General features: G+C 40.3%; 1 protein-coding gene across 3 annotated transcripts; it reads right to left on the reverse strand.

Annotated features, from left to right (window-relative positions):
- Window positions 1-6,152: 6,152 nt before the first annotated feature.
- Window positions 6,153-42,407, reverse strand: CCDC28B (coiled-coil domain containing 28B). 3 transcript variants are annotated; one of them, XM_053707238.1, is made up of 6 exons: window positions 42,333-42,407; window positions 22,418-22,596; window positions 22,033-22,196; window positions 20,830-20,975; window positions 18,411-18,433; window positions 6,153-6,729 (listed from the first exon to the last, which is right to left on the reverse strand). In XM_053707238.1, the coding sequence occupies exons 1-6, from the start codon at window positions 42,366-42,368 to the stop codon at window positions 6,672-6,674; spliced, it is 606 nt and encodes a 201-aa protein (XP_053563213.1). In that variant the 5' UTR covers window positions 42,369-42,407; the 3' UTR covers window positions 6,153-6,671. The 3 variants fall into 3 exon arrangements, with proteins under 3 accessions (XP_053563213.1, XP_053563214.1, XP_053563215.1); XM_053707239.1 differs by lacking the exon at window positions 42,333-42,407 and adding an exon at window positions 42,119-42,228; XM_053707240.1 differs by lacking the exon at window positions 42,333-42,407 and adding an exon at window positions 38,793-38,882.
- Window positions 42,408-72,089: the final 29,682 nt, after the last annotated feature.

The raw sequence follows: 72,089 nt of genomic DNA on the forward strand, positions 1-72,089 counted from the left end.
TACATGCTATTTCTCCTTTCAGTTAAAACCCCAGGGAGAAAGAGTGTGTATTTGATTATGCAGTTGATAAACTGTGTTCTGGGTCCCTGGGGTTTGGGATAATTGGAGAGAGGGTGGGCCATTATCCCAGACAGCTGTTAAGCTGTCCAGCAGCTAATCACAGATGTGGCTAATTAGAAGTTGTGAGGGTTTAAATAGCAGCCTCACTTAGGCCTTGGGAGAGAGTTACACAGCTACAGAAGCTGGTGTGTGTGTTTGTTACACTGTGTAAAAGACTTTTGTTCCTGTGAACTGTAAAAGGACATTATTTTTACAAAGCACTTGTGGAATGCTGTGAAGTGCTGGGACACATTTAAAAGTACTTAACTTTGCTGCAGAGGAAGGATTTCCCTCTTTTGAAAATGAACTGCCTGTTTGTTATTGCTGTGAAAAATAAAGCCTTTTAAACTACAGTGGACTGTCCTGTGCTGCATTTGTGCCCTAGAAGACCGTGGTTAAAAGTGGTCCCTGTAACACTTGGTGGAGAATGCGGGCAACCACGTTGTATGTCTGTGGGCATAATAATCTGCAAGCAACATGGAGGAAGTCATTAAAGCTTTGATCCATTCTAATGCTATACAGCAGGAGACTAACAGAAAAGCTGCTGAAAATAGTGCAGCACTGCAACAGTTGGTCTTGGCCCAGTCAGAGAGTGCTATGCTGCTGGCTAAATCACAGAAGGAGAACACTGAATTGTTGATACAACAGATGGCTGCTGTGCAAGCTGAGACATTCAGGAAGACCTGGGAAGAGCAAGAAAGTCCTATACAAACTCTGCAACGAGAGGTTCAAGCCATATCAGAAAAACTGAACTCTGAATATGTTGGTGGCAGCCAAGGTTCCAGAGTAATAAGGGCTAGTCATTATCTTCAAAAAATGACAGCAGCTGATGATGTTGAGGCGTATCTTTTGGCATTTGAACGCACAGCAGAATGAGAAAAATGGCCGACAGTTGAGTGGGCGAGTATACTTGTGGTGAACCTCAGAAGGCCTACTTTGATTTAGAGCCAGCACAAGCCAGTGACTATGAGAAATTGAAGGCAGAAATCCTTGCACGCCTGGGGGTGACTTCGGCAGTCTGTGCACAAAGATTCCATTCCTGGATGTTTTCATCTCATAATGCTGCAAGATCCCAGATGTTCGACCTTATACACCTTGCCAGGAAGTGGCTGCAACCAGAGGTTAATTCGGCTACCAAAATAGTGGAACTACTGGTGATGGACCGGTTTCAGCGTGGATTACCTGCTTCCCTGCGGCGGTGGGTTAATCAAGGTGATCCTCAAACAGCGGATCAGTTGATTGTATTGGTCGAAAGATTTATAGCTTCAGGAGAAGTTTTGCAACAATCTTCAATGGATCAGCCCCACAATCCCAAGTCCCAGAGCTCTACAAGAACTGGTAAGACTGTTCAGGGGATAAAGGGGATAAGAGAGCAGCAGGTGTATAGGCAAAACACCAGAGACATTTCCCCAGGAATTAAGGAAACATTTAAATATAACCAACCTGTAAGATGTTTTAAATGTAATGAGGTTGGGCATATTGCTAGAGACTGTGATAAAGATGAATTTATGGACTGTAATGTTGCACATTCACTATTGTCTAATAGCAACAGCTCTGTTAATAATGATTCCCATTGGTGTACTGTGACGGTTAATGGTAAAGTATCTAGGACTTTGCTTGATTCAGGAAGTATGGTCACACTAGTGGCTAAATCTTTAGTACCAGATGCAGTATTAGATTATGGGGAAAAAATGGGAATTATCTGTGTTCATGGAGATAAACGGGAATATCCTACAGCTGAGGTGGAGATTGAGACTCAGTGTGGTAAATTAAAATATTGTGTTGGTGTAGTACCAAATTTAGCCCATGAGGTGGTGATAGGGAGAGATTTTCCACAATTTCTGGAGTTATGGGAATCTCCAGAAATATGTCAAACTTCTGATATTTATGTATTTCCTTTCTCTGAAACTGATTTTGAAGGGGGTTCCATTGAAAAGGAGAAAAATAAGATTTATTGCCCTATGCCTGTATTAGTAGGTGATCAACCTTCTCAGAGTAATGAAGTACCAAGTACTAGCTCGGAAAATATTGATGATTTGATAGATCTGGTTGGTGGCAATGGTAATTTAAAAAAAAAAACAATGGGAGGATCCAACATTGGTAGAGGCAAGAAATAATATCAGGGTTATAAATGATGTTGTGACACAGCCAGGAAATGTATTACCCTATCCTTATTTTGAAGCAGTTAATGATTTGGTATATCATGTAGAGAAGAAAGGAACAGACATTGTTAAACAACTTTTGGTACCCCAGACTTTTAGGAACACTGTATTAAATCTTGCACATAACCACATACTAGGGGGGCATTTGGGAGTTGAGAAAACCAAAGAGAGAGTTCTTAGAAGGTTTTATTGGCCAGGGATATTTGTAGCCATCAAGGATTATTGTGCTTCATGCCCTAAGTGTCAATTTACAGCTCCTGCTAAAGATTTTCGTAACCCTTTAGTGCCCTTGCCTATAATTGATGTGCCTTTTGAAAGAACTGCTATGGACTTGGTGGGTCCGCTGGTTAAATCTGCTAGAGGACATCAGTATATACTGGTAATCCTTGATTATGCTACACGCTATCCTGAGGCAGTTCCCCTTCGTAACAGCTCTGCAAAGTCCATAGCAAAAGAACTCATGCTAATGTTTAGCAGAGTCGGGATACCTAAGGAAATTTTGACAGACCAAGGAACTCCATTTATGTCCAGGGTTACAAAAGAATTGTGTAAATTGTTGGGCATAAAACAACTAAGGACCTCAGTATATCACCCTCAGACTGATGGTTTAGTAGAAAGGTTTAACAAAACTCTCAAACGTATGCTAAGAAAGGTAATTGACACAGATGGGAGAAATTGGGACCTTCTGTTACCCTATTTAATGTTCTCTATCAGGGAGGTTCCCCAGGCTTCTACAGGTTTTTCCCCATTTGAACTGTTATATGGACGGCATCCCAGAGGATTACTAGATATAGTTAAAGAGACTTGGGAGCAAGAGACAACACCTTATCGAAGTATTATTGAACATATTTCCCAAATGCAGGATCGTATGGAAGCTGTCATGCCCATTGTAAGGGAACATATGGGAAAAGCACAGGAAGCACAAAAGTACAGCTACAACCATAATGCTAGAGCCAGGGTGTTTCAACCTAGGGATAGGGTGCTAGTTCTGGTCCCTACAGTTGAAAATAAATTCTTGGCTACTTGGCAGGGCCCATATGAGATAATTGAGAAAGTGGGTGATGTTAATTACAAAGTAAGTCAGCCAGGGAGAAGGAAACCTGAGCAAATATATCATATAAATCTGTTAAAACCTTGGAAAGATAGGGAAGTTTTAGTTGCCTTAAAACCTACAGAACTCCCTGTCACTGAACCAGAGGTAAATATATTGGAAACCCTATCTGTACATCAGAAGCGAGAGGTCAAGGATTTTATTAGAATAAACAAAGAGTTATTTTCTGTGGTACCTGGAAAAACTAATGTTATTAAGCAAGACATAATAACAGAACCAGGGAAGAAGGTCTGCCTTAAACCCTATAGGGTCCCTGAGGCTCGTAGAAAGGCTATTAAACTGGAGGTAGAAAAAATGTTAAAGCTTGGGGTAATTGAGGAATCACAAAGTGAGTGGAACAGTCCAATCGTGCTTGTTCCAAAGCCGGATGGTTCATTAAGGTTCTGTAATGACTTTCGTAAGCTTAATTGTGTTTCCAAATTTGACACCTACCCAATGCCTAGAGTAGATGAGTTGATAGAAAGGCTAGGAAAAGCACGTTATCTCACTACAATTGATTTAAAGAAAGGGTATTGGCAGGTGCCTCTCACTAGTCAAGCAAAGGAAAAGACAGCTTTTTCAACCCCAGAGGGCTTATTTCAGTATACAGTGTTGCCATTTGGTTTACATGGGGCCCCGGCAACATTCCAGAGGATGATGGATAGAATTCTGAAACCCCATGTTCGTTATGCGGCAGCATATTTGGATGATGTTATAATTTATAGTACAGATTGGGAATCCCATCTTCCAAAAGTTCAAGCAGTACTTGATGCAATACGGTCCGCTGGGTTAACTGCCAATCCTGCAAAATGTACTGTTGGTTTACAGGAAGCTAAGTACTTGGGTTATACTATTGGTAGAGGATTAGTTAAACCTCAGACAACAAAAGTAGAGGCCATACAGAACTGGCCACAGCCTCTAACTAAAAAACAAGTGAGAGCATTTATTGGGATAACTAGTTATTATAGAAGGTTTATCCCGAATTTCGCTACAATTGCGGCACCCTTGACAGATCTCACAAAAGCAAGGGCCCCAATTATGATAAAATGGTCCCCAGAAGCAGAACAAGCTTTTAAGCATTTGAAAGATGCCCTTTGTGCCCATCCAGTTTTGGTAACCCCCAATTTCGCTAAAGATTTTATTGTACAGACAGATGCCTCTGATGTTGGTTTAGGAGCAGTTCTCTCGCAGGAGTGTCAGGGAGAAGAGCATCCTGTCCTTTTCCTAAGCAGAAAACTTATTTCACAGGAAAAGAACTATTCTATAGTGGAGAAAGAATGCCTTGCCATTAAGTGGGCTTTAGAGACCCTTAGGTACTATCTGTTGGGAAGAAAATTTAAATTAATAACAGATCATGCTCCTCTCACATGGATGAGTCAGAATAAGGAAACAAATTCAAGGGTTACTAGGTGGTTTCTTAGGTTGCAACCCTTCAATTTTACTGTTGAGCACAGGGCTGGTCTTTTGCAGGGCAATGCTGATGGTTTGTCTCGGGTACATTCATTGATGTCCATGGTCGCTCAACCCACTGGGTGTGAGCTGGGGGGAGGATATGTGACAGAAAGCAAGGCCTGGTTATAAATGGAAGATATTTAAGACCAAGCATTGTACATGCTATTTCTCCTTTCAGTTAAAACCCCAGGGAGAAAGAGTGTGTATTTGTTTATGCAGTTGAAAAACTGTGTTCTGGGTCCCTGGGGTTTGGGATAATTGGAGAGAGGGTGGGCCATTATCCCAGACAGCTGTGAAGCTGTCCTGCAGCTAATCACAGGTGTGGCTAATTAGAAGTTGTGAGGGTTTAAATAGCAGCCTCACTTAGGCCTTGGGAGAGAGTTACACAGCTACAGAAGCTGGTGTGTGTGTGTTTGTTACACTGTGTAAAATACTTTTGTTCCTGTGAACTGTAAAAGGACATTATTTTTACAAAGCACTTGTGGAATGCTATGAAGTGCTGGGACACATTTAAAAGTACTTAACTTTGCTGCAGAGGAAGGATTTCCCTCTTTTGAAAATGAACTGCCTGTTTGTTATTGCTGTGAAAAATAAAGCCTTTTAAACTACAGTGGACTGTCCTGTGCTGCATTTGTGCCCTAGAAGACCGTGGTTAAAAGTGGTCCCTGTTACAATATATATACATATACAGTATATATATATATATATATATATATATATATATATATATATATATATATATATATATATATATTACAGAATCTATAATAATTTGTAAAATTTGTAATAATTATTATTAATATTTTAGATTTAATATTTCAAGAATGCAGAACAAAGAATACCAAGAGAACGAAGCAAATTTAATGATAAAAGTAAGTTGTTTAAAATTGCATGCCCTATCTCAATCATGAACATTTAATTTTGACTTCACTGTCTCTTTAATGCGTCCTTTGGTTAGCACGAGTTGGGTTTTGATCCCATGCAAACTTTTTACTTTCAACTTGTATAATTCGCACTACTCAACTCGCGCAAAAAGCTTACTTCTAGCGAAAGTTTACTCTCAAGCAGAGCCTTTTATGGGGAATAAAATTCTGGTTTAATGTTCCTTTAATAAGATATTCCTCAATTATTTTTAATATGAGTCATGACTTTAATACCCCAAGTAAGTACAAATAAATACAATATAACGATATAAAGTAAAATTCTACAGAAGTGTGTATTGACAGTATACAAGTGTGTTGCAAAAATGTTAAAATGTATATTTAGTATCATTTCACTTCCTGTGTTCTATGACACCTGTGGGCATTTTACCACTCTGGTTTAGACTCAATAATGTAAAATGAAAACACTTTGTTACTCAGCTGTTTATTAAAGTCGCACATTATCATATTATTACATGCTAGTAAATGTATTAAAAATAAAATATTAGAGATTCTATTAGAAAAACAAAATTACCATAGGTCATTATGCTGCATGTATTTCCACACACTAACTTCAAGATTGGACCAAATCCATTCATTGTATGTTTGGCCCTTTATAATCAGCATAGAACGTGAGCTACTGTCACTGTATTCAGCATATAAAGATGTTCACATTCTGGATCACTCCAAACAGCACGTTGTTTTGCAATAAAATATTTTTGTTACTCCTAAATCTGTCCTCTTTTGGGTGGGTGCTTTATTCTCTACCACATATAGTTCTAAAAGATATCTTCATCCCTGTATTCATTTCCTGTGCTTTTCAGTATGTCCCAAGCTGTGCAGAAACCATTTGAAAGCTATGGCAGACACATCCTATTAAAACTAAACCTCCATAAAGAGAAATGACTCAGCCAGCTCTGGTGCTCCCCATCCTTAATGACAACAGTTTTATTCCAGTACTTTAACTTCTTCTGACTCTTGATTTTCTCCCAAGTGCAGTTTTTGTCTAAAGTTTATGTTAAGGAAATAACAACAAAGCTTGCTTTTATATTGCAAAGTGATGCTTATATTTAGATACTACATCTTTAGCTAACCGTTTTATAAAGCCACTATAGAGCAATATATATATATATATATATATATATATATATATATATATAAAGCATGGAAATAGGTTGCATTCTCAAACCATACTATGCCATTGAAAAAACATAATTTATGCTTACCTGATAAATTCCTTTCTCCTGTAGTGTAGTCAGTCCACGGGTCATCCATTACTTATGGGATTATATCTCCTCCCTAACAGGAAGTGCAAGAGGATCACCCAAGCAGAGCTGCTATATAGCTCCTCCCCTCTACGTCATACCCAGTCATTCGACCGAAACCAAACGAGAAAGGAGAAACTATAGGGTGCAGTGGTGACTGGAGTTTAATTTAAAAATTTAGACCTGCCGTAAACAACAGGGCGGGCCGTGGACTGACTACACTACAGGAGAAAGGAATTTATCAGGTAAGCATAAATTATGTTTTCTCCTGTTAAGTGTAGTCAGTCCACGGGTCATCCATTACTTATGGGATACCAATACCAAAGCTAAAAGTACACGGATGACGGGAGGGACAGGCAGGATCTTTACATGGAAGGAACCACTGCCTGCAGAACCTTTCTCCCAAAAACAGCCTCCGAAGAAGCAAAAGTGTCAAATTTGTAAAATTTCGAAAAGGTGTGAAGTGAAGACCAAGTTGCAGCCTTGCAAATCTGTTCAACAGAGGCCTCATTTTTAAAGGCCCAAGTGGAAGCCACAGCTCTAGTAGAATGAGCTGTAATTCTTTCAGGAGGCTGCTGTCCAGCAGTCTCATAGGCTAAACGTATTATGCTACGAAGCCAGAAAGAGAGAGAGGTAGCCGAAGCTTTTTGACCTCTCCTCTGTCCAGAATAAACGACAAACAGGGAAGAAGTTTGGCGAAAATCTTTAGTTGCCTGCAAATAAAATTTCAGGGCACGGACGACGTCCAGATTGTGCAGAAGTCGTTCCTTCTTTGAAGAAGGATTAGGACACAATGATGGAACAACAATCTCTTGATTGATATTCCTGTTAGTGACTACCTTAGGTAAGAACCCAGGTTTAGTACGCAGAACTACCTTGTCTGAATGAAAAATCAGATAAGGAGAATCACAATGTAAGGCCGATAACTTAGAGACTCTTCGAGCCGAGGAAATAGCCATTAAAAACAGAACTTTCCAAGATAACAGCTTGATATCAATGGAATGAAGGGGTTCAAACGGAACACCCTGTAAAACGTTAAGAACTAAGTTTAAGCGCCACGGCGGAGCAACAGTTTTAAACACAGGCTTAATCCTGGCCAAAGCCTGACAAAAAGCCTGAACGTCTGGAACTTCTGACAGACGTTTGTGTAAAAGGATGGACAGAGCTGAGATCTGTCCCTTTAACGAACTAGCAGATAAACCCTTTTCTAAACCTTCTTGTAGAAAAGACAATATCCTAGGAATCCTAACCTTACTCCATGAGTAACTCTTGGATTCGCACCAATGCAAGTATTTACGCCATATTTTATGGTAAATTTTCCTGGTAACAGGTTTCCTAGCCTGTATTAAGGTATCAATCACTGACTCCGAGAATCCACGCTTTGATAGAATCAAGCGTTCAATCTCCATGCAGTCAGCCTCAGAGAAATTAGATTTGGATGTTTGAAAAGACCCTGAATCAGAAGGTCCTGTCTCAGAGGCAGAGACCATGGTGGACAGGACGACATGTCCACTAGATCTGCATACCAGGTCCTGCGTGGCCACGCAGGCGCTATTAGAATCACCGATGCTCTCTCCTGTTTGATCCTGACAATCAATCGAGGAAGTATCGGGAAGGGTGGAAACACATAAGCCATGTTGAAGACCCAAGGTGCTGTCAGAGCATCTATCAGTACCGCTCCCGGGTCACTGGACCTGGATCCGTAACAAGGAAGCTTGGCGTTCTGGCGAGACGCCATGAGATCCAGATCTGGTTTGCCCCAACACCGAAGCAGTTGGGCAAATACCTCTGGATGAAGTTCCCACTCCCCCGGATGAAAAGTCTGACGACTTAGGAAATCCGCCTCCCAGTTCTCCACGCCTGGGATGTGGATCGCTGACAGGTGGCAAGAGTGAGACTCTGCCCAGCGAATTATCTTTGAGACTTCCATCATCGCTAGGGAACTCCTTGTCCCTCCCTGATGGTTGATGTAAGCCACAGTCGTGATGTTGTCCGACTGAAACCTGATGAACCTCAGAGTTGCTAACTGAGGCCAAGCCAGAAGGGCATTGAAAACTGCTCTTTATTCCAGAATGTTTATTGGAAGGAGTCTCTCCTCCTGAGTCCATGATCCCTGAGCCTTCAGGGAATTCCAGACAGCGCCCCAACCTAGCAGGCTGGTGTCTGTTGTTACAATCGTCCAATCTGGCCTGCTGAAGGGCATCCCCCTGGACAGATGTGGCCGAGAAAGCCACCATAGAAGAGAATCTCTGGTCTCTTGATCCAGATTCAGCATAGGGGACAAATCTGAGTAATCCCCATTCCACTGACTTAGCATGCACAATTGCAGTGGTCTGAGATGCAGGCGTGCAAAAGGTACTATGTCCATTGCCGCTACCATTAAGCCGATTACCTCCATGCATTGAGCCACTGACGGGTGTTGAATGGAATGAAGGACACGGCAAGCATTTAGAAGTTTTGTTAACCTGTCCTCTGTCAGGTAAATTTTCATTTCTACAGAATCTATAAGAGTCCCCAAGAAGGGAACTCTTGTGAGTGGCAAAAGAGAACTCTTTTCTACGTTCACCTTCCACCCATGCGACCTTAGAAATGCCAGAACTAACTCTGTATGAGACTTGGCAGTTTGGAAACTTGACGCTTGTATCAGAATGTCGTCTAGGTACGGAGCTACCGATATTCCTCGCGGTCTTAGTACCGCCAGAAGAGAGCCCAGAACCTTTGTAAAGATTCTTGGGGCCGTAGCTAACCCGAAGGGAAGAGCTACAAACTGGTAATGCCTGTTTAGGAAGGCAAACCTTAGGTACCGATAATGATCCTTGTGAATCGGTATGTGAAGGTAGGCATCCTTTAAATCCACTGTGGTCATGTACTGACCCTCTTGGATCATAGGTAAGATTGTTCCGAATAGTTTCCATTTTGAACGATGGAACTTTTAGGAATTTGTTTAGGATCTTTAAGTCCAAAATTGGTCTGAAGGTTCCCTCTTTTTTGGGAACCACAAACAGATTTGAGTAAAACCCTTGTCCGTGTTCTGACCGCAGAACTGGGTGGATCACTCCCATTAGTAAAAGGTCTTGTACACAGCGTAGAAACGCCTCTTTCTTTATCTGGTTTGCTGACAACCTTGAAAGATGAAATCTCCCTTTTGGAGGAGAAGCTTTGAAGTCCAGAAGATATCCCTGAGATATGATCTCTAACGCCCAGGGATCCTGGACATCTCTTGCCCAAGCCTGGGCGAAGAGAGAAAGTCTGCCCCCCACTAGATCCGTTTCCGGATCGGGGGCCCTCACTTCATGCTGTCTTAGGGGCAGCAGCAGGCTTTCTGGCCTGCTTGCCCTTGTTCCAGGACTGGTTAGGTTTCCAGCCCTGTCTGTAGCGAGCAACAGTTCCTTCCTGTTTTGGAGCGGAGGAAGTTAATGCTGCTCCTGCCTTGAAGTTACGAAAGGCACGAAAATTAGACTGTTTAGCCCTTGGTTTGGCCCTGTCTTGAGGCAGGGCATGGCCCTTACCTCCAGTAATGTCAGCGATAATTTCTTTCAAACCGGACCCGAATAATGTCTGCCCTTTGAAAGGTATGTTAAGCAATTTAGATTTAGAAGTCACATCGGCTGACCAGGATTTAAGCCACAGCGTTCTACGCGCTTGAATGGCGAATCCGGAGTTCTTAGCCGTAAGCTTAGTTAAATGTACTACGGCATCAGAAATAAATGAATTAGCTAGCTTAAGGACTTTAAGCTTGTCTATAATCTCATCCAATGGAGCTGAGCTAATGGTCTCTTCCAGAGACTCAAACCAGAATGCCGCCGCAGCCGTGACAGGCGCAATGCATGCAAGGGGTTGTAATATAAAACCTTGTTGAACAAACATTTTCTTAAGGTAACCCTCTAACTTTTTATCCATTGGATCTGAAAAAGCACAGCTATCCTCCACCGGGATAGTGGTGCGCTTAGCCAGAGTAGAAACTGCTCCCTCCACCTTAGGGACCGTCTGCCATAAGTCCCGTGTGGTGGCGTCTATTGGAAACATTTTTCTAAATATAGGAGGGGGTGAAAAAGGTACACCGGGTCTATCCCACTCCTTGTTAATAATTTCTGTAAGCCTCTTAGGTATAGGAAATACATCAGTACACACCGGTACCGCATAGTATCTATCCAGCCTACATAATTTCTCTGGAATTGCAACCGTTTTACAATCATTCAGAGCCGCTAAAACCTCCCCTAGTAAAACACGGAGGTTCTCAAGCTTAAATTTAAAATTTGAAATGTCTGAGTCCAGTTTACTTGGATCAGATCCGTCACCCACAGAATGAAGCTCTCCGTCCTCATGTTCTGCAAATTGTGACGCAGTATCAGACATGGCTCTATTATTATCAGCGCACTCTGTTCTCACCCCAGAGTGGTCGCGTTTACCCCTTAATTCTGGCAATTTAGATAATACTTCAGTCATAACATTAGCCATGTCTTGCAAAGTGATTTGTATGGGCCGCCCTGATGTACTTGGCGCCACAATATCACGCACCTCCTGAGCGGGAGACGAAGGTACTGACACGTGAGGAGAGTTAGTCGGCATAACTTCCCCCTCGTTGTCTGGTGAAATTTTCTTTACATGTACAGATTGGCTTTTATTTAAAGTAGCATCAATGCAATTAGTACACAAATTTCTATTGGGCTCCACATTGGCCTTTAAACATATTGCACAAAGAGATTCCTCTGTGTCAGACATGTTTAAACAAACTAGCAATTAGACTAGCAAGCTTGGAAAATACTTTTCAAATAAATTTACAAGCAATATAAAAAACGTTACTGTGCCTTTAAGAAGCACAAAAAACTGTCACAGTTGAAATAACAATGAACCAAATTAGTTATAGCAACCAAATTTTCACAGTAAATGCATTAAGTTAGCAAAGGATTGCACCCACCAGCAAATGGATGATTAACCCCTTAGCACCCAAAAACGGATAACAATTTAATATAAGCGTTTTTTATCACAGTCAAAACACAGTCTCACAGGTCTGCTGTGAGTGATTACCTCCCTCAAAACTAGTTTTGGAGACCCCTGGGCTCTGTAGAGACGTCCTGGATCATGGAGGAAGAAATAGGAAGACTGTGACTGAATTTTTACTGCGCAATAAAGCGCCAAAATAGGCCCCTCCCACTCATAATACAACAGTGGGGAAGCTCAGTAAACTGATTTTATTCATAAACAAACGACAGCCATGTGGAAAAATAATGCCCATAAAGTTTTATCACCAAGTATCTCAGAGAAAAAACGATTAACATGCCAGTAAACGTTTAATATAAAATTATGAAATGTTATTAATAAGCCTGCTGCTAGTCGCTTTCACTGCAGTGGAGGCTCAAATATAAGTTAAATGTATACAGTATTTTCTTAGTGAAGTTCCATTCCCTAGAAATACCTCAGTGTAAACATACATACATATCAGCCTGATACCAGTCACTACTACTGCATTTAAGGCTGCACTTACATTACATCGGTATCAGCAGTATTTTCTCAGTCAATTCCATTCCTTAGAAAATAATATACTGCAACATACCTCCTTGCAGGTGAACCCTGCCCGCTGTCCCCTGTTCTGAAGTTACCTCACTCCTCAGAATGGCCGAGAACAGCAAATGGATCTTAGTTACGACCGCTAAGATCATACACAAACTCAGGTAGATTCTTCTTCTAATGCTGCCTGAGAAAGAACAACACACTCCGGTGCCGTTTAAAATAACAAACTTTTGATTGAAGAAATAAAAACTAAGTTTAACAACCACAGTCCTCTCACACGTCCTATCTATTAGTTAGGTGCAAGAGAATGACTGGGTATGACGTAGAGGGGAGGAGCTATATAGCAGCTCTGCTTGGGTGATCCTCTTGCACTTCCTGTTAGGGAGGAGATATAATCCCATAAGTAATGGATGACCCGTGGACTGACTACACTTAACAGGAGAAAACTCACAGCCATTGGTGCTTACCAGCACTCACAAGCAGCTGCATTTACCCCCGGTAACTCAAGCAGTTAGCACCAGACAAGCTTTAGTGCAAAACCCATAAGACAATTTTCATAAAAATATAAACACAATACGGAGAGTCTTGTACTAACTAGACTAGACAGCTAGACTAAAAAGAAACTGAAAGAGTTAGTTATAGCTTTTGGCCAAATGCTGATAGGCCCAGGACCACGTCAAAGTCTCTTAATTTCTTGCTAGAAACTGAAATACAAGGTTGACACACTTTCAGGGTCAGAGCGGCCTTGAATAACTGTGCTATGCTGTGCAAAAGGCTTGCTCGAGATGTGGCCCTGTTGCACAACCAACTCACCGGAAAATCTTCCGGCATCCCGGTGGGACAATCCGGCACTGCTGACACAGCCTTTTGTCATTTTCCTAGAGTTATTCAAAACACTGAAATGAACTGCAATCTCAAACCGGAGTGGCTAAATATCACATGTCAAGCCTGTGTCACTCTTGCTGTATTTCAGTTTGTTTGAAAGCTAGCATGTGTGGCTGTAGGTTAGGGACTATATATATATATATATATATATATATATATATATATATATATATATATATATATATATATATATATATATATATATATATATAGCCATATTGTGTGACTTAGATCCCAATTTTATTTAGAAAGAATAGTTGTCTCTTGATGTTTTTTGCAGGCAATTTTTTGCAGCAGTTCAAAAAATATGGGGCGCGATCCAATATACGGCGTAGTTTGCGGCGCAAGCATCGCCCGCAGTTTCAGCTCGCATCTCGAGCTATCCAATATACGGCGCCGTCAGATGCTAACGTGCCGTAAGTCGGATAAACCAGCGATGTCCAGAAATCTGCGCAAGTACAAATTTCTGGTGTCGCCAGTGACTTGCGCCACATTAGAAACTGCCGGCGCCTACAAAACCTGACTAAAGTATGAAATCACCCGCACTGTCTAACACGCCTCCCTAACATAGCCCGACACGTCTAACCCTCTATCCGCTATCCCCCCTCACTATCCTAACAATAAAATATGTATTAACCCCTAAACCGCCGCTCCAAAACCCTGCCGCAACCTAATAAAGTTATTAACCCCTAAACCGCCGCCAGCTATATTAAATCTATAACCCCCTAAAGTGAGCCCCTAACACCGCCGCCATCTACCTTACCTACCCCCTAAAGTGAGCCCCTACCCCGCCGCTATCTATTTTAAAATTATTAACCCCTAATCTAATCCCCCTACCCCGCCGCCATTTATATTAAATTATTTAACCCCTAAAATACTAAACTATCCCTACCACTAAACCTAAGTCTAACCCTACAAATAGCCCTGAAAAGGGCTTTTTGCGTGGCATTGCCCCAAAGTAACAGCTCTTTTGCCAGCCCTTAAAAGGGCTTTTTGCGGGGCATGCCCCAAAGAATTCAGCTCTTTTGCCAGCCCTTAAAAGGGCTTTTGGCGGGGCTTTGTCACAAAGTAAACTGCTCTTTTGCCTACAATCTACATCCCCCTACACCGCGGCCACCTATAATAAATGTATTAACCCCTAATCTAATCCCCCTACACCGCCGCCAGCTATATTAACTATATTAACCCTAATTATATTAGGGTTAATATAGTTAATATAGTTATTATATTATATATATTAACTATATTAACCCTAATTATATTAGGGTTAATATAGTTAATATCGTTATTATATTATATATATATATATATTAAGTATAATAACCCTATCTAACTCTAACATCCTAACTAAACTCTTATTAAAATAAATCTAATATTAATATTATTAATTAAAATATTCCTATTTAAATCTAAATACTTACCTATAAAATAAACCCTAAGATAGCTACAATATAATTAATAATTACATTGTAGCTATGTTAGGGTTTATATTTATTTTACAGGTAAATTGTTAATTATTTTAACTAGGTATAATAGCTATTAAATAGTTATTAACTATTTAATAGCTACCTAGTTAAAATAATTACCCAATTACCTGTAAAATAAATCCTAACCTAAGTTACAAATACACCTACACTATCAATAAATTAAATAAACTACAAATATCTATCTAAAAATACAATTAAATAAACTAAACTAAATTACAAAAAAAACAAACACTAAATTACAAAAAATAAAAAAAGATTACAAGATTTTTAAGCTAATTACACCTATTCTAAGCCCCCTAATAAAATAATAAAGTCCCCCAAAATAAAAAAAATTCCCTACCCTATTCAAAATTAAAAAAATTTCAAAGCTCTTTTACATTACCAGCCCTTAAAAGGGCCTTTTGTGGGGGCATGCCCCAAAGAAAACTGCTCTTTTGCCTGAAAAAAAAAAACACAATACCACCCCCAACATTACAACCCACCACCCACATACCCCTAATCTAACCCAAACCCCCCTTAAATAAACCTAACACTACCCCCCTGAAGATCTCCCTACCTTGTCTTCACCACACCGGGCCGAACTCCTCATCCGATCCGGGCGATGTCTTTATTTAAGCGGCAGCAAAGTCTTCTTCCATCCGGCAGCATCTTCCATCAAACGGCATCTTCAATCTTCATTCGTCGCTCCTCCGACGCGGAGCATCCATCCCGGCCGACGACTGAACGACGAATGAGGTACCGTTAAATTACGTCATCCAAGATGGCGTCCGTCGAATTCCGATTGGCTGATAGGATTCTATCAGCCAATCGGATTTTTCTACCTTAATTCCGATTGGCGGATAGAATCCTATCAGCCAATCGGAATTCGACTGACGCAATCTTGGATGACATCATTTAAAGGTACCTCATTCGTCGTTCAGTCGTCGGCCGGGATGGACGCTTCGCGTCAGAGGAGCGACGAATGAAGATTGAAGATGCCGCTTGATGGAAGAAGACTTTGCTGCCGCTTGGATAAAGACATCGCCCGGATCGGATAAGGAGTTCGGCCCGGTGTGGTGAAGACAAGGTAGGGAGATCTTCAGGGGGGTAGTGTTAGGTTTATTTAAGGGGGGTTTGGGTTAGATTAGGGGTATGTGGGTGGTGGGTTGTAATGTTGGGGGGTGGTATTGTGTTTTTTTTTTCAGGCAAAAGAGCAGTTTTCTTTGGGGCATGCCCCCACAAAAGGCCCTTTTAAGGGCTGGTAAGGTAAAAGAGCTTTGAACTTTTTTTAATTTAGAATAGGGTAGGGAATTTTTTTTATTTTGGGGGGCTTTATTATTTTATTAGGGGGCTTAGAATAGGTGTAATTAGCTTAAAAATCTTGTAATCTTTTTTGTAATTTAGTGTTTGTTTTTTTGTAATTTAGTTTAGTTTATTTAATTGTATTTTTAGATAGATATTTGTAGTTTATTTAATTTATTGATAGTGTAGGTGTATTTGTAACTTAGGTTAGGATTTATTTTACAGGTAATTGGGTAATTATTTTAACTAGGTAGCTATTAAATAGTTAATAACTATTTAATAGCTATTATACCTAGTTAAAATAATTAACAATTTACCTGTAAAATAAATATAAACCCTAACATAGCTACAATGTAATTATTAATTATATTGTAGCTATCTACCTATTTATTTTATAGGTAAGTATTTAGATTTAAATAGGAATATTTTAGTTTATAATATAAATTAGATTTATTTAATAAGAATTTAGTTAGGGGTGTTAGGGTTAGATAGAGTTAATATAGTTAATATAAATACTATAGTAACTATATTAACCCTAATATAATTAGGGTTAATATAGTTAATATATATAATGTAATAACTATATTAACTATAATATACTTAGGGTTAATATAGATAATATAGCTGGCGGCGGGGTAGGTAGATTAAATTAGCGGTTAATAATTTTAATATAGATAGCGGCGGTGTAAGGGGCTTACATTAGGGGTTAATACCATTAATATAGGTGGCGGTGGTGTAGGGAGGGCAGGTTATAGGGCAAAAGAGCTGTTAACTTTGGGGCAAAGCCCCGCAAAAGGCCCTTTTAAGGGCTGGTAATAGAGCTTATTACTTTATGGATATTAGATTAGGGGTTAATAATATTAATATAGCTGGCGGCGGTGTAAGGGGTCAGATTAGGGGATAGATCAGGTAGATGGTGGTGGTTTTAGGGGCTCACATTAGGGGATAGATCAGTTAGATGGTGGCGGTTTTAGGGGCTCACAGTAGGGGATAGATCAGTTAGATGGTGGCGGTTTTAGGGGCTCACAGTAGGGGGTTAGTTTATGTAGATGGCGGCGTTTTAGGGGTTAAATACTTTATTAGGGATTGCGGCGGGGGATCGCGGTTGACAGGTAGATAGACATTGCGCATGCGTTAGGTGTTAGGTTTTATTTAGCAGATCGCGGTTGACAGCTAGATAGACATTGCGCATGCGATAGGTGTTAGGTTTATTTAGCAGCTAGTTTAGGGAGTTACGGGGCTCCAATAGTCAGCGTAAGGCTTCTTACGGCTGCTTTTTGTGGCGAGGTGAAAATGGAGTAAGATTTCTCCATTTTCGCCACGTAAGTCCTTACGCTGTATATTGGATACCAAACTGCGCTGGTTTGGTATACCTGCCTATGGCCCAAAAAACTATGGGCGACGGCAGAAATATACGTGCGTAACTTCTAGGTTACGCCGTATATAGGATACCAAACCCGTGCAAATATTGGCGTCGCCAGCTTTTGCGGGCGACGATTTTTATCGGATCGAGCCCCCGTTGTGCTTTTGAAAATGGATGTGCGCTAATACCTTTTTGTTTGTATGTATATATATATATATATATATATAAATAAAAAACACTCTATTTATATTCATCCAGTATTTGACTGTAAGCTTTATTGTACTCTTTACCTGGATGTAATCAACAATCCTGTATACCTGTTTGAAAAGCATGTAAACATCTAATTTTTGATTTCTTACTGTTTGTTTGTATTCTCAATAAAGCTATTTAAAAAAAAAGAACAAGGTAAAATTACCAGCCTGGCACTCTCCTTAATCAACTGTTTATTAAACCGTTGTGACGTTACAGGGAACATGTTTCCTCTTCACACCTGAACCGTGGTTATTGAAAAGTGAATTAACCTGATCACCCCAGGATTATTTTTTTTTGTAGGAGTGCAACTACTAGCAAATATGTGAAGGCACTACACTTCCATACAATATAGCACAAAAAGTATTTATGCCCGCAAACGTTCTAGCACAGTGCTAAGTATCGGTACTAAGATAATAGAGCACAGTATATATAAATAGCCAAGCACCTGTGCAGCTTTATAAGAGTGACAAACGACGTTTAAGGGCTTATTCCCCAAACATTGTGATTTTTACTTTATCTTTGGAGCCAATAAAGCTGTAAAGATATTGGAGTTTTGGAATTCTTCTACCATCTTTTTACTTTACAAATATAATATAGCCCAGAACACTGTAATATAGAACAGAGTACATCTGTCAAAGGATACATTGAATTACTGAGTTCTTCCAGCTGAAAATAAGAGGAGAAAAGAAGTGTTTCTCTCACTTGACATTATCTGCATCAACAATTCATAAACATGCGAATATAACACATAAACAGTATCATATTACTTTCATAACAGCCAATAAGATATAAGAAGGATGACTAGATACAGCATTATTGCACTGTCATTGCTATTAATCAAATGTCATATTCTAGTTGAAGCAGACTATAATATTGTAATATTCACTAAGATATAATTATTTTATGCATCAAAATCTAAAAAGAAAAAAAAAGATGACATAGGGCCAGATTATGAGTGGAGTGCCAATTAACGCTTCCGCTTGAGCGTTACTTGCACTAGAAGTAAGATTTTTGTGCTTGTATTATGAGTTGAAAGTAAACTGTTTTTGCCCTCGCAGTAACCCGACGAGTGCAAAAATCCGAAGTTAGAATATTGCATGCGCGTTCACGTATTCCCCCATAGAAGTCAATGGAGAAAACAAAGTAGGAAGAAAAAAAAAACTAAAACCCCCACTCTTGCGCAAACACAATTGCATATAATTATTTGCACTAACGTGACATGAAAATATGAATATTTCACATTCTAATGTTCTGCACATAGCATAATATGTTCTATTTATTCATAAATACATATTTCTACATATATCTGATGGGTTTGTTGGTACAATATTTATCTATACCTATATGTATATATGCATGATTATATATAGGTATAGATATATACGCATAGAGAGAGAGAGAGAGAGAGAGAGAGGAATATCTATTTAGAAATACATAGAATATATTCTGCTATGAAATGTGAAATATTTACAGTAAATATACAGTATAATACTTTTTTAAATATAAATATTGCATGAATATGCTTTTACATGTTTTCATCTACTTAACGGCAAAGGGCTCTAATGCACTTCTATATATGTGTATATATGTGTACATATGTATTTATATGTGTATTTATGTTTGTAAATATATATATATATATATATACACATATAAATACATATGTACACATATATAGACATATATATACAGTTTATATATATATATATATATATATCTTTAGCAATGTATATGTATATGTATATGTATGTATCTCAATATTAAAGCAGTTTGCCTGCTTTTTTTTTTTCTAACTAACATCTGAGATCTTGGGGCCTATCTATCAAGCTCCGAACGGAGCTTGACGGCCCGTGTTGCTGGCGAGTCTTCAGACTCGCCAGAAACACAAGTTATGGAGCAGTGCTCCATTACCCTGTCCACCTGCTCTGAGCAGGAGGACAGGAATCGCCGGAATTCAACCTGATCGAGTACGATCGGGTTGATTGACACCCCCTGCTGGCCGCCCATTGGCCTCGAGTCTGCAGGGGGCGGCGTTGCACCAGCAGCTCTTGTGAGCTGCTGGTGCAATGCTGAATACGGAGAGCGTATTGCTCTCCGCATTCAGCGATGTCTTGCGGACCTGATCCGCACTGTCGGATCAGGTCCGCAAGACATTTGTTAAATTGGCCTCCTTATATCTGATTTTGTACTAACCTAATAAATTACATTTTTATATGGTGAGGCTGCTCTTTGGACTTTGTACATATTTTGAGGGTTTGGAGTCTGAACCCTGCAGCAAGCATATATCTGACACTAGTGCTGAACTATTCTGTTGGTTTTTTTTTTTGCTGTTTTTTTTTTATCTCATATCTTTTAGCCTTTATAACTTTTGTGCGCAATATTTTTTTAATAATTTTTATTAAATGGTGTTATTATATATACTTTGTAATTTATTTTTTATGTGTTTTGTGCAACTTTTATGTTTCGTGAAACCGTTAACCAAAGCTCTGAAGTTGCGGTAATAATTCTATCCTAAATCGCAATTGCGCTGACGTGATCACGTTTATTTTCAACTTATAATAACAAGCACGATGAACGCAAACCCTCGCGATAAACCCTTATCGCTCGGGTGAAAATGTTTGCGCTTCACTCGTAATCCAGCCCATAATGTTCAGACTAAATTAATCTCAAAATATGTCATAAAATGTCTATAATTTAATATTGTAAGATAAAGACCACTTTTATTTGAGCAAGGAGTGATAAAATCATAACCAATGGATTATCAATGGTTTAAAAAATTTAGGGGGGAGACATGGACAAATCAGACATATTGCAATAATTAATCATAAAATAATATACAATATTTTTCCTATCTTCATCTGGTTTGCTAAAATCAGGTAACGGAATGCAAATTCAAAACAGTGACACTGATAATTTGGTAATGAGGAACTAACTACAGGCACACTCACTGTTATATGCACAGAACACTGTTTTATATATCTGTTTTCTTAATAGTAACAGACAGATGGGTAACATTTTAGTCTGATATATACACACAAATGCATATATTGTAAATTCCTCACATTACTTAGAAGCTGCTCCAAATTACGCTCTTCATGCGTCTCCTCCCTCAGGTCCTCTGCACAAACATCCAGACTAAAATGGAGCCTTGCCAACTGTTCCTGCATCTCTCGTATCCGCTCTAACTGTTCAAAAGTGCATACATGGCCTGTAACAGATGGGACGTCCAAGTACAGAGTTAAAGTGGCAGAGGACAAAGGAAAACACAAGGATACTATGATGTGTAGTGAGAGCGTCCCCAGATGGAACCTTAAAGAGACATAAAACAAGTTGGGATAGAGATAAAATATAATAATATGTACTTTAATTACTTTACCTGCACATTTATATTGCAGTGCCTCGCCATTAACCCTTAGTTATGCTTATTTTTCAAAAATGATTTTAATATACTTGCCAACAATTTTTAAACATTTTTTTTCTGCAAACTAATTTTACTTAATTAGCCCTTTTAGGATATGCACAGATCTCAACCTGTTTTTTGTCCCTTTAAGAGCCTGATGCCATTAAGAATTCTGGCCTGGAGACTAAGTCTTGTCAGTACTTTGAGGTACAACAAAGAATTTTAGAAAGGCAAATTTTAGCTTGTCAGCTGTTTGTCTCGCTCTGCAGGATTCGAAAAGACTATATATATAATGTAAAGGGTTTTAAAAAAAAATTGTGTGATTTGTCTCCAAGCCGGTAAGTTTTTGATCATTTGGATACTAAGAGAGGAAGAAAGAGCGTTTATTAAAGGGACATAAATGTGCAAAAATAAAATGCTATAATGTTTTAGAGAATTTTATTTTTGTACAAATCCTTGTGTGTAACTATGTATATAACCCCACAAATGGGGTAAAACAAATAGTTAATGTCCCACTAACAAGCTACTGCTGAGTAGGACAGAGACTGGAGGCCACATGTATATACAGCTCCTAATTGCATTGTGGCCTCTGAGCACACTTGTAACCCAAAAAAAGGGTTACACACATATTTAAAGATATAGTTACATGCAAGAATTTATGTAACAATGAAATGTATTATTGCATCGTTATGTCCCTTTAACAGAAGCCAAAAATCGCATTCTCAAGCAAAGAGAACAGAAACAGTATGGAAAAGAACATAAACCAGAGGACATTCACAAATGCACAGGAAAAGATGTCACAGATGTGGTGCATAATACTTAGTGGCAAACCTCAATTATAAGCCTGTGGCCCTATCTGTATTACCAAATGCCTGCAATTTTCCAGAGTGAAAATCATTGAGCAGACTCAGGAGTCCTCCTTCCATTTCACACACATGGGACACATCCGTCAAAAAAGAATGCTGCAGACTGGGCCCTGGGCTTACTCCCTCACAGGGAACAGGGGGACGTGGTCGATCTTTGCAACCTCTGTATAAAAGAAAAAGAATGATCTGAACAGACTCTTTGATAAGTATACACCGCATGTATAACTCTATGCAAGGCGATTTGTAATGTATTGCCGCTTCATACATGTTATATAAACTTACAAAAGTGCCAATTGTATCTCTAATCACATCATATACACGTTGGTAGTTATATTTTTATTTGTCGTTGCACAAATCTATATAGTGCAGAATTCAGGTACTTACCTCTTAATTTTTGTCTTCTGCTTTGGGGAGGGTGGGTGTGGAAGACCTAAACTGAAGGTTGCGCTTTTACTGGGTGGAGCAGGAACCTTGCGCAGGGGTGCAGGGGGAAGGGTCTGTGTCACACACACCTTAGGGCTTCTTTTCTTTCTCTTGTCATCCATTCTCCTTCCAAAACAGAACTACAGGGTATATATGTGGGGGACAAAAATGATGGTGGAAGTAAAGGTCAGTCTACAGGTACAAAGAGGTGCAGTGCTTTCTGGGATATCCCAGACATGTACTGTGTGTTAAAATCCAAATCACTAACAGCTAGTAGCCCTTAGGCTAAGGAAGGTCTAGACAGGTCTTAAAGGTACACGTAGCATGCTGAAGAGCTTTCAATCATTTTCACACAAAAAAAAGGGAAAAGCATTCTTAATGGGTAATTTTTATAGAGAGCCTGGTAATTAGTGCAGGGCTTTGTGATTTTTATTCTTTCCTTTAAAGATGATCCCTGTAGCTCAAGTTGAAGTAGATGGCTTAATGAACCCTACTCAAGGCTTTTCTTTATGTGCTGTTAAGAAGGCTACAAAGTCTGGAGGAAGACACCATGATCAAGAGGGATCCCTGATGGGGTGACTGTGTATGAAGCAGTTTGGGAGCAGTTTATTTGCATGTGTGTGTACCTGTGTATGTTTGTGTGTGTGTGTGTATGTATCTATGCATATAAGTGTGTGTGTGTGTGTGTATGTATCTGTATGTTTGTGTGGGTATGTATCTGTGTAAAACTATGTATGTATCTGTGTATGTTTGTATGTATCTGTGTAAAACTATGTATGTATCTGTGTATGTATGTATCTGTGTATGTATATATATGTGTATGTATCTGTGTAAAACTATGTATGTATCTGTGTATGTTTGTGTATGTATGTATCTGTGTATGTTTGTGTGTGTATGTATCTGTGTAAAACTATGTATGTATCTGTGTATGTTTGTGTTTGTATGTACCTGTGGAAAACTAAGTATGTATCTGTGTATGTACAGTTGTATGCAAAAGTTTAGGCTCCCCTGACAATTTCCATGATTTTCATTTATAAATAATTGGGTGTTTGGATCAGCAATTTCATTTTGATCTATCAAATAACTGAAGGACACAGTAATATTTCAGTAGGGAAATGAGGTTTATTAGATTAACAGAAAATGTGCAATATGCATCAAAACGACAGGTGCATAAATTAGGGCACCCCAACAGAAATATTGCATCAATATTTAGTAGAGCCTCCTTTAGCAGAAATATCAGCCTCTAGACGCTTCCTATAGCCTGTAATGAGTGTCTGGATGAAGGTATTTTGGACCATTCCTCCTTGCAAAACATCTCCAGTTCAGTTAGGTTTGATGGTTGCCGAGCATGGACAGCCCGCATCAAATCACCCCACAGATTTTCAATGATATTCAGGTCTGGGGGCTGGGATGGCTATTCCAGAAAATTGTACTTGTTTCTCTGCATAAATGCCAGAGTAGATTTTGAGCAATGTTTTGGGTCGTTGTCTTGTTGAAATATTGAACCCCGACGTAATATCAACTTTGTGACTGATTCCTTAACATTATTCTCAAGTATCTACTGATATTGAGTGGAAGCCATGCGACCCTCAACTTTAAAAAGATTCCCAGTACCGGCACTGGCCACACAGCCCCACAGCATGATGGAACATCCACCAAATTTTACTGTGGGTAGCAAGTGTTTGTCTTGAAATGCTGTGTTCTTTTGCCGCCATGCATAACGCCCCTTTTTATGACCAAATAACTCAATCTTTGTTTCATCAGTCCACAGCACCTTCTTCCAAAATTAAGCTGGCTTGTCCAAATGTGCGTTTGCATACCTCAAGCGACTCTGTTTGTGGCGTTTGTGCAGAAAAGGCTTCTTCCGCATCACTCTCCCATACAGCTTCTCCTTGTGCAAAGTGCGCTGAATTGTTGAACGATGCACAGTGACACCATCTGCAGCAAGATGATGTTGTAGGTCTTTGGAGGTGGTCTGTGGGCTGTTTTTGACCGTTCTCACCATCCTTTGACTTTCCCATGTTTTACTTGGCCTGCCACTTCTAGCCTTAACAAGAACTGTGCCTGTGGTCTTCCATTTCCTCACTATGTTCCTTACAGTGGACACTGACAGCTTAAATCTCTGCAATAGCTTTTTTGTAGCCTTCCCCTAAACCATAATGTTGAACAATCTTTGTTTTCAGGTCATTTGAGAGTTGTTTTGAGGCCCCCATGTTGTCACTCTTCAGAGGAGAGTCAAAGAGAACAACAACTTGTAATTGGCCACCTTAAATACCTTTTCTCATGATTGGATGCACCTGTCTATGAAGTTCAAGGCTTAATGGATTCATCAAACCAATTGTGTGTTCCAATTAATCAGTGCTAGGTAGTTACAGGTATTCAAATCAACAAAATGACAAGGGTGACCAAATTTATGCACCTGTCTAATTTCGTTTTGATGCATATTGCACATTTTCTGTTAATCCAATAAATCTAATTTCACTACTAAAATATTACTGTGTCCTTCAGTTATTTGATAGATCAAAATTAAATTGCTGATCCAAACACCCAATTATTTATAAATGAAAATCATGGAAATTGTCAGGGGTGCCTAAACTGTTGCATACAACTGTATGTATCTGTGTATGTTTGTGTGTGTGTATGTATCTGTGTGTGTGTATGTATCTGTGTGTGTATGTATCTCTTATGTGCGTGTGTATGTATCTGTGTATGTATGTATCTGTGCTTGTTTGTGTGTGTGTGTATGTATCTGTGTATGTTTGTGTGTATGTATGTGTGTAAAACTAAGTATGTATCTGTGTGTGTATGTATCTCTTATATGTGTGTGTATGTATCTGTGTAAAACTAAGTATGTATCTGTGTATGTATGTATCTGTATTTGTGTGTGTGTATGTATCTGTGTATGTCTGTGCGTGTGTATGTATCTGTGTAAAACTAAGTATGTATCTGTGTGTGTATGTATCTGTGTATGTTTGTGTGTGTATGCATCTGTGTAAAACTAAGTATGTATATGTGTCTGTATGTATCTGTGTATGTTTGTGTGTGTGTGTATCTGTGTATGTTTGTGTGTGTACGTATCTGTGTAAAATTAAGTATGTATCTGTGTGTGTGTGTGTGTGTGTGTGTGTGTGTGTGTGTATGTATCTGTGTATGTTTGTATATGTACGTATCTGTGTAAAACTAAGTATGTATCTGTGTGTGTGTATGTATCTCTTATATGTGTGTGTATGTATCTGTGTAAAACTAAGTATGTATCTGTGTATGTATGTATCTATCTGTATTTGTGTATGTATCTGTGTATGTCTGTGCGTGTGTATGTATCTGTGTAAAACTAAGTATGTATCTGTGTGTGTATGTATCTGTGTATGTTTGTGTGTGTATGCATCTGTGTAAAACATAATTTATGTAAGAACTTACCTGATAAATTCATTTCTTTCATATTACCAAGAGTCCATGAGCTATGACGTATGGGATATACATTCCTACCAGGAGGGGCAAAGTTTCCCAAACCTCAAAATGCCTATAAATACACCCCTCACCACACCCACAATTCAGTTTAACGAATAGCCAAGCAGTGGGGTGATAAATAAAGGAGTAGAAAGCATCAACAAAGGAAATTTGGAAATAATTCTGCTTTATACAAAAAAATCATAACCACCATAAAAAGGGTGGGCCTCATGGACTCTTGCTAATATGAAAGAAATGAATTTATCAGGTAAGTTCTTACATAAATTATGTTTTCTTTCATGTAATTAGCAAGAGTCCATGAGCTAGTGACCCACAATTCAGTTTAACGAATAGCCAAGAAGTGGGGTGATAAGAAAAAAGTGCGAAAGCATATAAAATAAGGAATTGGAATAATTGTGCTTTATACAAAAATCATAACCACCACAAAAAAGGGCGGGCCTCATGGACTCTTGCTAATATGAAAGAAATGAATTTATCAGGTAAGTTCTTACATAAATTATGTTTTCTTTCATGTAATTAGCAAGAGTCCATGAGCTAGTGACGTATGGGATAATGACTACCCAAGATGTGGATCTTTCCACGCAAGAGTCACTAGAGAGGGAGGGATAAAATAAAGACAGCCAATTCCTGCTGAAAATAATCCACACCCAGAATAAAGTTTAATGAAAAACATAAGCAGAAGATTCAAACTGAAACCACTGCCTGAAGTACTTTTCTACCAAAAACTGCTTCAGAAGAAGAAAACACATCAAAATGGTAGAATTTAGTAAAAGTATGCAAAGAGGACCAAGTTGCTGCTTTGCAAATCTGAACAACCGAAGCTTCATTCCTAAACGCCCAGGAAGTAGAAACTGACCTAGTAGAATGAGCTGTAATCCTTCGAGGCGGAATTTTACCCGACTCGACATAGGCATGATGAAATAAAGATTTCAACCAAGATGCCAAAGAAATGGCAGAAGCTTTCTGGCCTTTTCTAGAACCGGAAAAGATGACAAATAGACTAGAAGTCTTTCGGAAAGACTTAGTAGCTTCAACATAATAATACAAAGCTCTAACAGCATCCAAAGAATGCAATGATTTCTCCTTAGAATTCATAGGATTAGGACATAATGAAGGAACCACAATTTCTCTACTAATGTTGTAGAATTCACAACCTTAGGTAAAAAATTAAAAAGAAGTTCGCAGCACCGCCTTATCCTGATGCAAAATCAGAAAAGGAGACTCACAAGAAAGAGCAGATAATTCAGAGACTCTTCTGGCAGAAGAGATGGCCAAAAGAAACAAAACTTTCCAAGAAAGTAATATAACGACCAAAGAATGCATGGGTTCAAAAGGAGGAGCTTGAAGAGCCCCCAGAACCAAATTCAAACTCCAAGGAGGAGAAATTGACTTAATGACAGGTTTTATACGAACCAAAGCTTGTACAAAACAATGAATATCAGGAAGATTAGCAATCCTTCTGTGAAAAAGAACAGAAAGAGCAGAGATTTGTCTTTTCAAGGAACTTGCTAACAAACCTTTATCTAAACCATCCTGAAGAAACTGTAAAATGCTCGGTATTCAAAAAGAATGCCAAGAAAAAAAGATGAGAAAGACACTAAGAAATATAAGTCTTCCAGACTCTATAATATATCTCTCTAGATACAGATTTACGAGCCTGTCACATAGTAACAATCACAGAGTCAGAGAAACCTCTTTGACCAAGAATCAAGCGTTCAAACTCCATACCTTAAAATTTAAGGATTTGAGATCCTGATGGAAAAAAGAACCTTGCGACAGAAAGTCTGGTCTTAACGGAAGAGTCCACAGCTGGCAAGAGGCCATCCAGACAAGATCTGCATACCAAAACCTGTGAGGCCATGCTGGAGCTACCAGCAGGACAAACGAGCATTCCTTTAGAATCTTGGAGAATACTCTTGGAAGAAGAACTAGAGGCGGAAAGATATAGGCAGGATGATACTTGTAAGGAAGTGATAATGCATCCACTGCCTCCGCCCGAGGATCCCGGGATCTGGACAGATACCAGGGAAGTTTCTTGTTTAGATGAGAAGCCATCTATTTCTGGGAGTTCCCACATTTGAACAATCTGAAGAAATACCTCTGGGTGAAGAGACCATTCGCCCGGATGCAACGTTTGGCGACTGAGATAATCCGCTTCCCAATTGTCTATACCTGGGATATGAACCGCAGAGATTAGACAGGAGCTGGATTCCGCCCAAACCAAAATTCGAGATACTTCTTTCATAGCCAGAGGACTGCGAGTCCCTCCTTGATGATTGATGTATGCCACAGTTGTGACATTGTCTATCTGAAAACAAATGAACAACTCTCTCTTCAGAAGAGGCCAAGACTGAAGAGCTCTGAAAATTGCACGGAGTTCCAAAATATTGATCGGTAATCTCACCTCCTGAGATTCCCAAACCCCTTGTGCCGTCAGAGACCCCCACACAGCTCCCCAACCTGTAAGACTTGCATCTGTTGAGATTATAGTCCAGGTCGGAAGAACAAAGAAGCCGCCTGAACTAAACTATGGTGATCTGTCCACCATGTCAGAGAGTGTCGTATAATCGGTTTAAAGATATTAATTGAGATATCTTTGTGTAATCCCTGCACCATTGGTTCAGCATACAGAGCTGAAGAGGTCGCATGTGAAAACGAGCAAAGGAGATCGCATCCGATGTGGCAGTCCTAAGACCTAAAATTTCCATGCATAAGGCTACCAAAGGGAATGATTGTGACTGAAGGTTTTGACAAGCTGATATCAATGTTAAACTTCTCTTGTCTGACAAGGACAGAGTCATAGACACTGAATCTATCTGGAAACCTAAAAAGGTTACCCTTGTCTGAGGAATCAATGAACTGATTGGTAAATTGATCCTCCAACCATGATCTTGAAGAAACAACACAAGTCAATTCGTATGAGATTCTGCGAAAATGTGAAGACTGAGCAAGTACCAAGATATCGTCCAAATAAGGAAATACCAAAACCCTGTTCTCTGATTACAGACAGAAGGGCACCGAGAACCTTTGAAAAAATTCTTGGAGCTGATGCTAGGCCAAACGGTAGAGCCACAAAACTGGTAATGCTTGTCTAAAAAGAGAATCTCAGAAACTAAAAGTGATCTGGATGAATCGGAATATGCAGATATGCATCCTGTAAATATATTGTAGACATATAATGCCCTTGCTAAACAAAAGGCAGGATAGTCCTACAGTTACCATCTTGAATGTTGGTATCCTTACATAACGATTCAATATTGATAGATCCGGAACTGGTCTGAAGGAATTGACCTTCTTTGGTACAATGAAGAGATAGAATAAAACCCCAGCCCCTGTTCCAGAACTGGAACTGGCATAATTACTCCAGCCAACTCTAGATCTGAAACACATTTCAGAAATGCTGAGCCTTTGCTGTGTTTACTGGGACACGGGAAAGAAAAAAATCTCTTAGCAGGAGGCCTTAACTTGAAGCCAATTCTGTACCTTTCTGAAACAATGTTCTGAAACCAGAGATTGTGAACGGAATTGATCCAAATTTCTTTGAAGAAAACGTAATCTGCCCCATACCAGCTGAGCTGGAATGAGGGCCGCACCTTCATGGGCACTTAGGAGCTGGCTTTAGGTTTCTATAAGGCTTGGATATATTCCAAACTGGAAATGGTTTTCAAACTGATACCGCTCCTGAGGATGAAGGATCAGGCTTTTGTTCCTTGTTGTGAGGAAAGGAACGAAAACGAATATTAGACCTAAATTTACCTTAGATTTTTTATCCTTTGGTAAAAAAGTTCCCTTCCCTCCAGTAACAGTTGAGATAATAGAATCCAACTGAGAACCGAATAATTTATTACCCTGGAAAGAAAGGGAAAGCAAAGTTGACTTAGAAGACATATTAGCATTCCAAGTTTTAAGCCATAAAGCTTTTCTAGCTAAAATAGCTAGACATATACCTGACATCAACTCTAATGATATCAAAAGATGGTATCACAAATAAAATTATTAGCATGTTATAGAATAATAATAATGCTATAAAATTATGATCTGTTACTTGTTGCGCTAAAGCTTCTAACCAAAAAGTTGAAGCTGCAGCAACATCCGCTAAAAATATAGCAGGTCTAAGAAGATTACCTGAACATAAGTAAGCTTTTCTTAGAAAGGATTCAATTTTCCTATCTAAAGGATCCTTAAATGAAGTACTATCTGCCGTAGGAATAGTAGTACGTTTAGCAGGAGTAGAGACAGCCCCATTAACCTTAGGGATTTTGACCCAAAAAACTCGAATCTGTCAGATGGCACAGGATATAATTGCTTAAACGTTTAGAAGGAGTAAATGAATTACCCAAATTATTCCATTCCCTGGAAATTACTTCAGAAATAGCATCAGGGAGATTAAACACTTCTGGAATAACTACAGGAGATTTAAAAACCTTATTTAAACGTTTAGATTTAGTATCAAGAGGACCAGAATCCTCTATTTCTAATGCAATTAATACTTCTTTAAATAAAGAACGAATAAATTCCATCTTGAACAAATACAAAGATTTATCAGCATCAACCTCTGAGACAGAAACCTCTGAACCAGAAGAACCATTATCAGTATCAGAATGATGATGTTCATTTAAAAATTCATCTGAAAAAAGAGAAGTTTTAAAAGACTTTTATGTATACTAGAAGGAGAAATAACAGACATAGCCTTCTTAATGGATTTAAAAAATAAAATCTCTTATGTTATCAGGAACACTCTGAAAATTAGATGTTGACGGAACAGCAACAGGTAATGTAACAGTACTAAAGGAAATTTTATCTGCATTAATAAGTTTGTCATGACATGCAATACAAACAACAGCTGGAGAAACAGATACCAAAAATTTATAGCAGATACACTTAGCTTGGTAGCTCCAGCACCGGGCAGCGATTTTCCTGAAGTATCTTCTGACTCAGTTGCAACGTGGAACATCTTGCAATATGTAATAGAAAAAACAACATATAAAGCAAAATTGATCAAATTCCTTAAATGACAGTTTCAGGAATGGGAAAAAAATTGCCAGTGAACAAGCTTCTAGCAACCAGAAGCAATAAATAATGAGACTTAAATAATGTGGAGACAAAAATGACACCCATATTTTTTAGCGCCAAATAAGACGCCCACATTATTTGGCGCCTAAATGCTTTTGGCGCCAAAAATGACGCTACATCCGGAACGCCGACACTTTTGACGCAAAAAAACGTCAAAAAATGATGCAACTTCCGGCGACACGTATGACGCCGGAAACAGAAAAAAAAATTTTGCGCCAAAAAAGTCCGCGCCAAGAATGACGCAATAAAATGAAGCATTTTCAGCCCCCGCGAGCCTAACAGCCCACAGGGAAAAAGTCTAATTTTTTTAAGGTAAGAAAAAATGATTGAAACAAATGCATTATCCCAAGTATGAAACTGACTGTCTGAAAATAAGGAATGTTGAACATCCTGAGTCAAGGCAAATAAATGTTTGAATACATATATTTAGAACTTTATAAAAAAGTGCCTAACCATAGCTTAGAGTGTCACAGAAAATAAGCTTACTTACTTACCCCAGGACACTCATCTACATGTTGTAGAAAGCCAAACCAGTACTGAAACGAAAATCAGCAGAGGTAATGGTATATATATAAGAGTATATCGTCGATCTGAAAAGGGAGGTAAGAGATGAATCTCTACGACCGATAACAGAGAACCTATGAAATAGACCCCGTAGAAGGAGATCATTGCATTCAAATAGGCAATACTCTCCTCACATCCCTCTGACATTCACTGCACGCTGAGAGGAAAACCGGGCTCCAACCTGCTGCGGAGCGCATATCAACGTAGAATCTAGCACAAACTTACTTCACCACCTCCATCGGAGGCAAAGTTTGTAAAACTGAATTGTGGGTGTGGTGAGGGGTGTATTTATAGGCATTTTGAGGTTTGGGAAACTTTGCCCCTCCTGGTAGGAATGTATATCCCATACGTCACTAGCTCATGGACTCTTGCTAATTACATGAAAGAAAACTAAGTATGTATATGTGTCTGTATGTATCTGTGTATGTTTGTGTGTGTGTGTAGCTGTGTATGTTTGTGTGTGTACGTATCTGTGTAAAACTAAGTATGTATCTGTATGTATCTGTGTAAAACTAAATATGTATCTCTGTGCGTGTGTATGTATCTGTGTATGTTTGTGTGTGTACGTATCTGTGTAAAACTAAGTATGTATCTGTGTCTGTATGTATCTGTGTATGTTTGTATGTGTGTGTATCTGTGTATGGTTGTGTGTGTACGTATCTGTGTAAAACTAAGTATGTATCTGTATGTATCTGTGTAAAACTAAGTATGTATCTGTGTGTGTATGTATCTGTGTATGTTTGTGTGTGTACGTATCTGTGTAAAACTAAGTATGTATCTGTATGTATCTGTGTAAAATGAAGTATGTATCTGTGTGTGTGTATGTATCTGTGTATGTTTGTGTGTGTATGTATCTGTGTAAAACGAAGTATGTATCTGTGTGTGTATATATCTGTGTATGTTTATGTGTATGTATCTGTGTAAAAACTGAATTTATGTTTACCTGATAAATTACTTTCTCCAACGGTGTGTCCGGTCCACGGCGTCATCCTTACTTGTGGGATATTCTCTTCCCCAACAGGAAATGGCAAAGAGCCCAGCAAAGCTGGTCACATGATCCCTCCTAGGCTCCGCCTACCCCAGTCATTCGACCGACGTAAAGGAGGAATATTTGCATAGGAGAAACCATATGATACCGTGGTGACTGTAGTTAAAGAAAATAAATTATCAGACCTGATTAAAAAACCAGGGCGGGCCGTGGACCGGACACACCGTTGGAGAAAGTAATTTATCAGGTAAACATAAATTCAGTTTTCTCCAACATAGGTGTGTCCGGTCCACGGCGTCATCCTTACTTGTGGGAACCAATACCAAAGCTTTAGGACACGGATGAAGGGAGGGAGCAAATCAGGTCACCTAAATGGAAGGCACCACGGCTTGCAAAACCTTTCTCCCAAAAATAGCCTCAGAAGAAGCAAAAGTATCAAACTTGTAAAATTTGGTAAAAGTGTGCAGTGAAGACCAAGTCGCTGCCTTACATATCTGATCAACAGAAGCCTCGTTCTTGAAGGCCCATGTGGAAGCCACAGCCCTAGTGGAATGAGCTGTGATTCTTTCAGGAGGCTGCCGTCCGGCAGTCTCATAAGCCAATCTGATGATGCTTTTAATCCAAAAAGAGAGAGAGGTAGAAGTTGCTTTTTGACCTCTCCTTTTACCAGAATAAACAACAAACAAGGAAGATGTTTGTCTAAAATCCTTTGTAGCATCTAAATAGAATTTTAGAGCGCGAACAACATCCAAATTGTGCAACAAACGTTCCTTCTTTGAAACTGGATTCGGACGCAAAGAAGGCACGACTATCTCCTGGTTAATGTTTTTGTTAGAAACAACTTTCGGAAGAAAACCAGGTTTAGTACGTAAAACCACCTTATCTGCATGGAACACCAGATAAGGAGGAGAACACTGCAGAGCAGATAATTCTGAAACTCTTCTAGCAGAAGAAATTGCAACCAAAAACAAAACTTTCCAAGATAATAACTTAATATCAACGGAATGTAAGGGTTCAAACGGAACCCCCTGAAGAACTGAAAGAACTAAGTTGAGACTCCAAGGAGGAGTCAAAGGTTTGTAAACAGGCTTGATTCTAACCAGAGCCTGAACAAAGGCTTGAACATCTGGCACAGCTGCCAGCTTTTTGTGAAGTAACACAGACAAGGCCGAAATCTGTCCCTTCAAGGAACTTGCAGATAATCCTTTCTCCAATCCTTCTTGAAGAAAGGATAGAATCTTAGGAATTTTTACCTTGTCCCAAGGGAATCCTTTAGATTCACACCAACAGATATATTTTTTCCATATTTTGTGGTAAATTTTTCTAGTTACAGGCTTTCTGGCCTGAACAAGAGTATCAATAACAGAATCTGAGAACCCTCGTTTTGATAAGATCAAGCGTTCAATCTCCAAGCAGTCAGCTGGAGTGAGACCAGATTCGGATGTTCGAACGGACCTTGAACAAGAAGGTCTCGTCTCAAAGGTAGCTTCCATGGTGGAGCCGATGACATATTCACCAGATCTGCATACCAAGTCCTGCGTGGCCACGCAGGAGCTATCAAGATCACCGACGCCCTCTCCTGATTGATCCTGGCTACCAGCCTGGGGATGAGAGGAAACGGCGGGAATACATAAGCTAGTTTGAAGGTCCAAGGTGCTACTAGTGCATCTACTAGAGTCGCCTTGGGATCCCTGGATCTGGACCCGTAGCAAGGAACCTTGAAGTTCTGACGAGAGGCCATCAGATCCATGTCTGGAATGCCCCACAGTTGAGTAATTTGGGCAAAGATTTCCGGATGGAGTTCCCACTCCCCCGGATGTAATGTCTGACGACTCAGAAAATCCGCTTCCCAATTTTCCACTCCTGGGATGTGGATTGCAGACAGGTGGCAGGAGTGAGTCTCCGCCCATTGAATGATTTTGGTCACTTCTTCCATCGCCAGGGAACTCCTTGTTCCCCCCTGATGGTTGATGTACGCAACAGTCGTCATGTTGTCTGATTGAAACCGTATGAACTTGGCCTTTGCTAGCTGAGGCCAAGCCTTGAGAGCATTGAATATCGCTCTCAGTTCCAGAATATTTATCGGTAGAAGAGATTCTTCCCGAGACCAAAGACCCTGAGCTTTCAGGGGTCCCCAGACCGCGCCCCAGCCCATCAGACTGGCGTCGGTCGTGACAATGACCCACTCTGGTCTGCGGAAGGTCATCCCTTGTGACAGGTTGTCCAGGGACAGCCACCAACGGAGTGAGTCTCTGGTCCTCTGATTTACTTGTATCGTCGGAGACAAGTCTGTATAGTCCCCATTCCACTGACTGAGCATGCACAGTTGTAATGGTCTTAGATGAATGCGCGCAAAAGGAACTATGTCCATTGCCGCTACCATCAAACCTATTACTTCCATGCACTGCGCTATGGAAGGAAGAGGAACGGAATGAAGTGTTTGACAAGAGTTTAGAAGTTTTGTTTTTCTGGCCTCTGTCAGAAAAATCCTCATTTCTAAGGAGTCTATTATTGTTCCCAAGAAGGGAACCCTTGTTGACGGAGATAGAGAACTCTTTTCTACGTTCACTTTCCATCCGTGAGATCTGAGAAAGGCCAGGACTATGTCCGTGTGAGCCTTTGCTTGAGGAAGGGACGACGCTTGAATCAGAATGTCGTCCAAGTAAGGTACTACTGCAATGCCCCTTGGTCTTAGTACCGCTAGAAGGGACCCTAGTACCTTTGTGAAAATCCTTGGAGCAGTGGCTAATCCGAAAGGAAGTGCCACGAACTGGTAATGCTTGTCCAGGAATGCGAACCTTAGGAACCGATGATGTTCCTTGTGGATAGGAATATGTAGATACGCATCCTTTAAATCCACCGTGGTCATGAATTGACCTTCCTGGATGGAAGGAAGAATTGTTCGAATGGTTTCCATTTTGAACGATGGAACCTTGAGAAACTTGTTTAGGATCTTGAGATCTAAGATTGGTCTGAACGTTCCCTCTTTTTTTGGGAACTACGAACAGATTGGAGTAGAACCCCATCCCTTGTTCTCCTAATGGAACAGGATGAATCACTCTCATTTTTAACAGGTCTTCTACACAATGTAAGAATGCCTGTCTCTTTATGTGGTCTGAAGACAATTGAGACCTGTGGAACCTCCCCCTTGGGGGAAGCCCCTTGAATTCCAGAAGATAACCTTGGGAGACTATTTCTAGTGCCCAAGGATCCAGAACATCTCTTGCCCAAGCCTGAGCGAAGAGAGAGAGTCTGCCCCCCACCAGATCCGGTCCCGGATCGGGGGCCAACATTTCATGCTGTCTTGGTAGCAGTGGCAGGTTTCTTGGCCTGCTTTCCCTTGTTCCAGCCTTGCATTGGTCTCCAGGCTGGCTTGGCTTGAGAAGTATTACCCTCTTGCTTAGAGGACGTAGCACTTGGGGCTGGTCCGTTTCTACGAAAGGGACGAAAATTAGGTTTATTTTTGGCCTTGAAAGACCTATCCTGAGGAAGGGCGTGGCCCTTACCCCCAGTGATATCAGAGATAATCTCTTTCAAGTCAGGGCCAAACAGCGTTTTCCCCTTGAAAGGAATGTTAAGCAATTTGTTCTTGGAAGACGCATCCGCTGACCAAGATTTCAACCAAAGCGCTCTACGCGCCACAATAGCAAACCCAGAATTTTTCGCCGCTAACCTAGCCAATTGCAAAGTGGCGTCTAGGGTGAAAGAATTAGCCAATTTGAGAGCACGGATTCTGTCCATAATCTCCTCATAAGGAGGAGAATCACTATCGATCGCCTTTTCTAGCTCATCGAACCAGAAACACGCGGCTGTAGTGACAGGGACAATGCATGAAATTGGTTGTAGAAGGTAACCTTGCTGAACAAACATCTTTTTAAGCAAACCTTCTAATTTTTTATCCATAGGATCTTTGAAAGCACAACTATCTTCTATGGGTATAGTGGTGCGTTTGTTTAAAGTAGAAACCGCCCCCTCGACCTTGGGGACTGTCTGCCATAAGTCCTTTCTGGGGTCGACCATAGGAAACAATTTTTTAAATATGGGGGGAGGGACGAAAGGTATACCGGGCCTTTCCCATTCTTTATTTACAATGTCCGCCACCCGCTTGGGTATAGGAAAAGCTTCTGGGGGCCCCGGGACCTCTAGGAACTTGTCCATTTTACAAAGTTTCTCTGGGATGATCAAAGTCTCACAATCATCCAGAGTGGATAACACCTCCTTAAGCAGAGCGCGGAGATGTTCCAACTTAAATTTAAATGTAATCACATCGGGTTCAGCTTGTTGAGAAATTTTCCCTGAATCTGAAATTTCTCCCTCAGACAAAACCTCCCTGTCCCCCTCAGACTGGTGTAGGGGCATTTCAGAACCATTATCATCAGCGTCCTCATGCTCTTCAGTATCTAAAACAGAGCAGTCGCGCTTACGCTGATAAGTGGGCATTTTGGCTAAAATGTTTTTGATAGAATTATCCATTACAGCCGTTAATTGTTGCATAGTAAGAAGTATTGGCGCGCTAGATGTACTAGGGGCCTCCTGAGTGGGCAAGACTGGTGTAGACGAAGGAGGGAATGATGCAGTACCATGCTTACTCCCCTCACTTGAGGAATCATCTTGGGCATCATTTTCTGTGTCACATAAATCACATCTATTTAAATGAGAAGGAACCTTGGCTTCCCCACATTCAGAACACAGTCTATCTGGTAGTTCAGACATGTTAAACAGGCATAAACTTGATAACAAAGTACAAAAAACGTTTTAAAATAAAACCGTTACTGTCACTTTAAATTTTAAACTGAACACACTTTATTACTGCAATTGCGAAAAAGTATGAAGGAATTGTTCAAAATTCACCAAAATTTCACCACAGTGTCTTAAAGCCTTAAAAGTATTGCACACCAAATTTGGAAGCTTTAACCCTTAAAATAACGGAACCTGAGCCGTTTTTATCTTTAACCCCTTTACAGTCCCTGGTATCTGCTTTGCTGAGACCCAACCAAGCCCAAAGGGGAATACGATACCAAATGACGCCTTCAGAAAGTCTTTTCTATGTATCAGAGCTCCTCACACATGCGACTGCATGTCATGCTTCTCAAAAACAAGTGCGCAATACCGGCGCGAAAATGAGGCTCTGCCTATCATTAGGGAAAGCCCCTAGAGAATAAGGTGTCCAAAACAGTGCCTGCCGATATTATTTTACAAAATACCCAGATTAAAATGATTCCTCAAGGCTAAATATGTTTATATATGAATCGATTTAGCCCAGAAAATGTCTACAGTCTTAACAAGCCCTTATTTACTGTCTGTAATAAAAAATGGCTTACCGGATCCCATAGGGAAAATGACAGCTTCCAGCATTACATCGTCTTGTTAGAATGTGTCATACCTCAAGCAGCAAAAGCCTGCTCACTGTTCCCCCAACTGAAGTTAATTCCTCTCAACAGTCCTGTGTGGAACAGCCATCGATTTTAGTAACGGTTGCTAAAATCATTTTCCTCTTACAAACAGAAATCTTCATCTCTTTTCTGTTTCAGAGTAAATAGTACATACCAGCACTATTTTAAAATAACAAACTCTTGATTGAATAATAAAAACTACAGTTAAACACTAAAAAACTCTAAGCCATCTCCGTGGAGATGTTGCCTGTACAACGGCAAAGAGAATGACTGGGGTAGGCGGAGCCTAGGAGGGATCATGTGACCAGCTTTGCTGGGCTCTTTGCCATTTCCTGTTGGGGAAGAGAATATCCCACAAGTAAGGATGACGCCGTGGACCGGACACACCTATGTTGGAGAAACTAAGTATGTATCTGTGTGTGTATTTATCTCTGTGTGCATGTGTATATATGTGTGTGTGTATCTATGTGTGTGTGTGTATCCGTGTGTGCATATGTCTTCTAAAACACCATTAATATTTACTAGTAGCTTGACTAGTAGCTGCACTATGAGTTGTTTTTTTAATACGTGTTTATGTTCTCTCTGCCCTCTGTCTTATTATATTCTTCTCTGGCCTTCTCTTAGCTTACGTATAAAACTATAGCGCATAAGCTATGGAGGACACAATGTGCAGTTAGCTGACAGATAACATAACTAACACTCAAAAACTCTTTTATCCTCCATAGAGAGCAGGGGCACTGTAAAAAAGTATTTTGATCTTTATATGGATAGAATAATAATATTGGATAGAATAATATGCTGATGTGAAGCTACAGTATATATCTTCTAATCTAAATATCACACATTTTACCTGTCGAAAATATGTTCTTTTAAATCCTTGGAAGAAAGTCTGGAAACTTATTGTTCTTTTTTAGCAATCTTAGTAACGTCCTGACACAATTCTATATAGGTTTATTCTTCAACAGACTAATTCAAATTGGACATTTTCTGGCCTTTCCTTGTCCTGCCCAGTACTCAGAGAAAAAAATGTATTGTTTGTACCCTTATACCTCAGTAAAGAGTCATTGTCATGCAAATAGGGCTTTGCCTCCTGTGTCACTAATGCTGTGATGCTCTTTGCATGTTAATCAGTATGAGGTGTGTGTACTAGTTCTAAAAATACGTCTGTGCTCTCAAGTCGGGATTAATTGCAGTATGTGTGGGATAGTATAGCGAGCCATCAAGATTTGTAATCCTAGTGTACAGAGCTTACATGTGATGAAAGGGAAACATGACACGGAATGGTAAGAACAAGACGGGGAAGTAAAAGAAAACAAATATTGAAATGAATCAGGGGAGAACAGAGTGAGCGAAAGTGAGAAGGCTGTACCATACAGTAGGGGGATAAAACAGAAAAGGGAAGTAAGCAAAAAGAAAAAATGGTGAAGGAAAAAGAGAGGGCAAGAGAATAAAAATAGAAAGTTTGGAACTGATTGGATTTTTAAAGAGAGAGATACTAGGGAGAAGAGACAAATTAAATAAAAGAAAATACGTTAAAAAAAAAGTATGGTGTATAAAAGTATATTTCGTCATCCTCCAATTTATTTAGGGACAAAAACAGAGAATATTGTATGCTGTATTGATTTTAATAGATTGGAGTTACTGGTTTAGACATCTTTTATGCCATTTAAAATCATATAACAAACAAATCCCTTTATCCACAATATTATTTCATTTAGTATAGTCACTACCATTAAATTCCTGTAGACAAAATTATATTCATTAAACTGCATATAGGGTGGTCAGCTATCCTCAATAAAATACTGAACAACTAGCAGTTTAACTGGGGCGGCAGTCACCTGAAACCCCAGTCAAATACATGCTCTCCTAAGGCCTCACAACAGATCCCAAGGCACTGAAGCCATTTTGTCTGTCACATCATACTTCAGACCAAACCAATGGTTCTGCAGCCCTCTGTCATACACCCACAAAAGAACCTAACACACCTGCAGCCCTCTGTCATACACCCACAAAAGACCCTAACACACCTGCAGCCCTCTGTCATACACCCACAAAAGACCCTAACACACCTGCAGCCCTCTGTCATACACCCACAAAAGACCCTAACACACCTGCAGTCCCTCTGTCATACACCCACAAAAGACCCTAACACACCTGCAGCCCTCTGTCATACACCCACAAAAGACCCTAACACTCCTGCAGCCCTCTGTCATACACCCACAAAAGACCCTAACACACCTGCAGTCCCTCTGTCATACACCCACAAAAGACCCTAACACACCTGCAGTCCTCTGTTATACACCCACAAAAGACCCTAACACACCTGCAGCCCTCTGTCAGCCACATATGCACATCAGAACACACAATGGCCATGCAGCTGTTCTGCCATTCACATGACCACATCAGCTCTGGATTTTGGATTTTGAAAATAATGATCCAGTAAGTGCTAGCATTTTTAATTTTATATATATATATATATATATATATATATATATATATATATATATATATATTTATATATAATACAGTAGAGATCATTATTTCAATACTAAGTAGGGCTTTTGCATTAGTAATTATTACCAGTGGCCCCTCTAGTTTTGACAACGTGCCCTCTAAACATGGTTCCTTGTCATGCCTCTACACACCCACATCAGCTCCTTTATCAGTCACATATCCACTTAAAGGGAAAGTCAAGTCCAAAAAAAACTTTCATGATTTAAATAGGGCATGCGATTTTAAACAACTTCTCAATTTACTTTTATCACCAATTTTGCTTTGTTCCCTTGGTATTCTTAGTTGAAAGCTAAAATTAGGAGGTTCATATGCTTATGTCTTAGACCTTGAAGGCTGCCTCTAATCTGAATGCATTTTGACCACTAGAAGGCATTAGTTCATGTGTTTCATATAGATAACATTAAGCTCACGTACATGAAGTAACCTAGAAGTGAGCACTGATTGGCTAAAATGCAAGTCTGTCAAAAGAACTGAAATAAAGGGGGCAGTCAGCAGAAGCTTAGATACAAGGTAATTACAGAGGTAAAATGTGTATTATTATAACTGTGTTGGTTATGCAAAACTGGGGAATGAATAATAAAGGGATTATCTATCTTTTTAAACAACAGAAATTATGGTGTTGACTGTCCCTTTAAGGCCCCCTAGGCCCACAGCCCTCTGTCAGCCTCATGACAAATCATACCATCTGGCCGTGCAGGAGAAATGTTTTTGGAACCATTGTTTCACTATATAATTAATAGCTACATAATAAAGCTTAATACTTGTATAAATGACATACTGAATAATATGTATACAATAATGGTACAGAACTAATGATCTATATGTATAAAACAATGGTACAAAAGCAATGCTCTGTATGTATAAAATAATTGTACAGAACTAAATTGCTATATACATATGCAACAATGGTACAGAGCTAATCATTTATATGTATACAACAATGATACAGAACTAATATTGTAATAATGTTGATTTGCATAAAAAGCTCATGGTCTATAACCGGTAGACCTCTATATTATTAATTAAATAAAGCATAATAATACCATACAATTGTCTAACAATATAGCATATCACCATTAAAGAATTGTATATTCTTCATTGTAAAGAACCAGTATGTGTGTAAACACTCATAGAATGATCTAAAATATAATTTATCTTTAAAAACAATATTATTGATTTATTTGCTGCTGGCAAACATATATGTAATTAGTATTTTTTTAAAAAAAATACAATATAAACCCAAACAAGATTTTGAACAAATGTTACAGCAAGTGTCTATAGACATGATAACCCTAGTACAATCAAATAAGTAAAAAAAAATCAACATGGCAGCAGCTAAATGTCAGATCTCACCTGCATATAAATGATTTAAGTACATAGTTTTGTTTTTTTATAAAATATACTTAATAAAATGTACGATAAATCTACAAATCTTTGTTGTGAAAGAGAATAATTGAAGAGATTGGCTGTGCTGGATAATTATTTTAAATACTTTAGTGACTTTAGGCCACAGAGGGTGAAAAGATGGAGATATACAGTGCACCGGACTTACAAAAACAAAACGTGGCTACATGTGGTGCAGTTCTGTGGAATACTATACTGGGCTAAAGCTACAACATGATGGGGATGTAAAGAAGGGACAGTGTACCAGAAGTGACTGACCTGACGCTGTCCTGACTCACAGTAGACTACAGATGTCCCTTTTCTATCACACTGTGCTCTCTTCCCTACACCGACCCTGCTTAAAATGTCCCCACCCCCTATCAAATACTCCCCTGTCTGTTACATTATGCCCTTCTCCATCACACTACCCCCTCCCGTCATCACACAGATCCTCCCTACAATACAGGCGATTTTCCCTGGCAGCAGCACCCACCTCTTTGCTGTGAGGGTTTTCCTCCCTGTCTGTCATCCAGCCGTTTCTCTTCTCCTAGACACATCAAGCTTTTATTCTCCTCCCCTCATTTACAAACAAGACACGCCCCATCAGTGATGCACACACAGTGATACACACACAGTTACACCACAGAAGCATCACATTGATTCTCCTTGTCAGCTTTAAATGCCATTGTTGTTACTTAGCTGAGCGGGTAGTGAATAAATAAAAATGCAGTTGTGTGAGAGGATAAGGTGTCTTAGCAGAGAATGTAGTGAATTTAAAGTAATGTTTGTCTTGTGTGTTGGTAGCAGCAGCTAGTAGATAAAAAACAAAGTTGCCAATATCTGAAACAAATTTCCAGGGACACTGTAGCAGAGCCATGCTCATTTATGGTTTGCATATCTCAGCCCACTCCGATCCAACCCAAAACAAGCACATAAAATACTAGTATTATAATTTAGTAATACTGATTGCTTAAAGGGGTAGGAAAATCAAATAGAGCTGTCATGATTCAGATAGAGCATGTCATTTTTAAATTCACTTTTTTTTTAAATCAAATTGACTAGTTGTTGCTTGGTGGCTACACACATTTGTCTTTTGTCACTGGCTCAGCAGATGTGTTTAGCAAGCTCTCAGTAGTATATTGTTGCTTCTAGAAATTGAATTAAGTGTTTAATCCCTAGTTTGCAGATGGATATAACATATTAGAGTATTTTCTTTTTGCACTGCTGTTAAAGCCCTTTAAAAGACCAGTAAACTTTTCTTTAACAATTTCTAACCACCCCTTGTTGATATTACATTTTTAATTATGCATATAATTAGGTATGAAAACGGGGGCATGTCCAAGGGAATCACAGATAATCTGCCTTTTATCAGTGGCTAAGAAGACCATCCAACTCCCACACCCCGATAATAAGAGTCTACAGATCAAGCTGATTCGGATGATACTATATTATTGGGAAAATAACCTTTGCAAACCGATTCGGAACATTGAGGCCTAAGGCAGTTTCATCAGTAAAAGGCTTTTAACCCCCCCCCCCCAATCAGCCAATCGGAATTAAGGTAGGAAAATTCTGATTGGCTGATTGAATCAGCCAATCAGATTCAAGTTCAATCCGATTGGCTGATCCAATCAGCCAATCAGATTGAGCTCGCATTCTATTGGCTGTTCCGATCAGCCAATAGAATGCAAGCTCAATCTGATTGGCTGATTGGATCAGCCAATCGGATTGAACTTGAATCTGATTGGCTGATTCCATCAGCCAATCAGAATTTTCCTACCTTAATTCCGATTGGCTGATAGAATCCTATCAGCCAATCGGAATTTGAGGGACGCCATCTTGGATGACGTCCCTTAAAGGAACCGTCATTTGTCGGGAAGTCGTCGGCCAGGATGGATGTTCCGCGTCGGCGGAATGAAGATGGAGCCGGAAGAAAGAAGATTGAAGATGCCGCTTGATAGAAGACTTCAGCCGGATGATGGGCCTCTTCAGCCCCCGCTTGGATGAAAACTTCAGCCGGATGATGGACCTCCTCAGCCCCGAATAGGAGCATGACTTCGGACCCTCTTCTGGACGGATTGGTGATACCCGGCGTGGTGAAGACAAGGTAGGAAGATCTTCAGGGGCTTAGTGTTAGGTTTATTTAAGGGGGGTTTGGGTTAGATTAGGGGTATGTGGGTGGTGGGTTGTAATGTTGGGGGGGTATTGTATGTTTTTTTTACAGGCAAAAGAGCAGAATTCTTTGGGGCATGCCCCGCAAAAGGCCCTTTTAAGGGCTGGTAAGGTAAAAGAGCTTTTCAATTTTTATTTTAGAATAGGGTAGGGCATTTTTTTATTTTGGGGGGCTTTGTTATTTTATTAGGGGGCTTAGAGTAGGTGTAATTAGCTTAAAATTGTTGTAATATTTTTATAATGTTTGTAAATTATTTTTTTATTTTTTGTAACAGTTCTTTTTTTATTTTTTGTACTTTAGTTAGTGTATTTATTTGTATTTATTTGTAGGTAGTTTATTTAATTAATTTATTGATAGTGTAGTGTTAGGTTTAATTGTAACTTAGGTTAGGATTTATTTTACAGGTACTTTTGTAATTATTTTAACTAGGTAGCTATTAAATAGTTCTTAACTATTTAATAGCTATTGTACCTGGTTAAAATAAATACAAAGTTGCCTGTAAAATAAATATTAATCCTAAAATAGCTACAATATAATTATTATTTATATTGTAGCTATATTAGGGTTTATTTTACAGGTAAGTATTTAGCTTTAAATAGGATTCATTTATTTAATAAGATTTATTTTATTTCGTTAGATAAAAATTATATTTAACTTAGGGGGGTGTTAGGGTTAGACATAGCTTTAGGGGTTAATACATTTATTAGAGTAGCGGTGAGGTCCGGTCGGCAGATTAGGGGTTAATAATTGTAGGTAGGTAGCAGCGACGTTGGGGGGGCAGATTAGGGGTAATAAGTATAATATAGGGGTCGGCGGTGTTAGGGGCAGCAGATTAGGGGTACATATAGATAACTTAGGTTGCGGTGGTGTACGGAGCGGCAGATTAGGGGTTAATAATAATATGCAGGGGTCAGCGATAGCGGGGGCGACAGATTAGGGGTTAATAAGTGTAAGGTTAGGGGTGTTTAGACTCGGGGTACATGTTAGGGTGTTAGGTGCAGACTTAGGAAGTGTTTCCCCATAGGAAACAATGGGGCTGCTTTAGGAACTGAACGCTGCTTTTTTGCGGGTGTTAGTTTTTTTTTTTTCAGCTCAAACGGCCCCATTGTTTCCTATGGGGGAATCGTGCATGAGCACGTTTTTGAAGCTGGCCGCGTCCGTAAGCACCGCTGGTATTGAGAGTTGCAGTGGCGGTAAATATGCTCTATGCTTCCTTTTTGGAGCCTAACGCAGCCCTTCTGTGAACTCTAAATACCAGCGGTATTTAAAAAGTGCAGGGGGGAAAAAAGCACTCGTAGCTAACGCACCCCTTTGGCCGCAGAACTCTAAATCTAGGCGTTATTTTTATATCCGGTACTTTTTCTGTTTTTACCAACTTAAGCTATCCTCCAAAAATTATGGGCACGGCGTAGCATAGCTTAATTTCAATATAGCCAATCACTACATGAAAAATAAATGATCCATAGGCATAATTCCTTTGCATGCACACTCATTTTCTTCAACTCATGCACATGCATTTTCCTGACGTTAGTAGACAGCGCCAGTCACTTGACAGTTATTTCCTACAAATGAGCGTAGCTTCATTACACTAGAAGTCTGTAGCTCAGTGTCCCAAACTAAATATTTAATTTACAGTGTTTACTTGATTTTGACTTTAAGACATTATTATATTTTTATATATCATATTTTTATAAACTATATAAATGATGTTATTGGCTCATAAACATAGTCATTTTGCATATTAATCTACATTCATAGATACAGTACTTATAAAAGTATATAACATTGTAAGATGAATAATGTACAACCATATTTGAAAGACCTATACTTATCAAGAACATTTATTGAGTATTTTCCTACATACTGTGGGCAGCGAATAACACATTGTTAGGCTGGGTCTATGAAAAAGTCATGTGATCATCAGTGAACACCACGGAAGTGCCAATGTGCGCATATTCTACTGACAAAGTGCATGCGCATGCTTCAGTGCTCATTCCCGGACGGCTTTGAAAAATTAAATATTCACAAAGAATTTATTAGAAAAAAAGAAGAAAAAAGTTTGAACTCATGTATATTGAAGATTTGCAGTATATATCACAATCTTTGCAATAATGCAAAAATATTTTTTGGGTTTACTGCCCCTTTAATGCAGGTTAAATCACCTCCCTTACTGTGAAGCACATACTTGGCATAGGAAGAATACCTTCATAGCATTTCACAAATACATTATTAACCCTTCAGCATCTGTATAGCAGAACACCGCAAAGCATGCTAGTTAATATACATGTACATGAAATTAGACAGTGATATTACCTTAATATGTTTAACCTACTAACTACTATGTCCTAGTTTGTGGAGTGATAACTTGTTGTAACTCTTGAGCTATAACTGCGCTGAAGGTAAATCAATATTAAATAGTGTATAACTAGACCTCATTACGCCACAGGGCATATTTTGTGGTAGGGCCCCCAATCCTTTATTACACACACAGACAGACATAAACTATGGCTATATAGCCATCATTGAACACATACACCCAGGTTAATTTTGGGCAGGAGCCTATATCAGGCTTAGAACAGTTTGTAAGAAGTACCGGTGTATTTCAAAATCAGTGATCAAACTGGACATTATTTGCACTTTGTGTTATTAACTTGTATGTAAAAATAAGGGGTGGGCATCATTGTATTTATCTACAGGATGTTCCAATACTGAAAAGTCACATCAGCAGCCATATTAATTTCATAATGTACAAATAATGGCTTCAGGTAAAAAATACAAAACTCTAATAAATATATTAAATAAAAAGTAAGCAAAGCAAGCAAATTAAAAGTTCAAACAAGAGTGTATAATCAACTGAACATTATTTGCACATCGTGTCATTTAGTATAAATTTAAATAAATTTGGAACAGCGGCGTCAAAGTAAAATCAACAATTCATATTTTATTTAGCTACAACATATTACAGTGTTGATATTTAATTTCTACCAGATATATATATATATATATTTACACACACACACACAAACAAAAAGGTATTGGCGCACATCCATTTTCAAAAGCACAACATATTTTTTGAACTGCTGCAAAAAATTGCCTGCAAACAACATCAAGGGACAACTATTCTTTTTAAATAAAATTGGGATCTTAGTAACACAATATGGCCATATTTTGCTTAGCCAGTCACCACTTACAAGGTACCCCAATATAGACTGGTCCTAACACTACAGTTCTTTGCCTCAGAGGACTGAATCATTCCTGCTTTAACTCTTCATAATAGAATGAGACTCCCTGGTTTAATATTCACAACTCTTTTATTTAAAAAGAATAGTTGTCCCTTGCTGTTGTTTGCAGGCAATTTTTTGCAGCAGTTCAAAAAATATGTTGTGCTTTTGAAAATGGATGTGTGCCAATACCTTTATGTTTGTGTATTGACTAGGTCATAGTGGCAGCACTCCCAAAGATGTGTATATAAACTTTTTGTAAGGTGTGCTAAACCAATTTTATATATTTTTATATATATATATATATATATATATATATATATATATATATATATATATATATATATATATATATATATATATATGTGTGTGTGTGTGTAAACATTCTGGACATTATGTTTGCAAAAATAAGGAATCTAGTCAAGCCTTGTATTCATTTGTAAAAAACATAATTTATTCTTACCTGATAAATATATTTATTTCTTGACACAGTGAGTACACGGATCATCTTCATTACTGTTGGGAATATCACTCCTGACCAGCAGGAGGAGGCAAAGAGCACCACAGCAAAAGCTGTTAAATACCACTCCCCCTACCAACAATCCCCAGTCATTCGACCAAAGGGAAAGGAAGTAATCTAAGGTGCAGAGGTGCCTGAAGTTTATAGAAAAGCAAACTGTCTGAAAAACAGGGCGGGCCGTGGACTCACTGTGTCAAGAAATAAATAAATTTATGAGGTAAGAATAAATTATGTTTTCTTTCTAATGACACAGTGAGTCCACGGATCATCTTACAGGGACACTGAGCCCAAATTTTTTCTTTTGTGATTCAGATAAAGCATGACGTTTTAAGCAACTTTCTAATTTACTCCTATTATCACATTTTCTTCATTCTCTTGGTATCTTTATTTGAAATGCAAGAATCTAAGTTTAGGTGCCGGCCCATTTTTCGTGAACAACCTGGGTTGTTCTTGCTGATTGGTGGATACATCCATCCACCAATAAAAAAGTGCTTTCTAGAGTTCTGAACCAAAAAAAGCTTAGATACCTTCTTTTTCAAAAAAGATAGCAAGAGAACTAAGAAAAATTGATAATAGGAGTAAATTAGAAAGTTGCCTAAAATGTCATGCTCTATCTGAATCACGAAAGAAAAAATTTGGGTTCAGTGTTCCTTTAACTACTGTTAGGAACCAATACCCAAGCTAGAGGACATGGATAATAAGGGAGGGACAAGACAGTTAACCTAAACAGAAGGCACAACTGCTTGAAGAACCTTTCTCTCAAAAGAAGCCTCTGCTGAAGCAAAAGTATCAAAATTTGTAAAATTTTGTAAAAGTATGCAAAGATGACCAATTCGCAGCCTTGCAAAGCTGATCTACAGTAGCTCCATTTTTGAAAGCTTAAGAAGATGAAACAGCCCTCGTGGAATGAGCTGTGATTCTCTCAGGAGGCTGCGGACCAGCAGTCTCATATGCCAAGCGTATAACACTCCTCAACCAACAAGAAAGAGAAGTAGCCATAGCTTTTTTACCCTTACGCTTCCCAGAAAAGACAACAAATAAAGAAGAAGACTGGCGAAAATCCTTAGTTGCCTGCAAATAATATTTCAATGCACGAACCACATCCAGGTTGTGCAACAAATGCTCTTTATGAGGAGAAGGATTAGGGCACAAAGAAGGAACAACAATCTCTTGATTATTATTCTTATCAGAAACAACCTTGGGAAGAAAACCCAAGGCAGTACGCAGAACTACCTTATCAGAGTGAAAAATAAGAAAAAAGGCGATTCATACTGTAAGGCTGAAAGCTCTGAAACCCTTTGAGCCAAATAAATAGCCACCAGAAACAAAACCTTCCAAGACAACATCTTAATATCCAAAGAATTAATAGGTTCAAACAGAGCCTGTTGAAGGACTCTAAGAACCAAATTAAGACTCCAAGGTGGAGTAGTAGACTTAAACACAGGCCAAATTCTAACCAAGGCCTGACAAAAAGAATGAACATCTGGTGCATCCGCCAGGCGCTTGTGCAATAAAATAGATAAAGCAGAAATTTGACCCTTCAGGGTACTAGCAGATAAACCTTTCTCCAAACCCTCCTGGAGAAAAGACAAAATCCTAGGAATCCCAACTCTACTCTACAAGCAGCCTTTGGATTCACACCAATACAAATATTTACGCCAAATCTTATAATAAATCTTCCTAGTCACAGGCTTACGAGCCTTAATCATAGTTTCAATGTCTGACTCAGAAAAACCACACTTAGAAAGAATCAAGCGTTCAATCTCCAAGTAGTCAGCTTCAGAGAAACGAGATTTTGATGAAGGAAGGGACCCTGCAGAAGCAGGTCCTTCCTTAATGGAAGACGCCAAGGTGGAAGGGAAGACATCTCCACCAGATCTGCAAACCAGATTCTGCAAGGCCACACCGGAGCAATGAGAATCACTGATGTCCTCTCTTGTTTGACCCGAGCAATGACCAGAGGAAGAAGAGCAAATGGAGGGAACACATATGCCAGACTGAAAGTCCAAGGAACTGCCAGAGCATCTATAAGAACAGTCTGAGGATCCTTTGACCTCGAACCGTACCTCGGGAGCTTGGCATTCTGATAAGATGCCATGAGATCCAACTCTGGCTGCCCCCAACTGAGAATCAAGCGGGAAAATACCTCTGGATGAAGTTTACACTCCCCCGGATGAAAAGTCTGTCTGCTCAGAAAATCCGCTTTCCAATTGTCCACCCCTGGAATATGGATAGCAGACAGACAACAGTTGTTAATCTCGGCCCACTGAATAATCTTGGCTACCTCTGTCATGGCCAAGGAACTCCGAGTTCCTCCCTGATGATTGATGTAAGCCACTGACGTTATGTTGTCCGACTGAAACCTGATAAACTGGGTTGAAGCTAGCTGAGGCCAGGCTAGAAGAGCATTGAAAATTGCTCTCAGTTCCAAAACATTTATTGGAAGAACCGACTCCTCTCGAGTCCATAGACCCTGAGCCCTTAATGAACCCCAAACAGCACCCCAGCCCAGCAAACTGGCATCCGTGGTTATAATCACCCAGGCAGGCCTGCAAAAGCAAGTTCCCTGAGAGAGAAGATCCTGAGACAACCACTATGGAAGATAATCTCTGGACATCTGATCTAGAACAATCTTTGGAAATAGATCTGCATAATCCTCCGTTCCAAGCATAACTGCAGAAGTCTGAGATGGAACCGAGCAAACAGAATGATGTCCATGACTGAAACCATCAGACCAATAACCTCCATGCACTGAGCCACTGACTTTCTTGCTTCTGTCAGAAAATTTTCATCTCTAGTGAATCTATAATGGTCCCCAAAAATACCATTCTTGTAGCTGGAATTAACAAACTTTATCCTAAATTCACCTTCCAACCGTGGGAGTGCAGAAAAGACAACAACAACTCCGTGTGGGAGTTTGCTAGTTGAAAAGATTGAGCCTGAACTAGAATGTCGTCCAGATAAGGAGCCACTGCAACACCCATCAATCGAAGTCCACCAACAATGCTCCCTGGACCTTTGAAAAAATTCTGGGAGCTTTTGCCAGGCCAAAAGGAAGAGCTTAAAACTGAAAATGTTTTTCTAGAAATGCAAATCTTAGGAACCTGTGATGATCCCTGTGAATGGGAATATGCAGATACGCATCCTTTAGATCCACTGTGGTTATGAACTGACCTTCCTGAACCAAAGGAAGAATGGAACGAATCGTTTCCATCTTAAAAGACAGAACCCTGAGAAACTTGTTTACACTCTTGAGATCTAAAATAGGTCTGAAAGTTCCCTCCTTTTTGGGAACGACGAAGAGATTGGAATAAAAACCCAGACCCTGTTCCTGAACTGATAATATCACTCCCATGTCGGAAAGATTCCGAACACAACGTAAGAACGCCTCTCCTTTTATCTGGTTTACAGATAACCTGGAGAGAAGAAACTTGCCTCTGGGAGGAAAATTCTTGAACCTTGCAACACGATATCTACCACCCAGGGATCCTGAACATCTCAAACCCAAGCTTCAGCGAAGAAAGAGAGTCTGTCTCCCACAAGATCCATTCCCATATTGGGGCAGACCCTTCATGCTGATTTTGAGTCAGCAACAAGCTTCCTGGACTGCTTCCCCTTATTCCAAGACTGATTTGACTTCAAAGATGGCTTGGACTGTTCCTGCTTGGAGGAAGAAGAGGAAGATTTACCAGAGAAGTTACGAAAGGAACAAAAATGACTCTGCCGACCCTTCTGTTTCTTTTATCCTGAGGAAGAGAATTGTCCTTCCCTCCCGTAATATCAGAAATAATCTCAGCCAAACCTGGCCCAAACAAGGTTTTACCCTTGTAAGGAATAGACAAAAGCTTAGACTTAGAGGACACATCTGCAGACCAGGATTATAACCATAAAGCTCTGCGAGCAAAAATGGGAAAACCAGAAATCTTAGCTCCCAACTTGATGACCTGTAGAAAAGCATCTGCAATTAAGGAATTAGCCAAATTCAAAGCCTTGATTCTATCTTGTATTTCAACAAGAGGAGTATCTTGCTTAATAGAATCAGACAATGCATCAAACCAATATGCTGTCACACTAGTAACTGCAGTAATACATGCAGCCAGCTGCCATTGATACCCCTGGTGAACATAAATCTTTTAAAGCAAGCTTCCAACTTCTTATCCATAGGATCTTTAAAGGAACAGCTGTCCTCAATAGGAATAGTGGTCCTCTTGGTCAGAGTGGAAACTGCTCCCTCCACCTTAGGAACCATCTGCCAAGATTCCTTAATAGAATCAGCAATAGGAAACATCTTTCTAAAAATTGGAGAAGGGGAAAAATGAATCCCAGGCTTCTCCCATTCTCGTGCAATAATATCTGAAACATGATCTGGTATAGGAAAAACTTCCACCGAGGAAGGGACATCAAAAAACGTATTAAGTTTACAAGATTTCTTAGGAATAACCATGACTGATGCCTCAGAGTCATCCAAGGTAGCCAAAACCTCCTTGAGTAACAAACAGAGGTGCTCCAGCTTAAACCTAAAGGAAACAACCTCAGGTTCAGAAGAAGGATTTACACTATCAGAATCCGAGATCTCACCCTCAGATGCTACTGAAGTATCTTCCACCTCAGACTTATGAGAAGAAACACTAGACACAATTGCAACAGAATCAGAAACCTTATACTTCCTCTTGCGCTTCCCCTGTAACATAGGAAAAGCAGACAAAGCCTCAGATACTGCCGAGGATATATGGGTAGCCATATCCTGCAAGGAAAAACCAACCTGAGACGAAACACAGGGCACTGCAGAAGATTGGGACGTATGAGGAGAAAGCTGCGGATTAGCCTGAACAGGAGACTCCTGTACAACATCCGCCCTAGACAATAATAGGCTCAGAATCAAAAAGTCTATCCTTGTAATGTAATGTTCTCTCAATACAAAAGGAACAAAAAGGGATAGGAGGCTCAACATTAGTATTTAAACAGAGAACAAGCAACAGCTTGCAGGGCCTCTTGGTCCATCTTATTCCAAAGGAAAAAACCTTAATCAATTAAAAATTCTAAGTTCAAATCAGAATTTAAATGAAACAAAAAAAAAACGTTACTGTCCCTTTAAATTTTAAACAGACTCTTTTTTTTTTTTTAACTAGAAAACCCTTAAAAAAACAACCTGCACAATAAATCTTGCAGCAACAATTTTTCACAAAATGAATGCAAAGAGAGACACAAACATTATATTCCCTGAAATTCAGACAGAAACAAATATAAACAGAGCAACAGCCCCACAAAAAAAAAACAGGCAACCTCCACACCTCAGCAAGCTCTGCTGAAATGCCTACCTGACTTCCTTGCTGCCGGAAACAAAGTCAGAAAATGATCCGGACTCCCATACAGCCGCACCGGAGAGAACGCTAAACCACCTCTTAGGAGCCATGCACAGAGCTGCAACATCCAGGAACAACAGGAAACAGCTAAAAGGGCGTCAAAAACGCCATTGCTATCTCAGATAAGCCCAACTATTGTGGGCGTGGCCTAACAAACCTCCCAGTAGCCATTAATACACAAACAAAAAACATGTACACCAAAGTGAAAACATAATAAACTGAGCCAAACATCCCCAGTGCCTGCAAAACTGCCATACAATAAACCGTTAACCTAGAAGGCTGATTGTATATTTAGACAGAATTAACTGTCAAAGTGCCAAATGCTCCTATACCAAAACAGGGAAAGAAATAGGCACTTAACTCAAAAATCTGTCCGGCAGCAGGACAGCTCACTTGGTATGAGAGGGGCTACCTCACATGGACCTGTGGAAAAAAGAAAAGGCTGAGTAAACTTACTGAATATTTCAACCAAGGGAAGCATGAAATTACTTGGGAGGCCCAGTGGGGATTATACCCCACAAGTTCCCAAATGCTTAAAAGCCACCACTTGCTTTACTAAAGAGACTGACATGGACTACGGCTAAACCACAAAGAAAACCAGAGCAAACGTGCTCTGCTTAAAAAATAGCAAACTCTTGATTGAAGAATCAGACACCTAACTTTACCCCTCCTTGCAACTGATACAAGCAAAGAGAATGACTGAGGATTGTGGGTAGGGAGAGTGGTATTTAACAGCTTTTGCTGTGGTGCTCTTTGCCTCCTCCTGCTGGTCAGGAGTGATATTCCCAACAGTAATTAAGATGATCCGAGGACTCACTGTGTCATTAGAAAGAAATGCATGTGTAGTACACTTCTTAAAGGGACAGTCTAATCCAAAATAAACTTTCATGATTCAGATAGAGAATGTAATTATTTTTTTTTTTAAACTTTTATTTTTGACTTGTCAAATAGTTGGATACAACGTATACAGTAATGGTCTGCATTCTAAATCAAGCATAGATTATACAAAATCAATGCGGTAGAGGCAATAAGCTCTCTCTTCATAGACCTTTAGAGTCCTTCAGGTCACATAGGATTTTTCAAATTGTCTTCAAGAATATGAGTCCAACCACTGACATACATATTTTTTTTTATTTAAATTGACCATAACATTGTACACTGCACTAACAATATGTGCAGGTCAAAAGAATAACATTTCAAACAGAGACAGATTAAACAATACTGTCATAGAATAAATCTTTATTTTAAGATGACATTCTGAATCAAAAACAAACTTAAAGGGACAGTCAACACCAGAATTTTTGTTGTTTAAAAAGATAATCCCTTTATTACCCATTCCCTAGTTTTGCATAACCAACACTGTTATAGAAATACACTTTTTACTGCTGTGATTACCTTGTAGCTAAGCCTCTGCAGACTGCCCCCTTATTTCTTATTTTCTTTTGACAGACTTGCATTTTAGCAAATCAGTGTTTACTCCAGGGTAACTTCACGTGCATGAGCTCAATATTATCTATATGAAACACATGAACTAATGCTAGTGGTCAAAATGCATTTAGATTAGAGGCAGTCTTCAAAGTCTAAGAAATTAGCACATGAACCTCTTAGAATTAGTTTTCAACTAAGAATACCAAGAGAACAAAGCAAAGTTGGTGATAAAAGTAAATTGGAAAGTTTTTTAAAATTACAGTCCCTATTTAAATCATGAAAGTTTTTTTTTTTCACTTGACTGTCCCTTTAATAAACTTGGTAAGGCTGCGAACGATCACTGGACCACATGCAGTCGCATGCGAATTACAATTCCACATGTGGGCTTGCTAATTTTCCCAAATAACCCACTCCCCTCTTAGATTTGCTTCCAGCATATAAACCATATTTCTAAAGGGTGTTAAAAATTGTCTCCTAAGAGAATGTAATTTTAAACAATTTTCCAATTTACTTTTATCACCAATTTTGATTTGTTCATATGCTAATTTCTAAGCCCTTGAAGTCCGCCTCTTCTCTCAGGGTATTTTGACAGTTTTTCATCACTAGAGGGTGTTAGTTTACATGTGTCATATAGATAACACTGTGCTCATGCACGTGGAGTTCAGGTGAGCCAGCTCTGATTGGCTAAAATGCAAGTCTGTCAAAAGAACTAAAATAAGGGGACAGTTTGCAGAGGCTTAGATACAAGGTAATCACAGAGGTAAAAAACAGAATTTATGCTTACCTGATAAATTACTTTCTCCAACGGTGTGTCCGGTCCACGGCGTCATCCTTACTTGTGGGATATTCTCTTCCCCAACAGGAAATGGCAAAGAGTCCCAGCAAAGCTGGTCACATGATCCCTCCTAGGCTCCGCCCACCCCAGTCATTCGACCGACGGACAGGAGGAAATATATATAGGAGAAATCATATGATACCGTGGTGACTGTAGTTAGAGAAAATAATTCATCAGACCTGATTAAAAAAACCAGGGCGGGCCGTGGACCGGACACACCGTTGGAGAAAGTAATTTATCAGGTAAGCATAAATTCTGTTTTCTCCAACATTGGTGTGTCCGGTCCACGGTGTCATCCTTACTTGTGGGAACCAATACCAAAGCTTTAGGACACGGATGAAGGGAGGGAGCAAATCAGGTCACCTAAACGGAAGGCACCACAGCTTGCAAAACCTTTCTCCCAAAAATAGCCTCCGAAGAAGCAAAAGTATCAAATTTGTAAAATTTGGCAAAAGTGTGCAGTGAAGACCAAGTCGCTGCCTTACATATCTGATCAACAGAAGCCTCGTTCTTGAAGGCCCATGTGGAAGCCACAGCCCTAGTGGAGTGAGCTGTGATTCGTTCAGGAGGCTGCCGTCCGGCAGTCTCATAAGCCAAACGGATAATGTTTTTAAGCCAAAAGGAAAGAGAGGTGGAAGTCGCTTTTTGACCTCTCCTTTTACCAGAATAAACAACAAACAAGGATGATGTTTGTCTGAAATCTTTAGTAGCCTCTAAATAGAATTTTAGAGCACGGACAACGTCCAAATTGTGTAACAAACGCTCCTTCTTTGAAACTGGATTCGGACACAAAGAAGGTACAACTATCTCCTGGTTAATATTTTTGTTAGAAACAACTTTAGGAAGAAAACCAGGCTTAGTACGCAAAACCACCTTATCTGCATGGAACACCAGATAAGGAGGAGAACACTGCAGAGCAGATAACTCTGAAACTCTTCTAGCAGAAGAGATTGCAACCAAAAACAAAACTTTCCAAGATAGTAACTTAATATCTACGGAATGTAAGGGTTCAAACGGAACCCCTTGAAGAACTGAAAGAACTAGATTTAAACTCCAGGGAGGAGTCAAAGGTCTGTAAACAGGCTTGATCCTAACCAGAGCCTGAACAAATGCTTGAACATCTGGCATAGCTGCCAGTCGTTTGTGTAGTAAGACAGATAAAGCAGAAATCTGTCCCTTTAGAGAACTTGCAGATAATCCTTTCTCCAAACCTTCTTGTAGAAAGGATAGAATCTTAGGAATTTTTAACTTGTTCCATGGCAATCCTTTGGATTCACACCAACAGATATATTTTTTCCATATTTTATGGTAAATTTTTCTAGTTACAGGCTTTCTAGCCTGAATCAGAGTATCTATTACAGAATCTGAAAACCCACGCTTTGATAAAATCAAGCGTTCAATCTCCAAGCCGTCAGCTGGAGAGAAACCAGATTCGGATGTTCGAATGGACCTTGAACAAGAAGGTCCTGTCTCAAAGGTAGCTTCCATGGTGGAGCCGATGACATATTCACCAGGTCTGCATACCAAGTCCTGCGTGGCCACGCAGGAGCTATCAAGATCACCGAAGCCCTCTCCTGATTGATCCTGGCTACCAGCCTGGGAATGAGAGGAAACGGTGGGAATACATAAGCTAGGTTGAAGGTCCAAGGTGCTACTAGTGCATCTACTAGAGTCGCCTTGGGATCCCTGGATCTGGACCCGTAGCAAGGAACCTTGAAGTTCTGACGAGACGCCATCAGATCCATGTCTGGAATGCCCCATAATTGAGTTATTTGGGCAAAGATTTCCGGATGGAGTTCCCACTCCCCCGGATGGAATGTCTGACGACTCAGAAAATCCGGTTCCCAATTTTCCACTCCTGGGATGTGGATCGCAGACAAGTGGCAGGAGTGATCCTCCGCCCATTGAATTATTTTGGTCACTTCTTCCATCGCCAGGGAACTCCTTGTTCCCCCCTGATGATTGATATATGCAACAGTCGTCATGTTGTCTGATTGAAACCTTATGAATTTGGCCTTTGCTAATTGAGGCCAAGCTTTGAGAGCATTGAATATCGCTCTCAGTTCCAGAATGTTTATCGGGAGAAGAGATTCTTCCCGAGACCATAGACCCTGAGCTTTCAGGGATTCCCAGACCGCGCCCCAGCCCACCAGGCTGGCGTCGGTCGTGACAATGACCCACTCTGGTCTGCGGAAGCTCATTCCCTGTGACAGATTGTCCAGGGTCAGCCACCAACGGAGTGAATCTCTGGTCTTTTGATCTACTTGAATCGTCGGAGACAAGTCTGTATAATCCCCATTCCACTGTCTGAGCATGCACAGTTGTAATGGTCTTAGATGAATTCGTGCAAAAGGAACTATGTCCATTGTTGCAACCATCAATCCTATTACTTCCATGCACTGCGCTATGGAAGGACGAAGAACAGAATGAAGTACTTGACAAGAGCTTAGAATTTTTGATTTTCTGACCTCTGTCAGAAAAATCCTAATTTCTAAGGAATCTATTATTGTTCCCAAGAAGGGAACTCTTGTTGACGGGGACAGAGAACTTTTTTCTTTGTTCACCTTCCATCCATGAGATCTGAGAAAGGCTAGGACGATGTCCGTATGAGCCTTTGCTTTTGACAGAGACGACGCTTGAATCAGGATGTCGTCCAAGTAAGGTACTACTGCAATGCCCCTTGGTCTTAGAACCGCTAGAAGGGACCCTAGTACCTTTGTGAAAATCCTTGGAGCAGTGGCTAATCCGAATGGAAGTGCCACAAACTGGTAATGCTTGTCCAGAAAAGCGAACCTTAGGAACTGATGATGTTCCTTGTGGATAGGAATATGTAGGTACGCATCCTTTAAATCCACGGTAGTCATAAATTGATTTTCCTGGATAGTAGGTAGGATCGTTCGAATAGTTTCCATTTTGAACGATGGTACCCTGAGAAATTTGTTTAGGATCTTGAGATCCAAAATTGGTCTGAATGTTCCTTCTTTTTTGGGAACTATGAACAGGTTGGAATAAAAACCCATCCCTTGTTCTCTTATTGGAACTGGATGAATCACTCCCATCTTTAACAGGTCTTCTACACAATGTAAGAATGCCTGTCTTTTTATTTGGTTTGAAGATATTTGAGACCTGTGGAACCTTCCCCTTGGGGGTAGTTCCTTGAACTCCAGGAGATAACCTTGAGAAACTATTTCTAGCGCCCAAGGATCCTGAACATCTCTTGCCCAAGCCTGAGCAAAGAGAGAAAGTCTGCCCCCCACCAGATCCGGTCCCGGATCGGGGGCTATCCCTTCATGCTGTTTTGGTAGCAGTGGTAGGCTTCTTGGCCTGCTTACCCTTGTTCCAGCCTTGCATTGGTTTCCAGGCTGGTTTGGGTTGTGAAGTATTACCCTCTTGCTTAGAGGATGTAGAATTAGAGGCTGGTCCGTTTCTGCGAAAGGGACGAAAATTAGGCTTATTTTTAGCCTTAAAAGACCTATCCTGTGGGAGGGCGTGGCCCTTTCCCCCAGTGATGTCTGAAATAATCTCTTTCAAATCAGGTCCAAATAATGTTTTACCCTTGAAAGGAATGTTAAGCAATTTTGTCTTGGAAGACACATCCGCTGACCAAGACTTTAGCCAAAGCACTCTGCGCGCCACGATAGCAAACCCTGAATTTTTCGCCGCTAATCTAGCTAATTGCAAAGCGGCATCTAAAATAAAAGAGTTAGCCAATTTAAGTGCTTGAACTCTGTCCATAACCTCCTCATACGAAGATTCTTTATTGAGCGACTTTTCTAGTTCCTCGAACCAGAAACACGCTGCCGTAGTGACAGGAACAATGCATGAAATTGGTTGTAGAAGGTAACCTTGCTGAACAAAAATCTTTTTAAGCAAACCCTCTAATTTTTTATCCATAGGATCTTTGAAAGCACAACTATCTTCGATAGGAATAGTAGTGCGTTTGTTTAGAGTAGAAACCGCCCCCTCGACCTTGGGGACTGTCTGCCATAAGTCCTTTCTGGGGTCGACTATAGGAAATAATTTCTTAAATATAGGGGGGGGACAAAAGGTATGCCGGGCCTTTCCCACTCTTTATTTACTATGTCCGCCACCCGCTTGGGTATAGGAAAAGCGTCGGGGGGCACCGGAACCTCTAGGAACTTGTCCATCTTACATAATTTCTCTGGAATGACCAAATTGTCACAATCATCCAGAGTAGATAATACCTCCTTAAGCAGTGCGCGGAGATGTTCTAATTTAAATTTAAATGTCACAACATCAGGTTCAGCTTGATGAGAAATTTTTCCTGAATCTGAAATTTCTCCCTCAGACAAAACCTCCCTCATGGCCCCTTCAGATTGGTGTGAGGGTATGACAGAACAATTATCATCAGCGTCCTCTTGCTCTTCAGTGTTTAAAACAGAGCAATCGCGCTTTCTCTGATAAGTAAAAGATTTGCTATAGAGTTATCCATTACAGCCGTTAATTGTTGCATGGTAATAAGTATTGGCGCACTAGATGTACTAGGGGCCTCCTGTGTGGGCATAACTGGTGTAGACACAGTAGGGGATGATGTAGTATCATGTTTACTCCCCTCATTTGAGGAATCATCTTGGGCAATATCATTATCTGTGGCATTACTGTCCTTACTTTGTTTGGACACTATGGCACAATTATCACATAAATTTAAATGGGGAGACACATTGGCTTTCATACATATAGAACATAGCTTATTTGATGGTACAGACATGTTAAACAGGCTTAAACTTGTCAACAAAGCACAAAAAACGTTTTAAAATAAAACCGTTACTGTCACTTTAAATTTCAAACTGAAAACACTTTATTACTGAATATGTGAAAAAGTATGAAGGAATTGTTCAAAATTCACCAAAATTTCACCACAGTGTCTTAAAGCATTAAAAGTATTGCACACCAAATCAGAGCTTTAACCCTTAAAATAACGGAACCGGAGCCGTTTTTACATTTAACCCCTATACAGTCCCAGCTATATGCTTTGCTGAGACCCAACCAAGCCCAGAGGGGAATACGATACCAAATGATGCATTCTATAAGCTTTTTCAGTGATTCTTAGCTCCTCACACATGCATCTGCATGCCTTGCTCTCCAAAAACAACTGCGCATTAGTGGCGCGAAAATGAGGCTCTGTCTATAACTAGAAAAGGCCCCCATCTGAAAAAGGTGTCCAACACAGTTTTTCTAAACAATCCCCAAGATTATAATAACCATTATTAGTTAGAATCTGCATAATATGCCTAGTAAAGCAATCGTTTTAGCCCAGAAAAATGTCTACCAGTTTTTGAAGCCCTTTTTGAAGCCCTTTATTCTTTTATGTTTAACTAAGAAAATGGCTTACCGGTCCCCATGAGGGGAAATGACAGCCTTCCAGCATTACATGGTCTTGTTAGAAATATGGCTAGTCATACCTTGAGCAGAAAGGTCTGCTAACTGTTTCCCCCAACTGAAGTTACTTCATCTCAACAGTCCTGTGTGGAAACAGCAATCGATTTTAGTAACTGTCTGCTAAAATCATCTTCCTCTTACAAACAGAAATCTTCATCCTTTTTCTGTTTCAGAGTAAATAGTACATACCAGCACTATTTTAAAATAACAAACACTTGATAGAAGAATAAAAACTACATTTAAACACCAAAAAAACTCAACCATCTCCGTGGAGATGTTGCCTGTGCAACGGCAAAGAGAATGACTGGGGTGGGCGGAGCCTAGGAGGGATCATGTGACCAGCTTTGCTGGGACTCTTTGCCATTTCCTGTTGGGGAAGAGAATATCCCACAAGTAAGGATGACGCCGTGGACCGGACACACCAATGTTGGAGAAAGTATATTTATATAACTGTGTTGGTTGTGCAAAACTAGGGAATGTGTAATAAAGGGATTATCTATCTTTTTAAACAATACAAATTCTGGTGTAGACTGTCTCTTTAACATAACTCAATTCACATTTTATAAGAACATTAGGAGTAGACTATAAGTAAGTGCTTTCAGGTACAGTACTTACAGGAGCAGCAGAGAGTACTGTATCAGTGTCTCTTGAGTGCTCACAGTGGACAGCCATGCAATGCCCAGAGGAGTTCCCTTGCATTTAAGGCATATATTTCAATAAAACATTCATCAAGCATAGCAAAATATGGCTCTGTGTATCTTGCCATTGAAAACAGAATCAGAGAAAAAAAACATCACATTATAGGAATTTAGTTTTCAGCAAAATTATTTTTTATTTAAAGGGACAGTCAAGTTCAAAAAAACTTTCATAATTCAAATAGGGCATGTAATTTTAAACAACTTTCCAATTTACTTTTATCACCAATTTTGCTTTGTTCTCTTGGTATTCTTAGTTGAAAGCTAAACCTAGGAGGTTCATATGCTAATTTCTTAGACCTTGAAGGCCGCCTATAACCTAAATGCATTTTGATAGTTTTTCACCACTAGAGGGCATTAGTTCATGTGTTTCATATAGACAACATTTAGCTCATGTTTACCATGGAGTCAGCCCTGATTGGCTAAAATGCAAGTCTGTCAAAATAACTGAAATAAGGGGGCAGTCTGCATAGGCTTAGCTACAAGGTAATCACAGATGTAAAACGTATATTATTATTACTGTGTTGGTTATGCAAAACTGGGGAATTGGTAATTAAGGGATTATCTATCTTTCAAAACAACACAAATTATGGTGTTGACTGTCTCTTTAAAGTGATGTTAAATTCACATAAATGATTTTACACAATATGAATCTATTTTTTTTTACTTTATAAGACCTAGATTTGGAGTTTGGCGTTAGCCGTGAAAACCAGCGTTAGAGGCTCCTAACACTGGTTTTAGGCTACCGCCGGTATTTGGAGTCACTCAAAATAGGGTCTAACGCTCACTTTTCAGCCGCGACTTTTCCATACCGCAGATCCCCTTACGTCAATTGCGTATCCTATCTTTTCAATGGGATCTTTCTAACTCCGGTACTTAGAGTCGTTTCTGAAGTGAGCGTTAGACATCTAACGACAAAACTCCAGCCGCAGGAAAAAAGTCAGTAGTTAAGAGCTTTCTGGGCTAACGCCGGTTTATAAAGCTCTTAACTACTGTGCTCTAAAGTACACTAACACCCATAAACTACCTATGTACCCCTAAACCGAGGTCCCCCCACATCGCCGACACTCGAATAATTTTTTTTAACCCCTAATCTGCCGACCGCCACCTACGTTATCCTTATGTACCCCTAATCTGCTGCCCCTAACACCGCCGACCCCTGTATTATATTTATTAACCCCTAACCTGCCCCCCACAATGTCGCCTCCACCTACCTACACTTATTAACCCCTAATCTGCCGACCGCAAAGCGCCGCCACCTACGTTATCCTTATGTACCCCTAATCTGCTGCCCCTAACACCGCCGACCCCTATATTATATTTATTAACCCCTAATCTGCCCCCCTCAACGTCGCCTCCACCTGCCTACACTTATTAACCCCTAATCCGCCTCACTAACCATATAATAACAGAATTTATGTTTACCTGATAAATTACTTTCTCCAACGGTGTGTCCGGTCCACGGCGTAATCCTTACTTGTGGGATATTCTCTTCCCCAACAGGAAATGGCAAAGAGCCCAGCAAAGCTGGTCACATGATCCCTCCTAGGCTCCGCCTTCCCCAGTCATTCGACCGACGTAAAGGAGGAATATTTGCATAGGAGAAATCATATGATACCGTGGTGACTGTAGTTAGAGAAAATAAATCATCAGACCTGATTAAAAAACCAGGGCGGGCCGTGGACCGGACACACCGTTGGAGAAAGTAATTTATCAGGTAAACATAAATTCTGTTTTCTCCAACATAGGTGTGTCCTGTCCACGGCGTCATCCTTACTTGTGGGAACCAATACCAAAGCTTTAGGACACGGATGATGGGAGGGAGCAAATCAGGTCACCTAGATGGAAGGCACCACGGCTTGCAAAACCTTTCTCCCAAAAATAGCCTCAGAAGAAGCAAAAGTATCAAATTTGTAAAATTTTGTAAAAGTGTGCAGTGAAGACCAAGTCGCTGCCTTACATATCTGATCAACAGAAGCCTCGTTCTTGAAGGCCCATGTGGAAGCCACGGCCCTAGTGGAATGAGCTGTGATTCTTTCAGGAGGCTGCCGTCCGGCAGTCTCATAAGCCAATCTGATGATGCTTTTAAGCCAAAAAGAGAGAGAGGTAGAAGTTGCTTTTTGACCTCTCCTTTTACCAGAATAAACAACAAACAAGGAAGATGTTTGTCTGAAATCCTTTGTAGCCTCTAAATAGAATTTTAGAGCACGAACTACATCCAAATTGTGCAACAAACGTTCCTTCTTTGAAACTGGATTCGGACACAAAGAAGGCACGACTATCTCCTGGTTAATATTTTTGTTAGAAACAACTTTCGGAAGAAAACCAGGTTTAGTACGCAAAACCACCTTATCTGCATGGAACACCAGATAAGGAGGAGAACACTGCAGAGCAGATAACTCTGAAACTCTTCTAGCAGAAGAAATTGCAACCAAAAACAAAACTTTCCAAGATAATAACTTGATATCAACGGAATGTAGGGGTTCAAACGGAACCCCCTGAAGAACTGAAAGAACTAAATTAAGACTCCAAGGAGGAGTCAAAGGTTTGTAAACAGGCTTGATTCTAACCAGAGCCTGAACAAAAGCTTGAATATCTGGCAGAGCCGCCAGCTTTTTGTGAAGTAAAACAGATAAAGCAGAAATCTGTCCCTTCAAAGAACTTGCAGATAATCCTTTCTCCAAACCTTCTTGAAGAAAGGATAGAATCTTAGGAATTTTTATCTTGTTCCATGGGAATCCTTTAGATTCACACCAACAGATATATTTTTTCCATATTTTATGGTAGATCTTTCTAGTTACAGGCTTTCTGGCCTGAACAAGAGTATCAATGACAGAATCTGAGAACCCTCGCTTTGATAAAATCAAGCGTTCAATCTCCAAGCAGTCAGTTGGAGTGAGGCCAGATTCGGATGTTCGAACGGACCTTGAACAAGAAGGTCCTGTCTCAAAGGTAGCCTCCATGGAGGAGCCGATGACATATTCACCAGATCTGCATACCAAGTCCTGCGTGGCCACGCAGGAGCTATCAAGATCACCGATACCCTCTCCTGTTTGATCCTGGCTACCAGCCTGGGAATGAGAGGAAACGGTGGGAATACATAAGCTAGGTTGAAGCTCCAAGGTGCTACTAGTGCATCCACTAGAGTCGCCTTGGGATCCCTGGATCTGGACCCGTAGCAAGGAACCTTGAAGTTCTGACGAGACGCCATCAGATCCATGTCTGGAATGCCCCACAATTGAATTATTTGGGCAAAGATTTCCGGATGGAGTTCCCACTCCCCCGGATGAAATGTCTGACGACTCAGAAAATCCGCTTCCCAATTTTCCACTCCTGGGATGTGGATTGCAGACAAGTGGCAGGAGTGAGTCTCCGCCCATTGAATTATTTTGGTCACTTCTTCCATCGCCAGGGAACTCCTTGTTCCCCCCTGATGGTTGATATACGCAACAGTCGTCATGTTGTCTAATTGAAACCGTATGAATTTGGCCTTTGCTAGCTGAGGCCAAGCCTTGAGAGCATTGAATATCGCTCTCAGTTCCAGACTATTTATCGGGAGAAGAGATTCTTCCCGAGACCAAAGACCCTGAGCTTTCAGGGGTTCCCAGACCGCGCCCCAGCCCACCAGACTGGCGTCGGTCGTGACAATGACCCACTCTGGTCTGCGGAAGCTCATCCCTTGTGACAGGTTGTCCAGGGTCAGCCACCAACGGAGTGAATCTCTGGTCCTCTGATCTACTTGTATCGTCGGAGACAAGTCTGTATAATCCCCATTCCACTGACTGAGCATGCACAGTTGTAATGGTCTTAGATGAATTCGCGCAAAAGGAACTATGTCCATTGCCGCGACCATCAAACCTATTACTTCCATGCACTGCGCTATGGAAGGAAGAAGAACAGAATGAAGTACTTGACAAGAGCTTAGAAGTTTTGATTTTCTGGCCTCTGTCAGAAAAATCCTCATTTCTAAGGAGTCTATTATTGTTCCCAAGAAGGGAACTCTTGTTGACGGAGATAGAGAACTTTTTTCTACGTTCACTTTCCACCCGTGAGATCTGAGAAAGGCCAGGACAATGTCCGTATGAGCCTTTGCTTGTGGTAGAGACGACGCTTGAATCAGTATGTCGTCCAAGTAAGGTACTACTGCAATGCCCCTTGGTCTTAGCACCGCTAGAAGGGACCCTAGTACCTTTGTGAAAATTCTTGGAGCAGTGGCTAATCCGAATGGAAGTGCCACAAACTGGTAATGCTTGTCCAGAAAGGCGAACCTTAGGAACCGATGATGTTCCTTGTGGATAGGAATATGTAGATACGCATCCTTTAAATCCACCGTGGTCATGAATTGACCTTCCTGGATGGTAGGAAGAATTGTCCGAATGGTTTCCATTTTGAACGATGGAACCTTGAGAAATTTGTTTAGGATCTTGAGATCTAAGATTGGTCTGAATGTTCCCTCTTTTTTGGGAACTATGAACAGATTGGAGTAGAATCCCATCCCTTGTTCTCCTAATGGAACCGGATGAATCACTCCCATTTTTAACAGGTCTTCTACACAATGTAAGAATGCCTGTCTTTTTATGTGGTCTGAAGACAATTGAGACCTGTGAAACCTCCCCCTTGGGGGTAGCTCCTTGAATTCCAGAAGATAACCTTGGGAGACTATTTCTAGCGCCCAAGGATCCAGAACATCTCTTGCCCAAGCCTGAGCGAAGAGAGAAAGTCTGCCCCCCACCAGATCCGGTCCCGGATCGGGGGGCAACATCTCATGCTGTCTTGGTAGCAGTGGCAGGTTTCTTGGCCTGCTTACCTTTGTTCCAGCCTTGCATTGGCCTCCAGGCTGGCTTGGTTTGAGAAGTATTACCCTCTTGCTTAGAGGATGTAGAACTTGGGGCTGGTCCGTTTCTGCGAAAGGGACGAAAATTTGGTTTGTTTTTAGCCTTAAAAGACCTATCCTGAGGAAGGGCGTGGCCCTTACCCCCAGTGATATCTGAAATAATCTCTTTCAAGTCAGGGCCAAACAGCGTTTTCCCCTTGAAAGGTATGTTAAGCAATTTGTTCTTGGAAGACGCATCCGCTGACCAAGATTTTAGCCAAAGCGCTCTGCGCGCCACAATAGCAAACCCCGAATTTTTCGCCGCTAATCTAGCCAATTGCAAAGTGGCGTCTAAAGTAAAAGAGTTAGCCAATTTAAGAGCATGAATTCTGTCCATAATCTCCTCATAAGAAGAATCTTTATTGAGCGACTTTTCTAGTTCATCGAACCAGAAACACGCTGCTGTAGTGACAGGAACAATGCATGAAATTGGTTGTAGAAGGTAACCTTGCTGAACAAACATCTTTTTAAGCAAACCCTCTAATTTTTTATCCATAGGATCTTTGAAAGCACAACTATCTTCTATAGGGATAGTAGTGCGTTTATTTAGAGTAGAAACCGCCCCCTCGACCTTGGGGACTGTCTGCCATAAGTCCTTTCTGGGGTCGACCATAGGAAACAATTTCTTAAATATAGGGGGAGGGACAAAAGGTATGCCGGGCCTTTCCCATTCTTTGTTTACAATGTCCGCCACCCGCTTGGGTATAGGAAAAGCTTCGGGGGGCCCCGGGACCTCTAGGAACTTGTCCATCTTACATAATTTCTCTGGAATGACCAAATTGTCACAATCATCCAGAGTAGATAACACCTCCTTAAGCAGAGCGCGGAGATGTTCCAATTTAAATTTGAATGTAATCACATCAGGTTCAGCTTGTTGAGAAATTTTCCCTGAATCTGAAATTTCTCCCTCAGACAAAACCTCCCTGGCCCCCTCAGACTGGTGTAGGGGCATGTCAGAACCATTATCATCAGCGTCCTCATGCTCTTCGGTATTTTCTAAAACAGAGCAGTCGCGCTTTCGCTGATAAGTGGGCATTTTGGCTAAAATGTTTTTGATAGAATTATCCATTACAGCCGTTAATTGTTGCATAGTAAGGAGTATTGGCGCACTAGATGTACTAGGGGCCTCCTGTGTGGGCAAGACTGGCGTAGACGAAGGAGGGGATGATGCAGTACCATGCTTACTCCCCTCACTTGAGGAATCATCTTGGGCATCATTTTCTCTAAATTTTGTGTCACATACATCACATCTATTTAAATGAGAAGGAACCTTGGCTTCCTCACATACAGAACATAGTCTATCTGATAGTTCAGACATGTTAAACAGGCATAAACTTGATAACAAAGTACAAAAAACGTTTTAAAATAAAACCGTTACTGTCACTTTAAATTTTAAACTGAACACACTTTATTACTGAATATGTGAAAAAGTATGAAGGAATTGTTCAAAATTCACCACAGTGTCTTAAAGCCTTAAAAGTATTGCACACCAAATTTGAAAGCTTTAACTCTTAAAATAACGGAACCGGAGCCGTTTTTATATTTAACCCCTATACAGTCCCTGGTATCTGCTTTGCTGAGACCCAACCAAGCCCAGAGGGGAATACGATACCAAATGACGCCTTCAGTAAGCTTTTTCTATGTATCTGAGCTCCTCACACATGCATCTGCATGCCTTGCTTCCCAAAAACAACTGCGCATTAGTGGCGCGAAAATGAGGCTCTGCCTATGATTAGAGAAGGCCCCCAGTGAAAAAGGTGTCCAATACAGTGCCTGCCGGTTATTTAACATAATTCCCAAGAATAAAATAACTCCTCAAAGCTATAAACTATTAAAAATGCTTATAAATCAATCGTTTTAGCCCAGAAAAATGTCTACCAGTCTTTAAAGCCCTTGTGAAGCCCTTTATTCTTATTTAATAAAAATGGCTTACCGGATCCCATAGGGAAAATGACAGCTTCCAGCATTACCAAGTCTTGTTAGAAATGTGTCATACCTCAAGCAGCAAAAGTCTGCTCACTGTTTCCCCCAACTGAAGTTAATTCCTCTCAACAGTCCTGTGTGGAAACAGCCATCGATTTTAGTAACGGTTGCTAAAATCATTTTCCTCTTACAAACAGAAATCTTCATCTCTTTTCTGTTTCAGAGTAAATAGTACATACCAGCACTATTTTAAAATAACAAACTCTTGATTGAAGAATAAAAACTACATTTAAACACCAAAAAACTCTAAGCCATCTCCGTGGAGATGTTGCCTGTACAACGGCAAAGAGAATGACTGGGGAAGGCGGAGCCTAGGAGGGATCATGTGACCAGCTTTGCTGGGCTCTTTGCCATTTCCTGTTGGGGAAGAGAATATCCCACAAGTAAGGATGACGCCGTGGACCGGACACACCTATGTTGGAGAAAAATAGTATTAACCCCTAATCTGCCCTCCCTAACATCGCCGACACCTAACTTCAATTATTAACCCCTAATCTGCCGACCGGAGCTCACCGCTATTCTAATAAATGTATTAACCCCTAAAGCTAAGTCTAACCCTAACACCCCCCTAAGTTAAATATAATTTAAATCTAACGAAAACATAATTTATGCTTACCTGATAAATTTATTTCTCTTGTAGTGTATCCAGTCCACGGATCATCCATTACTTATGGGATATTAACTCCTCCCCAACAGGAAGTGCAAGAGGATTCACCCAGCAGAGCTGCTATATAGCTCCTACCCTAACTGCCATTACCAGTCATTCGACCGAAAACATGCAGAGAAAGGAAAACCATAGGGTACAGTGGTGACTGTAGTTTAATGGAAAAATTACCTGCCTTAAAGTGACAGGGCGGGCCGTGGACTGGATACACTACAAGAGAAATAAATTTATCAGGTAAGCATAAATTATGTTTTCTCTTGTTAAGTGTATCCAGTCCACGGATCATCCATTACTTATGGGATACCAATACCAAAGCTAAATTACACGGATGACGGGAGGGACAGGCAGGCTCTTTATACGGAAGGAACCACTGCCTGAAGAACCTTTCTCCCAAAAACAGCCTCCGAAGAAGCAAAAGTGTCAAATTTGTAAAATTTGGAAAAAGTATGAAGAGAAGACCAAGTTGCAGCCTTGCAAATCTGTTCAACAGAAGCCTCATTCTTAAAGGCCCAAGTGGAAGCCACAGCTCTAGTAGAATGTGCTGTAATTCTTTCAGGAGGCTGCTGTCCAGCAGTCTCATAGGCTAACCGTATTATGCTACGAAGCCAAAAGGAGAGAGAGGTAGCCGAAGCTTTTTGACCTCTCCTCTGACCAGAATAAACGACAAACAGGGAAGACGTTTGTCGAAAATCCTTAGTTGCCTGTAGATAAAATTTCAGGGCACGGACTACATCTAGATTGTGTAGCAGACGTTCCTTTTTCGAAGAAGGATTAGGACACAAAGATGTAACCACAATCTCTTGATTGATATTCCTGTTAGTGACCACCTTAGGTAGGAACCCAGGTTTAGTACGCAGAACTACCTTGTCTGAATGAAAAATCAGATAAGGAGAATCACAATGTAAGGCAGATAACTCAGAGACTCTTCGAGCCGAGGAAATCGCCATTAAAAACAGAACTTTCCAAGATAACAACTTGATATCAATGGAATGAAGGGGTTCAAACGGAACCCCCTGTAAAACATTAAGAACTAAGTTCAAACTCCATGGTGGAGCAACAGTTTTAAACACAGGCTTGATCCTAGCTAAAGCCTGACAAAAAGCTTGAACGTCCGGAACTTCTGACAGACGTTTGTGTAAAAGAATGGACAGAGCTGAAATCTGTCCCTTTAAGGAACTAGCGGATAAACCCTTTTCTAAACCTTCTTGTAGAAAAGACAATATCCTCAGAATCCTAACCTTACTCCATGAGTAACTCTTGGATTCGCACCAATATAAGTATTTGCGCCATATCTTATGGTAAATCTTTCTGGTAACAGGCTTCCTAGCCTGTATTAAGGTATCAATAACTGACTCAGAAAAACCACGTTTTGATAAAATCAAGCGTTCAATTTCCAAGCAGTCAGCTTCAGAGAAATTAGATTTTGATGTTTGAAGGGACCCTGGATCAGAAGGTCCTGTTTCAGAGGTAGCGACCAAGGTGGACAGGATGACATGTCCACTAGATCTGCATACCAAGTCCTGCGTGGCCATGCAGGCGTTATTAGAATCACTGATGCTCTCTCCTGTTTGATTCTGGCAATCAATCGAGGAAGCATCGGGAAGGGTGGAAACACATAAGCCATCCCGAAGGTCCAAGGTGCTGTCAAAGCATCTATCAGAACCGCTCCCGGATCCCTGGATCTGGACCCGTAACGAGGAAGCTTGGCGTTCTGTCGAGACGCCATGAAATCTATCTCTGGTTTGCCCCAACGTCGAAGTATTTGGGCAAAGACCTCCGGATGAAGTTCCCACTCCCCCGGATGAAAAGTCTGACGACTTAAGAAATCCGCCTCCCAGTTCTCCACTCCCGGGATGTGGATTGCTGACAGGTGGCAAGAGTGAGACTCTGCCCAGCAAATTATCTTTGATACTTCCATCATTGCTAGGGAGCTTCTTGTCCCTCCCTGATGGTTGATGTAAGCTACAGTCGTGATGTTGTCCGACTGAAACCTGATGAACCCCCGAGTTGTTAACTGGGGCCAAGCCAGAAGGGCATTGAGAACTGCTCTCAATTCCAGAATGTTTATTGGTAGGAGACTCTCCTCCTGATTCCATTGTCCCTGAGCCTTCAGAGAATTCCAGACAGCGCCCCAACCTAGTAGGCTGGCGTCTGTTGTTACAATTGTCCAGTCCGGCCTGCTGAATGGCATCCCCCTGGACAGATGTGGCCGAGAAAGCCACCATAGAAGAGAATTTCTGGTCTCTTGATCCAAATTCAGAGTAGGGGACAAGTCTGAGTAATCCCCATTCCACTGACTTAGCATGCACAATTGCAGCGGTCTGAGATGTAGACGTGCAAAGGGTACTATGTCCATTGCTGCTACCATTAAGCCGATCACCTCCATGCATTGAGCTACTGACTGGTGTTGAATGGAATGAAGGACACGGCATGCATTTTGAAGCTTTGTTAACCTGTCTTCTGTCAGGTAAATCTTCATTTCTACAGAATCTATAAGAGTCCCCAAGAAGGGAACTCTTGTGAGTGGAAAGAGAGAACTCTTCTTTTCATTCACCTTCCATCCATGCGACCTTAGAAATGCCAGTACTAACTCTGTATGAGACTTGGCAGTTTGAAAGCTTGAAGCTTGTATCAGAATGTCGTCTAGGTACGGAGCTACCGCAATTCCTCGCGGTCTTAGTACCGCCAGAAGAGCACACAGAACCTTTGTGAAGATTCTCGGAGCCGTAGCCAATCCGAATGGAAGAGCTACAAACTGGCAATGCCTGTCTAGAAAGGCAAACCTTAGATACCGGTAATGATCTTTGTGAATCGGTATGTGAAGGTAAGCATCCTTTAAATCCACTGTGGTCATGTACTGACCCTTTTGGATCATGGGTAAAATTGTCCGAATAGTTTCCATTTTGAACGATGGAACTCTTAGGAATTTGTTTAGGATCTTTAAATCCAAGATTGGCCTGAAAGTTCCCTCTTTTTTGGGAACCACAAACAGATTTGAGTAAAACCCTTGTCCTTGTTCCGACCGCGGAACCGGATGGATCACTCCCATTAATAAAAGATCTTGTACGCAGCGTAGAAACGCCTCTTTCTTTATTTGG

Source organism: Bombina bombina, chromosome 3 (assembly GCF_027579735.1).
Source record: "Bombina bombina isolate aBomBom1 chromosome 3, aBomBom1.pri, whole genome shotgun sequence".
Taxonomy (NCBI): Eukaryota; Metazoa; Chordata; class Amphibia; order Anura; family Bombinatoridae; genus Bombina; species Bombina bombina.

Coding starts and splice junctions, on each gene's coding strand:
- CCDC28B (XM_053707238.1), bottom strand. CDS start 42,368: ATGACAGACAGGGAGGAAAACCCTCACAGCAAAGAG. Junction 18,434..20,829: donor TGGAGCAGCTTCTAAGTAAT/GTGAGGAATTTA, acceptor TCTTATTTTCAG/CTGGAAGAACTCAGTAATTC. Junction 6,730..18,410: donor GAAGAACTCAGTAATTCAAT/GTATCCTTTGAC, acceptor CATAAACTTTAG/ACAAAAACTGCACTTGGGAG.